The sequence below is a fragment of the Ranitomeya imitator genome, chromosome 2 (assembly GCF_032444005.1).
Source record: "Ranitomeya imitator isolate aRanImi1 chromosome 2, aRanImi1.pri, whole genome shotgun sequence".
In the NCBI taxonomy this organism is placed as follows: domain Eukaryota; kingdom Metazoa; phylum Chordata; class Amphibia; order Anura; family Dendrobatidae; genus Ranitomeya; species Ranitomeya imitator.
Genome location: NC_091283.1, coordinates 506,302,987 through 506,375,075, shown reverse-complemented (window position 1 = coordinate 506,375,075; position 72,089 = coordinate 506,302,987). Strand labels below are relative to the sequence as shown.

The following is a 72,089-nucleotide window of genomic DNA, read 5'->3' as shown; positions in this document are numbered from 1 at the left end:
TCAACCGTCATTCCCATTTGATTACTGGGCATCAAAATTAGACACCTGGCCGGAATTGGCAGAATATGCATTGCAGGAGCTTGCTTGCCCGGCAGCTAGTGTCCTATCAGAAAGAGTATTCAGTGCTGCAGGTTCAATACTAACAGAAAAAAGGACTCGTCTGGCTACCCAAAATGTAGATGATCTAACCTTCATTAAAATGAACCACAACTGGATTTCGAAATCTTTTGCCCCACCTTGCCCGGCTGACACCTAGCTTTCCTATGTAAAGGTCTTGCCTGTGGACTATTCTGAACGACTTTTCCAATCTCGTAATTTGCAGCACCTGATTGTCCAGCATCCGACATGTTAACACCTCCCTAAATGGCCAAAGTCCCCACACGGGGCCGTGGTATCGCCACTTGGCGCCAGCACCCGTGAGAGTACTGTTTGTCTGAGGAGGTGGGTGTGCCCGCTTTTGGTCGACGGCACTGCCACTAGGTCCCTCATAGTACAATAAAGTGGCTGGCGGTGGTGGTGCGCACCCAACGTCAGACACACCGTTGTAATATGAGGGGCCCTGGGCCTGTACCGCCGGCCACAAGACAGTCACCCCCCCCCCCCCCCCAGCTCAAACAGTGCTCTACCACTTGCAAAATTTTCTCTCACAGCTCCACCAATGTTTAGTCTATGCGCTGACATCCTTCAATGCCTGGCACTGTCAATACCATTGTATTGACATTTTTCTTATGTTAGGCCTTCGAAGCCTGTCTGCGGTCACTCCTTCCACTAGGCCTCCACTGACCTGTCTACTGCTGCCCGTGTTCCCCTGGAACCAATTTTAAATTGCCTACAGCCCAATTTTTGTTATGTTAGGCCTTCGAAGCCTGTCTGCGGCCCGTTCTTTCCACTACTACTACACTGACCAGGCCACTGCTGCCCGTGTTCCCCTGGAACCAATTTAAAATTGCCGACAGCAAGCCCAATTTATTATGTTAGGGCTTCGAAGCCTGTCTGCGGTCCCTCCTTCCACTAGGCCTCCACTGACCTGTCTACTGCTGCCCGTGTTCCCCTGTAACCAATTTTAAATTGCCTACAGCCCAATTTTTGTTATGTTAGGCCTTCGAAGCCTGTCTGCGGCCCGTTCTTTCCACTACTACTACACTGACCTGGCTACTGCCGCCCGTGTTCCCCTGGAACCAATTTAAAATTGCCGACAGCAAGCCCAATTTATTATGTTAGGCCTTCGAAGCCTGTCTGCGGTCCCTCCTTCCACTAGGCCTCCACTGACCTGTCTACTGCTGCCCGTGTACCCCTTGAACCAACATCAGAAAATATAAAAATAAGTATTTTGCTTATAAAAAAGAAAATACTGGAGAGATATCAAATGCAGACATTTTAACATTAAAAACAAACACATACAACAAAAATCTGGTACAGTACTAAAAATGGCCACCAGCTACAATAACTTTCTCCTGCAAGTAGTTAACTGAAAGTTTGTTTCAATTTAAAACACAGATATGGCATCCACCGAGTGTTGTCCTGTCGTGTCTTCTTTATATTATTGCCAAGAAGATGCAAAACAATGAAAATAATAAAATCATTATTTACCAAAAAAATAGAGTAAGTCAAAACCACATTGCAAATAAACATTCATTACAAATAAAGAAGCAGGGCGCGTCCAAGGGTGAGTATATAACTAATAAGAATATAATCACCCTCGGACGCGCCCTGCTTCTTTCCGACAGCCTTCCTTCCTAAGAATCAGCCCTTCCGTGGTGTAGAGAGAGGGTGTGTTACACTCCAAGGTGTTCCCCAGGTTGCCTTTCCTGAGCTTCGATCTTCATGCTCTCGTTTAGTAGTTGTCGGAAAGTAGCCTGCATTAGGCCTACAAATTGGGTATGGGGTGGAGAGAGATGGTGTGTTACACTCCAAGGTGTTCCCCAGGTTTCCTTGCCATTGCTTCGGTCTTCCGACTCTCGTTTAGTAGTTGTAGAAAACTACACTGCATTAGGCCTACAAAATGGGTATCGGGTGGAGAGAGATGGTGTGTTACACTCCAAGGTGTTCCCCAGGTTTCCTTGCCATTGCTTCGGTCTTCCGACTCTCGTTTAGTAGTTGTAGAAAACTACACTGCATTAGGCCTACAAAATGGGTATCGGGTGGAGAGAGATGGTGTGTTACACTCCAAGGTGTTCCCCAGGTTTCCTTGCCATTGCTTCGGTCTTCCGACTCTCGTTTAGTAGTTGTACAAAACTACACTGCATTAGGCCTACAAAATGGGTATCGGGTGGAGAGAGATGGTGTGTTACACTCCAAGGTGTTCCCCAGGTTTCCTTGCCATTGCTTCGGTCTTCCGACTCTCGTTTAGTAGTTGTAGAAAACTACACTGCATTAGGCCTACAAAATGGGTATCGGGTGGAGAGAGATGGTGTGTTACACTCCAAGGTGTTCCCCAGGTTTCCTTGCCATTGCTTCGGTCTTCCGACTCTCGTTTAGTAGTTGTAGAAAACTACACTGCATTAGGCCTACAAAATGGGTATCGGGTGGAGAGAGATGGTGTGTTACACTCCAAGGTGTTCCCCAGGTTTCCTTGCCATTGCTTCGGTCTTCCGACTCTCGTTTAGTAGTTGTAGAAAACTACACTGCATTAGGCCTACAAAATGGGTATCGGGTGGAGAGAGATGGTGTGTTACACTCCAAGGTGTTCCCCAGGTTTCCTTGCCATTGCTTTGGTCTTCCGACTCTCGTTCAGTAGTTGTAGAAAACTACAATGCATTAGGCCTACAAAATGGGTATCGGGTGGAGAGAGATGGTGTGTTACACTCCAAGGTGTTCTCCAGGTTGCCTTTCCAGAGCTTCGATCTTAATGCTCTCGTTTAGTAGTTGTTGGAAACTACACTGCATTAGGCCTCCAAATTGGCTATGGGGTGGAGAGAGATGGTGTGTTACACTCCAAGGTGTTCTCCAGGTTTCCTCGCCATTGCTTCGATCTTCCGACTCTCGTTTAGTAGTTGTAGAAAACTACACTGCATTAGGCCTACAAAATGGGTATCGGGTGGAGAGAGATGGTGTGTTCCACTCCGAGGTGTTCTCCAGGTTGCCTTTCCTGAGCTTCTATCTTCAGGCTCTCGTTAAATTGTGGTTAAATGGAACAACTGCATTTGGCGTACTAGTTGGTTTGGGGCCTACTAACAGTGTCTGCCGCTCCTTGCTGTTCTCCTGGTTTCCTGTCCTGAAATTCCGTTTTCAGGCGCTCGTTAAGTAGTTGTTAATGTTAGACTGCATTTGCCCTACTAGTTGGGTTGGGGCCTACTATCGGTGTCTGCCACTCCTTGCTGTTCTCCTCCACTGAACAAAGCTGTGCCGCCTGTTTACTACGGTTGCCAATTTTGAACTGCATTTCGACTACTTACTGATTTGGGCCTACTCTCTGTGTCAGCCTCTCATTCCAGTTGTCCTCCACTGCAATGCCCCCTGGTTATTCCTGTGTTACCAATTTTGAACTGCATTTAGCCAACTTTATTCTTTGGGCCTATATCTGTGTTTCCTCCTCATCCTGCCCATTGCCCAGCCAGTGATAGATGAGTCTGCTGGTACATTGACCCATAACGCAACATTCCCCGTGCACGCTACACAACAACATTGTGACCCTGCTGAAAGTCAGGTTGCTCTTCCCGCATACCATACCACCTTACACGGGGACAAAGAGGAAGGTGCAGATGAAAGTGCAGGTTCCTTCATCAGGTGGGGGGAGGAATACTAGTTGGCGACGTCACTGGCACAGGGCCTCTCATAGTACGCAAAAGTGTTGCTGCCGGTGGGAGGCGCCCCCGCCGTGCAAACACACCGCTGTACTTTGAGGGGCCCTGTGCCAGTGCCAATGCTAACGAGTGGGCCCCCCCTGCTTGCTCAGGTTCACAGCACTTGCAAAGTTGAAATACTTACCTCTCCCTGCTCCACTGCCGTGACGTGGTCCAGATTTCCTGGGCCCACTAATTACTTGAACCAGCCCTACCCACCACAACTTTAGCCAAATGACCCCCAATTTCAAATGCCTTCCAATTATTATAAGGTAAATTACGCTTGACAAGCTTCATTAAGAAGAATGGATGGTTTTGACATTAAAATGGGCACTCTAGGTGTTTTCCTGGCCCCCACTCACTGCCGACTATGCTGCCCCATTGACTTGCATTGGGTTTCGTGTTTCGGTCGATCCCGACTTTACGTCATAATCGGCCGATTTCACTCGACCCGACTTTTGAGATAGTCGGGTTTCGCGAAACCCGGCTCGACTCTAAAAAGGTCAAGGTCGCTCAACTCTAATGTTCAGTAAATGCACTCAATACTTGGTCGGGGCTCCTTTTGCATCAATTACTGCATCAATGCGGCGTGGCATGGAGACGATCAGCCTGTTGCACTGCTGAGGTGTTATGGAAGCCCAGGATGCTTTAATAGCAGCCTTCAGCTCATCAGCATTGTTGGGTCTGGTGTCTCTCATCTTCCTCTTGACAATACCCCATAGATTCTCTATGGGGTTAAGGTCAGACGAGATTGCTGGCCAATCAAGTACAGTGATACTGTTGTTTTTAAACCAGTTATTGGTACTTTTGGCAGTGTGTTCAGGTGCCAAGTCCTGCTGGAGAATGACATTTTCATCTCCAAAAAGCTTGTCGGCAGAGGGAAGCATGAAGTGCTTTCAAATTTCCTGGTAGACGGCTGCGCTGACTTTGGTCTTGATAAAACACAGTGGACCTACACCAGCAGATGACATAGCTCCCCAAACCATCACTGAGTGTGGAAACTTCACACTAGACCTCAAGCAGCTTGGATTGTGTGCCTCTCCACTCTTCTTCCAGACCCTGGGACCTTGATTTCCAAATGAAATATTAAATTTACTTTCATATTAAAATAACATCTTTTACCACTGAGCAACAGTCCAGTTCTTTTTCTCCTTGGCCAAGGTAAGACGCTTTTGGCGTTGTCTATTTGTCATGAGTGGCTTGACACAAGAAATGCGACTCTTGTATCTCATGTCTTGGATACGTCTGTGTGTCTGTGTGTGGTGGCTCTTGAAGCAATGACTCCAGCAACAGTCCACTCATTGTGAATCTCCCCTAAATTTTTGAATGACCTTTCAAGGCTTCGGTTATCCCGGTTGCTTGTGCACCTTTTTCTAGCACATTTATTCCTTCCACTCAACTTAATATGCTTGTATATAGAACTTTGTGAACAGCCAGCTTCTTTAGCAATGACCTTTTGTGGCTTACACTCCTTGTGGAGTGTGACAATGACTGCCTTCTGGACATATGTCAAGTCAGCAGTCTTCCCCATGATTGTGGAGCTTATTGTAGAAGATTGTAACTCATCCCACTCTATACATTATACATTAAATATATTACTTACTGCCATAACTACATTGTTGGGTGTCCTGGGATCAGGGGCTCTTTCCCTGTCCCTAACGCTAGAGGTGAACTAGCTCGCCCTGTTCCCCAGATTTCTTCTGATATTGAAGACGCCCGGACCACGTATCTTCCCTTCGTTTCTGAATCTGCCCTTAGTCTGAGGAAGAGGGGAGTAGTAGTGTACTGTACTACACCAACCAGACTAACAAGGTAATACAAACAGAGAATCACATGTATTTTTACAATCTCTCTGATGAAAATTTCTTCCAAGATCTTGGCGCTTCGTTAAAGCGGGTAGCCTAATAAAATTTGACATTTTACTGAATCTGTCCACCACCAAAATTACAGTATTACCTGCCAACATGGGTAGATCAGTGATGAAATCGACGGATAAATGAGTCCAGGGTCTATTGGGAATCGCCAATGGTTGAAGAGATCCAGATGGACTAGTATGAGAGGTTTTAGAACGCGCACAGACACTGCAGGCAGCTGCATACTCCCGGACATCCTGATATACCCCTGACCACCAAAAACTCTGAGTGAGAAAATCTGTGGTGGCTTTATTACCAGGATTTCCGGACAAAACCAAATCATCATGTTCACTAAGAACTCTCAGGCGGCAACTCACAGACACAAACAGTTTACCAAACAGACAGGCAGCAGGGGCGTCCCTCTCAGCGTCAACAACCTATTTTTCAAGATTGGAGCATATACATGCAATAACCACCCCTTTTTGTAGTATAGGAACCGGTTCACAATTATCTCCACCCCCAGGAAAACAACAAGATAAGGCATTTGCCTTAATGTTCTTGTTACTTGGCCTATATATAACAAAAAATTTAAACCTGATAAAGAACAATGTCCATCTTGCCTGTAGAGGCGCTAGATGTTTCGCTGACTCTAAATATACCAAACTCTTATGATCCATGAATACCATAACTGGATGAACTGCCCCATCCAGAAAATGACAGCACTCTTCAAAGGCCCACTTGATTGCCAAGAGTTCCCTGAATCTGCCCTCAGTCTGTATCCTTCCCCTACCCAGGGAAGAGGGGAATAATAGTATACCCTAATCAGGGCCGACTGGGACTAAAATTCAGCCCTGGCACTGGAAAGTTGCACAGGCCCACTTGTCACATGGTGACTGTATAATATCTTTGTACACTTGTAGGTTACAAGAAGTGAGGGGAGTGTAACACGACTATATAACATAATCACAGCTGTATCCAGCATTACAGCTCAGTCCTATTTATTGCTTTTAGTTGCAGTATCAAGAAAAGCCGCTACTTTACCTACATAACTGGATCTCATAGATAATGAAGGGATTGAGACCACCAAAGGCTATGGAACCTCATTCTGATGCTCCATATACTTTGCTTACAGCCACTATTGGTTCTGCTGCGCAGCACGAGACCCAGTGACTCTGAAGAGCTGTGACATCAGTAACGTCACCGCTCTTCAGATATTCCGGGTCTTGCGCTGAGCTCGGCGACTGTGAAGAGTGATATTGTTACTACCGTCACCGCTCTTCAGAGTCGCTGGGTCTTGCCAGGTCTGGGCTAATAGTGGGGATTTCTGACACCTCTCCATTACTTACACCAGGGATTGATAGCAGCTGACATTACCCAGCTGACATCAACCCTAAATATCATTACACATACCAGAATTAAATGCTCTGGCGGCTGAAAAAAGCAGTAGAGGTAGCGCTATTCCCAGGCGCTGGGTGCTAACTACAACTGTCACCATCCTTGCCTGGTCTCCCTGCGAAGCATTTCTGTTGTATTTACATGCGCTGATCTCAGGCCACTAAACGAGTGTGATTGACAATACTGTAGTCGTTCGCTTGTTTCCCTGCCTCTTTACACCAACTGAGAAAGAATGAAGGGAACAGGCCAATCACAATTAGATCAACCTGTCCCCATACTCATGTTATCAGCAGCACATCTACAGTTTACACCAGCGATGTGCTGCTGAGAACAAGGACTTCTGTTCCCACATAAACAATCCAATCACTCGATGAATAGGCAGCATTTTTCTTATTTAGTATAATACACCCCATAGTCCTCCATATGCTATAATGTGAACCTCAGTCCTCCATACAGTATAATACATTCCTCCATATAGTATAATATACTCATAGTCCTTCATGTAGTATAATACACTCAGTCCTCCATATAGTATAATACACTCCTCAGTCCTCCATATATTATAATACACTCCTCATAGTCCTCCATATATTAAAGTACACTGCAATTCCTCCATATAGTATAATACACTCCTCAGTCCTCCATATAGTACAATGTACTGCCACAGTCCTCCAAATAGTATAACACATTCCTCATAGTGCTCCATATAGTATAATGCCCCGCCATTGTCATCCATGTAGTACAATTCACTTCCCATAGTATAATGCACCCCATAGTTCTTCATATAGTATAATGTATTCCCCATAGTCCTCGATACAGTATAGCGCAGCCCACATATAGTATAAGGATGCCACCCCAAAGTATAATGCAGCCACCCCACAGAATATATTGTAGCCCCGAGTATAATGTAACCACCCAGAGAATATAATGCAGCCCCCTCATATAGTATAATGCAGCCCCTGCATGTATAATATGTTATCCCCCTCATACAGCATAATGCAGCCCTCCATAGAGTATAATGTAGCCCCTCCATAGAATACAATGCACCCCTCCTCATATAGAATAATGCAGCTCCCCATAGAATATAGTGTATCCCCCTCATAGAGTATGATGCAATCACCCCTCATAGAGTATAATACAGCCCCCCATAGAATATAATGTAGCCTCCAGAGAATGTAATACAGCCCCCCATAGAATGTAATAAAGTCCATCCATAGAATGTAATACAGCACAGCCCCCATAGAATGTAATACAGCACAGCCCCATAGAATGTAATACAGCCCCTCCCATAGAATGTAATACAGCACAGCCCTCATAGAATGTAATAAAGCCCCCCCATAGAATCTAATGCAGCCAGCCCCCATAGAATGTAATGCAGCCAGTCCCCATAGAATGTAATCCAGCCAGCCCCCATAGAATGTAATGCAGCCAGCCCCCATAGAATGTAATACAGCCAACCTCCTCATGCTCCGCGCTGCTCCTGGCTCCGGTCTCAGCAGCTGCAGTCTGCCCGCCCAACACACAGCAGGTACGCGATGATATGATGTCATCGCGCACCCACAGTGTCAGAGCGGGGAATGATGGGAGAGGGAGCGTCAGCAGACGCTCTCTCCTCCATCATTGCATTCAACTGTACCGGCGTCATAGACGCCGGTTTAGTTGAATGCGGCGGCGCTGACGGGGGGGTGAGTCAGTGAATTCGGCATTTGCCAGAAGTGCCCGATGGCCAGTCCGGCCCTGACCATAATACAACAACCAGACTAACAACGTATTATGAACAAGGGGTAATGAAAAATAGCAAATGTACAAATATACTCACACATACAACAGAGGAACACATCGGGGAGTAAAGGATGGGGTTAAACTAAAGTACAAGAAGAAGGGGAATTATCACACACTCAAAATCTAGCAACAGTCACAGATAAATCCACTATAAACACCTTCTCCAATAATAACCACTAACAGCGTCCAGCTATGCAACATAAGCTATCTCTGATAATGATTGCTAGCCAGGGCCCAGATTATATAGGAGATGGGAGTGGCTAACAGTGCACAGCTGAGAGCCTTAGCACAGGAAAGCTTTCTTGAGGTCTCCACTGAGCAGATTAACCCCTGCAGCGCTAAAAGAGACTTGCACCATTTATATGAAGGTGCAAGAAAGAGAAATCAGATGCTGCGGTCTTGTGGCTCCTCTCTGTTGCGGTAAACCCATGACACTTACATTGCTTACCAAGTCTATCTTATATACTAAATCTTAACTTATGTTACGCCTACACGGTGCACTAACCATTACCATACCACAGTATGTATATATATAAATAAATATTTATATATATATATATATATATATATATATATATACATACATACACTGCTCAAAACAATAACGGGAACACTAAAATCCCACATCCTAGATATCACTAAATGAAATATTCCAGTTGTAAATCTTTATTCATTACATAGTGGAATGTGCTGAGAACTATAAAATCTAAAAATTATCAATGTAAATCACAACTAATATCCCACGGAGGTCTAGAGTTGGAATGATGCTCAAAATCAAAGTGGAAAATCAAGTTACAGGCTGATCCAACTTCTGTGGAAATGCCTCAAGACAAGTAAATGATGCTCAGTAGTGTGTGTGGCCTCCACGTGCCTGTATGACCTCCCTACAATGCCTGGGCATGCTCCTGAAGAGGCGGCGGATGGTCTCCTGAGGAATCTCCTCCCAGACCTGGACTAAAGCATCCGCCAACTCCTGAACAGTCTGTGGTGCACGTTGGTGGAGACATAAGACATATTTTCAGCTGTTTCACACTTTTTTTGTTAAGTATATAATTCCACATGTGTTAATTCATAGTTGTGATGCCTTCAGTGTGAATTTGCAATTGTCATAGTCATAAAAATACAGAAAAATGGAGGCAGCACACTACTAGTGGAAAAAGCAGGAGCAACTTTTATTAGCCCATCTTAGCAACGTTTCGGTTCTGGTAGATGTGAACCTTTTTCAAACCATATATATGTGTGTATATATATATATATATATATATATATATATATATATATATATATATATATATAAAAGATGCATAATTTTATTCACACTATAATACAACACGATTGGTGAGTTCAGGGGCAGGAATGTGACAGTACAGTCCACCACTCTTACAGAGTTTTCGGTTCAGAAACCATCTTCAAACAGACTCTTGGTGGAGGGCATTGGTGGGTATGGATGTGTAAGATGTACTGGGAGCAAGATTTGTTGGATGCAGTGAAGATCCAGAAGCAAAGAGGGGGTTAACAAAATTTACTAGAACAGGTGATGGTAAGACAAGGAATACTCCACACAGGGAGACAAGGTCAGCAACGGTATCAACAGGATTTCAATACAAACACAATATTTGAGAAAAAGGTGTACTTAAAAGATAACTTATCGCTTACAGTTCTTGTTGGGGAGAGGCTGGAATATTTCCCGCTGGCATCGTAAGTCGCGAGCAATGTCTCTGGATCTGTTACGGAGGAATGAAGTGTTATGATAAGGTAATTCAGTACCACAATGGACATAGAGGTCAGAGCACATACAGTGACCTGACAATAACCGAAAAACATAGAACGAGCTCTGAGACGTGGGAACTCTGCTGACCGCAATCCCTAATCCTCTCCAACCACACTAGAGGCAGCCGTGGATTGCGCATAACGCTCCCTATGCAACTCGGCACAGCCTGAGAAACTAGCTAGCCTGAAGATAGAAAATAAGCCTACCTTGCCTCAGAGAAATACCCCAAAGGAAAAGGCAGCCCCCACATATAATGACTGTGAGTTAAGATGAAAAGACAAACGTAGAGATGAAATAGATTTAGCAAAGTGAGGCCCGACTTTCTGAACAGAGCGAGGATAGGAAAGGTAATTTTGCGGTCAACACAAAACCCTACAAAAACCACGCAAAGGGGGCAAAAAGACCCTCCGTACCGAACTAACGGCACGGAGGTACACCCTCTGCGTCCCAGAGCTTCCAGCAAGCAGGAAAAAACAAATAGTCAAGCTGGACAGAAAAAAAACAGCAAACAAAATAGCAAAGCGGAACTTAGCTATGCAAAGCAGCAGGCCACAGGAACGATCCAGGAGGAAACAGGTCCAATACTAGAACATTGACTGGAGGCCAGGATCAAAGCACTAGGTGGAGTTAAATAGAGCAGCACCTAACGACTTCACCACATCACCTGAGGAAGGAAACTCAGAAGCCGCAGTACCACTTTCCTCCACCAACGGAAGAGAATTAGCCGAAGTACCACTTGTGACCACAGGAGGGAGCTCTGCCACAGAATTCACAACAGTACCCCCCCCTTGAGGAGGGGTCACCGAACCCTCACCAGAGCCCCCAGGACGACTAGGATGAGCCATATGAAAGGCACGAACAAGATCGGGAGCATGGACATCAGAGGCAAAGACCCAGGAATTATCTTCCTGAGCATAACCCTTCCACTTAACCAGATACTGGAGTTTCCGTCTTGAAACACGAGAATCCAAAATCTTCACAATATACTCCAACTCCCCCTCCACCAAAACCGGGGCAGGAGGATCAACAGATGGAACCATAGGTGCCACGTATCTCCGCAACAATGACCTATGGAATACGTTATGTATGTAAAAAGAATCTGGAAGGGTCAGACGAAAAGACACAGGATTAAGAACCTCAGAAATCCTATACGGACCAATGAAACGAGGTTTAAACTTAGGAGAGGAAACCTTCATAGGAATATGACGAGAAGATAACCAAACCAAATCCCCAACACGAAGTCGGGGACCCACACAGCGTCTGCGATTAGCGAAACGTTGAGCCTTCTCCTGGGACAAGGTCAAATTGTCCACTACATGAGTCCAAATCTGCTGCAACCTGTCCACCACAGTATCCACACCAGGACAGTCCAAAGACTCAACCTGCCCTGAAGAGAAACGAGGATGAAACCCAGAGTTGCAGAAAAACGGCGAAACCAAGGTAGCCAAGCTGGCCCGATTATTAAGGGCGAACTCAGCCAAAGGCAAAAAGGACACCCAGTCATCCTGATCAGCAGAAACAAAGCATCTCAGATATGTTTCCAAGGTCTGATTGGTTCGTTCGGTCTGGCCATTAGTCTGAGGATGGAAAGCCGAGGAAAAAGACAAGTCAATGCCCATCCTACCACAAAAGGCTCGCCAAAACCTTGAAACAAACTGGGAACCTCTGTCAGAAACGATATTCTCTGGAATGCCATGTAAACGAATCACATGCTGGAAGAACAATGGCACCAAATCAGAGGAGGAAGGTAATTTAGACAAGGGTACCAAATGGACCATCTTAGAGAAGCGATCACAGACCACCCAAATGACTGACATCTTTTGAGAGACGGGAAGATCTGAAATAAAATCCATAGAGATATGTGTCCAAGGCCTCTTCGGGACCGGCAAGGGCAAAAGCAACCCACTGGCACGAGAACAGCAGGGCTTAGCCCGAGCACAAATCCCACAGGACTGCACAAAAGAACGCATATCCCGCGACAGAGATGGCCACCAAAAGGATCTAGCCACTAACTCTCTGGTACCAAAGATTCCAGGATGACCAGCCAACACTGAACAATGAACCTCAGAGATAACTTTATTCGTCCACCTATCAGGGACAAACAGTTTCTCCGCTGGGCAACGATCAGGTTTATTAGCCTGAAATTTTTGCAGCACCCGCCGCAAATCAGGGGAGATGGCAGACACAATTACTCCCTCTTTGAGGATACCCGCCGGCTCAGATAAACCCGGAGAGTCGGGCACAAAACTCCTAGACAGAGCATCCGCCTTCACATTTTTAGAGCCCGGAAGGTACGAAATCACAAAGTCAAAACGGGCAAAAAACAGCGACCAACGAGCCTGTCTAGGATTCAACCGCTTGGCAGACTCGAGATAAGTCAAGTTCTTATGATCAGTCAAGACCACCACGCGATGTTTAGCTCCTTCAAGCCAATGACGCCACTCCTCAAATGCCCACTTCATGGCCAGCAACTCTCGATTGCCCACATCATAATTTCGCTCAGCAGGCGAAAACTTCCTGGAAAAGAAGGCGCATGGTTTCATCACCGAGCAATCAGAACTTCTCTGCGACAAAACAGCCCCTGCTCCAATCTCAGAAGCATCAACCTCGACCTGGAACGGAAGCGAAACATCTGGTTGACACAACACAGGAGCAGAAGAAAAACGACGCTTCAACTCTTGAAAAGCTTCCACAGCAGCAGAAGACCAATTGACCACATCAGCACCCTTCTTGGTCAAATCGGTCAATGGTTTAGCAATACTAGAAAAATTGCAGATGAAGCGACGATAAAAATTAGCAAAGCCCAGGAACTTTTGCAGACTTTTCAGAGATGTCAGCTGAGTCCAATCATGGATGGCTTGGACCTTAACAGGGTCCATCTCGATAGTAGAAGGGGAAAAGATGAACCCCAAAAATGAAACCTTCTGAACACCAAAGAGACACTTTGATCCCTTCACAAACAAAGAATTAGCACGCAGGACCTGAAACACCGTTCTGACCTGCTTCACATGAGACTCCCAATCATCCGAGAAGATCAAAATGTCATCCAAGTACACAATCAGGAATTTATCCAGGTACTCTCGGAAGATGTCATGCATAAAGGACTGAAACACTGATGGAGCATTGGCAAGTCTGAATGGCATTACTAGATACTCAAAATGGCCCTCGGGCGTATTAAATGCAGTTTTCCATTCATCGCCTCGCTTAATACGCACAAGATTATACGCACCACGAAGATCTATCTTGGTGAACCAACTAGCCCCCTTAATCCGAGCAAACAAATCAGATAACAACGGCAAGGGGTACTGAAATTTAACCGTGATCTTATTTAGAAGGCGGTAATCTATACAAGGTCTCAGTGAACCATCCTTCTTGGCTACAAAAAAGAACCCTGCTCCTAATGGCGACGATGACGGGCGAATATGCCCCTTCTCCAAGGACTCCTTCACATAACTCCGCATAGCGGCGTGCTCAGGCACAGATAAATTAAACAGTCGACCTTTTGGGAATTTACTACCAGAAATCAAATCGATAGCACAATCACAATCCCTATGCGGAGGTAGGGTATCGGACTTGGGCTCATCAAATACATCCCGGTAATCAGACAAGAACTCTGGAACCTCAGAAGGGGTGGATGACGAAATAGTCAGAAATGGGACATCACCATGTACCCCCTGACAACCCCAGCTGGACACAGACATGGATTTCCAATCTAATACTGGATTATGGACTTGTAGCCATGGCAACCCCAACACGACCACATCATGCAGATTATGCAACACCAGAAAGCGAATAACCTCCTGATGTGCAGGAGCCATGCACATGGTCAGCTGGGTCCAGTACTGAGGCTTATTCTTGGCCAAAGGCGTAGCATCAATTCCTCTCAATGGAATAGGACACTGCAAGGGCTCCAAGAAAAACCCACAACGCCTAGCATACTCCAAGTCCATCAAATTCAGGGCAGCGCCTGAATCCACAAATGCCATGACAGAATACGATGACAAAGAGCAGATCAAGGTAACGGACAGAAGAAATTTTGACTGTACCGTACCAATGGTGGCAGACCTAGCGAACCGCTTAGTGCGCTTAGGACAATCAGAGATAGCATGAGTGGAATCACCACAGTAGAAACACAGCCCATTCAGACGTCTGTGTTCTTGCCGTTCAACTCTGGTCAAAGTCCAATCGCACTGCATAGGCTCAGGTTTAAGCTCAGGTAATACCGCCAAATGGTGCACAGATTTACGCTCACGCAAGCGTCGACCGATCTGAATGGCCAAAGACATAGACTCATTCAGACCAGCAGGCATAGGAAATCCCACCATGACATCCTTAAGGGTTTCAGAGAGACCTTTTCTGAAAATAGCTGCGAGCGCACCTTCATTCCATTGAGTGAGTACGGACCACTTTCTAAATTTCTGACAATATACCTCTATCTCATCCTGACCCTGACACAGAGCCAGCAAATTTTTCTCTGCCTGATCCACTGAATTAAATTCATCGTACAGCAATCCGAGCGCCAAGAAAAACGCATCGATATTACTTAATGCAGGATCTCCTGACGCAAGAGAAAATGCCCAGTCCTGAGGGTCGCCACGTAAAAAAGAAATAATGATCCTAACTTGTTGAACTGGGTCACCAGAGGAGCGAGGTTTCAAAGCCAGAAATAGTTTACAATTATTTTTGAAACTCAGAAATTTAGTTCTATCTCCAAAAAACTAATCAGGAATAGGAATTCTCGGTTCTAACATAGAATTCTGAACCACAAAGTCTTGAATATTTTGTACTCTTGCCGTGAGCTGATCCCCACATGAAGACAGACCTTTAATGTCAATCGCTACACCTGTGTCCTGAACCACCCAAATGTCTAGGGGAAAAAAAAGGCAAAACCCAGTGCAGAGAAAAAAAAATGGTCTCAGAACTTCTTTTTTCCCTCTATTGAGAATCATTAGTACTTTGGGCCTCCAGTACTGTTATGATAAGGTAATTCAGTACCACAATGGACATAGAGGTCAGAGCACATACAGTGACCTGACAATAACCCAAAAACATAGAACGAGCTCTGAGACGTGGGAACTCTGCTGACCGCAATCCCTAATCCTCTCCAACCACACTAGAGGCAGCCATGGATTGCGCCTAATGCTCCCTATGCAACTCGGCACAGCCTGAGAAACTAGCTAGCCTGAAGATAGAAAATAAGCCTACCTTGCCTCAGAGAAATACCCCAAAGGAAAAGGCAGCCCCCACATATAATGACTGTGAGTTAAGATGAAAAGACAAACGTAGAGATGAAATAGATTTAGCAAAGTGAGGCCCGACTTTCTGAACAGAGCGAGGATAGGAAAGGTAACTTTGCGGTCAACACAAAACCCTACAAAAACCACGCAAAGGGGGCAAAAAGACCCTCCGTACCGAACTAACGGCACGGAGGTACACCCTCTGCGTCCCAGAGCTTCCAGCAAGCAGGAAAAAACAAATAGTCAAGCTGGACAGAAAAAAACAGCAAACAAAATAGCAAAGCGGAACTTAGCTATGCAGAGCAGCAGGCCACAGGAACGATCCAGGAGGAAACAGGTCCAATACTAGAACATTGACTGGAGGCCAGGATCAAAGCACTAGGTGGAGTTAAATAGAGCAGCACCTAACGACTTCACCACATCACCTGAGGAAGGAAACTCAGAAGCCGCAGTACCACTTTCCTCCACCAACGGAAGCTCACAGAGAGAATCAGCCGAAGTACCACTTGTGACCACAGGAGGGAGCTCTGCCACAGAATTCACAACATGAAGAGCACTGACTTCCGACCGTGCCAATGTATCCGATCCCGCTTGACTTGAGTGCGCTGGAATGTGGAAACAGTCTCTGTTGTGGATTCCCCGGGATTGGTGCCAAACATGAACCGCATGGACGCTCGCAGAACGTGGTAGCGTGTGAACCTCTGAAGCAGTCTCTAGGAACGGAGCAAGTAAGAATGTCTCTCACTGAGGCCGGGAAGGAGCCGTCCAGCAAGGAGGGATGCAAGGACAGCCCAGTCAGGACACAATCAGTTTTCAGATCAGAACGCTGGGGAATGGATGATGTGGAGTCAGCAGTTGGAGCAGTGGGGAGGGAGTCAACCTTCTCCTAGTTCTCCTGTCGCCTTCCCGCCAAATCTCTCTCGCTCCCATGCTCAGTCCCTTTTATCTCTCCCACGCCCCATGCCGTCCAGTGCAAAGGTCCTTCCCCCCGAGAAGAACCGTCCCCTGGCAACAGTGGTGACAGTCCCGATAGTTCTGGCCCCAAAGTGCATCGGAAACTGCTGACTCTGTCCCAGCTCATGTCCTTACAGATGTCTTATAGGGCACCATACAGCGCTCTATAAGATGTCCATGCCCACAATTGCCCTCCACCCAACAACTGTTTGAAAATGGTTTCTTAAACCGAAACGTCACGATGTTCGCACCTAAGGAGCACTATTAAATTTACCATTGCTATGAACTGTGTTTAATAAAGTGTTTTCTTGCATAAATGAGTGTGCAGTGGTTATTCTCTTTACTATTACCCTGACCACGGGGTATGGACTCCGCCTAAGCGGTCACAGGAAGCAAGGGTTAACTATGGCAGACTAACCGGAACACACTATAAAGGACACGGCACACTAACAGACTAGGGAAGGTGGACCTGGCAACATAGAGTTACCACCAAACACCTAACCGAATTATAGGGGTTGCTCGGGTACCTCCCAGAAGTAGAGTGCCTTTTATACAAGATGTCTCCCACCTTGCACATTTAACTAAATGCCCCCCAGCGTTTGCTAGAATCAATTACCATGTGCATGTTGCCCCTTTAAGAACAGGGGAGCGCATGCACCCACAGCCTAGGAGGAAGGAGGCAGGAGCACACTTGGGTTCGCGCCGCGAGCTGGGGCAGAGAGTAAGCTGGCATCCCCTCATGGTGGCAGAACGGGACACCATGAAGGGGCGCCAGGCATAGCGTTACAGATTCCACTCATGTTCCACTTACACCTCACACTCAATGAGTGTGTGCACTCCGCATTTTATACTTGTACAGTATATACTATTGGGCCATATGCTCATTATAGAGTGAGAAATGGAGCTTCTGAGCAGGACATCCTCCACATATATTAGGTCATGAACCTGCTAGAAAAATCTGCCGACTCTCTGGGAAATCAGTCATATTGATGTATAGTCATCCATTAAAGGGAACCTGACACCAGGTTTTTGCTATTTAATCTGAGAGCAGTATGCTGTAGAACTAGCAGACTCTGAATGCTGAGCTCTGTATAATTCCGCCCACATCAATGATTGGCAGTTTTTTGTGTAGGCTGTATATTGATAGTAAGCTGTGGGGTTACACAGAGCAGTTGACCAAGAGGCACAAGATAACTAGTCCTGTAGTAATAATCTCCTGCTAGTAAAACACTGATTTTATTGAAACAACAGCATACAGCCAAGTAAGTGACACATCAGTAGAATCAGGCTTTCCGTCTCTATATCATGCTGCTCTAAGATTACAAAGCAAAAACCTGCTGACAGATTCACTTTAATTTAAATTGGCCCCATGTATCATTTCTCCACAAGGAGAAAGTGTGGCAGTTTTGTCAGTATGACCTGTGATCACAAGGGAGGACTCTATCTTAGATGGGGATTGTCTACTTTGGGCAACCTTTTAGGCTGGCCAAACACATTTGATGGCTGTCAGCTGAACTTTTCCCTGACAGCCATCTCACCTGACTCACTCAAACACAGGAGCGCTTGTTCAGTGGAGCGATCTTGTTTTCTATAAGAAAGTTGCCTACTGACAAGTCGGCCATCGGTTTATCTCAGGGAGAACAATACAATCGGCAGTCTGAAATTGGATATGCCCTATTGACTACATGAAAAAAATGATTCAGCCTCATCAAAAAACCTTTTCAGAAAAAAGCATCAAGGATGACAAACGCACAGTCAGGCAAAAGGAATATTGCATATGCATCCTCCTGCATCCATGTTTTTACAGATAATCGAATAAAATGACTTTTGATGCCTGATTGACATCTCTCCCGATGATCAGTCGGCCGGCGCCCCCTACACATTAGACCATCAGCCGAACCTGTCGATATCAGTGGGTTAGGCCGACATTACTCTAATGTCAAAGAGTTTGTATCTTCTCTCCGTGTTTGCGTGGGTTTCCTCCGGGTACTCCGGTTTCCTCCCACACTCCAAAGACATACTGATAGGGATTCTAGATTGTGAGCCCCAATGGGGACAGTGATGATAATGTGTGCAAAACTGTAAAGCGCTGCGGAATATGTTAGCGCTATATAAAAATAAAGATTATTATTATAGGGGTCTGGAAAGCTTTATATAAGGGCAGCACGGTGGCGCAGTGGTTAGCACTGCAGCCTTGCAGCGCTGGGGTCCTGGGTTCTAATCCCACCAGGGACAACATCTGCAAAGAGTTTGTATGTTCTCTCCGTGTTTGCGTGGGTTTCCTCCGGGCACTCCGGTTTCCTCCCACATTCCAAAGACATACTGATAGGAATTCTAGATTGTGAGCCCAATCGGGGACAGTGATGATAATGTGTGCAAAACTGTAAAGCGCTGCGGAATATGTTAGCGCTATATAAAAATAAAGATTATTATTATTATTATATAAGATAGGAAATCCCCTTGAGGATACTCATCAGTTGTGAGTAAGAGCATCAGAAGCAAATGATTCCAGCTCAGTCAGTACGAAAACAAAATCTTCATTGATTTTATTGATTACTGGACAGGAGGCTTCCACATGTTGTGATGCAGATTGAGCACGTAATTTAGTAGCTCATTAGCAATATTAGCTCATTTTGGAAGATTAGATGGGTATGGGGGATTTCTAATGACATATGATTAGATCCTATGTAAGACCACCATTAGACTGACTGTAACCCAGCTTTCCCAAATTCCAGATTCGCCAATATGCCTAGTTGAGTAAGGATGTGTCCTCCTGCTTCCCCGTGCCGTATAACCCAGCATATATGCTATTCAGGATTCAGAAATTATTATTTTCCTGTCCCTTTTATTGCTCCCTGTTATAATTTAAATCTCTTGTCTATGAAGGGGATTTGGAGCTCTGACTAATATAAATGTATATAATAGGAAACAATTTGGACTTAAAGCAACATGGTAAAATATGGAAATTCACTTTAAGCTTCCATCAGCCAGCAGGGGAGTCTATTAACCTCTTAGATTCTGCAACCAGCTCTTTCAACTAAAAGATGCCTTTGCCAGTAAGTAAACTGAACAAAATAAAATATTTATGGGATTAAAACTGTGCCTGTTGTAGGTAGATTTGAGAGCGGAGAATACCCTATGTTCTGATTGCGGGTTTAATTAATTTCGTTGGTTGTTGGTTGGCTGGGCAGAAGCAGGAACTTGCTGCATTATTTGCTGGCTGGGTCAGCTTGGAGCAGCCATTAGCAGGACTACCCTTGATTGCCACAACAAGAGCATCCGAACTGCAATTAGTATGTTAATTACAAAACGCCGTTGTTGTTTTAATTAAGGGTTACTGGAGAGAGAACCAAAATTAAATAAATGAGTATTGAACGGGGGAAAATTGCAAAGCATGAATCTTGGCTGTTGCCCTCTTTTCTCAAAATGCCCGATCAGTCGGCTGTAACAAACCTTTCCACTAATGGAGCTATTTATTTATTGAACACAAGTAACTTCGCTTTAACTTATTGTAGTTTATAACATGTTTGTGTGAATGACTACTTTTGCTGAGATATGACAGGAGAGCAGAAAACTATATAGCTGTATATACAGTAGTGTCACATGGAGTGCCCTGCGGCTCTGACTGTCAGAGACATTGGGTGCCACAGTATGTTTGTCCATGAGGCATCATATATCAGGGGTATTCTGCTCCAAGAGTTACATAGATGGATGCCCTAATAATGCGCTGTATAACCCAGACGTGGCATGGAGCCATAAAAAGATCTTATGTATGAGGCTTTATGGTGATTACCCACATCTGAAATGTGTTTACCACATTAATATTCACGTTAGATAATTAATGATGCCCGAAATATGGACAGTGATGAATCAGTATACTGGCTTCATTATTGCTGCCACATATGTTTCACTCTGAAATTCAGCGGTGTTTCAGAAAGAACATGCTTTGAAAAAGCAGCCATGGATAATGCCCCACTCCCTTAGGGCAGAGTCAGACTGCCGTATTTCTCGTGCGAGGATCGCAACGCACTGCATGGCTGGAATTGAGATGGGACGCCATGTTGCGTTTGGAGAGCGACTAATGTGACTAAACATTGAAACCCCCCACAAGTGACACCATTTTGGAAAGTAGACCCCCTAAGGAACTTATCTAGACGTGTGGTGAGCACTTTGACCCACCAAGTGCTTCACAGAAGTTTATAATGCAGAGCCGTAAAAATAAAAAATAATATTTTTTCACAAACATGAACTTTTCGCCCCCAATTTTTTATTTTCCCAAGGTTACCAGAAGAAATTGTACCCCAAAAGTTGTTGTGCAATTTGTCCTGAGTTCGCTGATACCCCATATGTGGGGGTAAACCACTGTTTGGGTGCATGGCAGAGCTCGGAAGGGAAGGAGCGCCGTTTGACTTTTCAATGCAAAATTGACTGGAATTGAGATGGGACGTCATGTTGCGTTTGGAGAGCCCCTGATGTACCTAAACAGTAGAAACCCCCCACAAGTGACCCCATATTGGAAACTAGACCCCCCCAAGGAACTTATCTAGAGGTGTTTTGAGAGCTTTGAACCCCAAGTGTTTCACTACAGTTTATAACGCAGAGCCGTGAAAATAAAAATTCTTTTTTTTTTCCACAAAAATTATTTTTTAGTCTTCAGTTTTGTATTTTCCCAAGGGTAACAGGAGAAATTATACCCCAAAAGTTGTCGTGCAATTTGTCCTGAGTACGCTTATACCCCAAATGTGGGGGGTAACCACAGATTGGGCGCATAGTAGAGCTGGGAAGGGAAGGAGCGCCATTTGGAATGCAGACTTAGATGTTATGGTCTGCAGGCGTCACATTGTGTTTGCAGAGTACCTAATGTACCTAAACAGTAGAAACCCCCCACAAGTGACCTCATATTGGAAACTACACCCCCAAGGAACTTATCTAAATGTGTTGTGAGAACTTTGAACCCCCAAGTGTTTAACTACAGTTAATAACGCAGAGCCGTGAAAATAAAAAATAATTTTTGTCCCACAAAAATGTTTTTTTAGCCCCCAAATTTTTATTTTCCCAAGAGTAACAAGAGAAATTGGACCCAAGAAGTTGTTTTCCAATTTGTCCTGAGTACGCTGATACCCCATATGTTGGGGTAAACCCCTGTTTGGGTGCACGGGAGAGCTCGGAAGGGAAAGAGCACTGTATTACTTTTTCAACGCCGAATTGGCTGGAATTGAGATCGGACGCCATGTCGTTTGGAGAGCTCTGATGTGCCTAAACAATGGAAACCCCCAATTCTAACTGAAACCCTGACCCAAACACACCCCTAATCCAAACCACACCCCTAATCCTAACCACACCCCTAACCCCAACCCTAAATCCAACACACCCCTAACCCTAATCCCAACCATAACCCTAATCCCAACCGTAAATGTAATCCAAACCCTAACCCTAGCCCCAACCCTAACCCTAGCCTCAACCCAAGCCCTAACCCTAGCCCTAACCCTAATGGGAAAATGGAAAAAAATTATTTTTAATTATTTTAATTTTTGTATTTTTCCCTAACTAAGGGTGTGATGAAGGGGGGGTTTGATTTAATTTTCTGGTGGGTTTTTAGCGGATTTTTATGATTGGCAGCTGTCACATACTAAAAGACACTTTTTATTGCAAAAAATATTTTTTTGCGTTACCACATTTTGAGAGCCATAATTTTTCCATATTTTGGTCCACAGAGTCATGTAAGGTCTTGTTTTTTGCGGGACGAGTTGAAGTTTTTATTGGTAACATTTTCGGGCACGTTACATTTTTTGAGCGCTTTTTATTCCGAGTTTTGTGAGGCAGTATGACCAAAAACCAGCTATTCATGAATTTCTTTTGGGGGGGCGTTTATACCGTTCCATGTTTGGTAAAATTGATAAAGCAGTTTTATTCTTCAGGTCAGGATGATTACAGCGATACCTCATTTAGTTTTTTTTTATGTTTTGGCGCTTTTATACGATAAAAACTATTTTATAGAAAAAAGAATTAATTTTTGCATTGCTTTATTCTGAGGACTATAACTTTTTTATTTTTTCAATGATGATGCTGTATGGTGGCTCGGTTTTTGCGGGACAAGATGATGTTTTCAGCGGTACCATGGTTATTTATATCTGTCTTTTTGATCGCGTGCTATTCTACTTTTTATTCGGCGGTATGATAATAAAGCGTTGTTTTTTGCCTCTCTTTTTTTTTTACGGTGTTCACTGAAGGGTTTATCTAGTGGGACATTCTTATAGGTCGGGTCATTACGGACGCGGCGATACTAAATATGTGTACTTTTATTGTTTTTTTTATTTAGATAAAGGAATGTATTTATTGGAACAATATATATATATTATTTTTATTTAGGATTTTTTTTTTTTTTTTACACATCTGAATATTTTTAAAAAAAAACTTTTTTACTTAGCTCCGGTGGGGACAGTGAGCGTGGCTGATCGCGCTGGACGTACTATTCTGTCCTTGGGAAGTAGGGCCCACCCCACATGGACAGAATAGTACGTCCAATGGTAGAAAGGGGTTAAAGGTCTTATTTCAAGAGCCACATTTGAATGGTGCCGCAGTGTAATGGGGTGCAGCGTTGAGTATGTCACCACGGAACAGACAGACCAACTGTTGGGGGGAATTTATTAACATGAGTAAGATTCTCCTCGCAGGGAGTAAACAGGGGGTTAATAGAGATAAAGCAAGCAGTATAACAGTACACAACAAGTTAACTGAAGCTATGAAACAGGTAAGCAGAATAGAAATGGAAAAAACGAGTGTTCTTGTAACTTATCAGTCCAGGGAGATCCTGACTGGAGGGTCCTTATTCCAATGTGGATACAGTCACCAGCAGCACTTGAAGATTCTGAAGTCTTTTCTGTCTTCTGAGAACTGGAAACTCTGGGGTTAAACCTGTGCAGTCTTTTCTCTTCAAAGTGAAACTGAAATCAGGAAGTAGCACAGTCTCAGACACTGCTGCAGAAGTCTCTGTATGTTAGCCTTGCAGTTTCTTTGTAGTAACCATGTCACACACACACTGGGCAGTTACTTATCACACTCAGTGATCTTTGCTTGTCACTGCGGTCACCAGGGCTACACCCAAATCACTGTCTCTGCGTTGTCAGGGGAAGAGTCTTCTCTGATTCAGGAGGCTTCCGAGTCTACACCCTCACATCCAGCCTTCACTCTGGTGGGTATCTCAGCCTCAGTGCCCTCACGGGGAGCACTACCTTTAGGGGAGCACGGCGCTGCAGCCTGCCCTCTCTTTGGCGCGCTGCCCTCTCTCTGCTCTCCCGCTCTTTTTCTGACCACACCCCTCTCTCTTCACAGCAGTCACCTGGTCCCCTCTGTCCAGGGCAGAAAGTCTTCCCCCCAACAACCCAGCTGTCTGACTAAATGGTTAGAGGCAAGGAGCAGGGAAAGCAACCTCCTTACAGCAGTGGCAGGATCGACTACAGCTCTATTTATCTGGTGCTCTTCAGAGCTCTGGTTCTTGGGACTATGGGGGTCCCAGCAATTGGCAAGTTATCACATATCCGGCGGAGAGGGGATTATTTGGGCTAAGCCATTAAAACAGGTTTTTTTAAAAAATATATTTTTGTTAGGCCATAGTAATATAAAAAACAAACCAATAATAACATTCCAGAAGTGCAATGCAGCCTCTCTGACAACAAGACAGGAGAAGTGTATATATACTGTGTATATACCAAATGACGTCATATTCACACATTTAGTATTTGGTCAGTATTTTACTTCAGTATTTGTAAGGCACAACCAGGAGTGGGTGATAAATACAGAAGTGGTGCATATGTTTCTATTATATTTTTCCTCTGATTGTTCCACTAATGATTTTGGCTTACAAATACTGAGGTAAAATAATGACCAAATATTAAATGTGTGAATGTGGCCTTAATACAAATACTGAGAATTACACCCAGTATACAGGACAGGAGAAGTGGTACCATGCAGAGTGTGTGTGTGCACGCGCGTGTGTGTGTGTGTTCGTGCGTGCGCACAGTGGCTCCACACTATTTACTAAATGTGTGTACTGTACCAATATGTGAACTATGTTGTAGTATGTCCTGTGGAGCTGTGATATGCGGTAGTTATTTAGTGGGCGCTGCGCCTGTGTATATAACTTGTAGTGGGGAGTCCACAACATATAAAGAGTTCCACACTATATAGTGTGTTATAAAGCACGGTATGGAGCTGTGTGTATATTATATAGTGTAGAGATGTGCCTGTGTATATAGTCATCACCATCTAATATACACACAGCACAATAATATATACACACTAGCTGAAGAGCCCGGCGTTGCCTGGGCATAGTAAATATCTGTGGTTAGTTATAGCACCTCACTTCTCTTATTTTCCCATCATGCCTCTCATTTTCCGCCTCACATCTCTCATTTTCTCCCTCACACCTCTCATTTTCTCCCTCACTCCTCTCATTCCCCCCTAACACTTGTCATTTCGACCTCACATCTGTCATTTTCTGATCACTCCACTATTTTCCCTCACTCCTCTCATTTTGCACTCACACCTTTTCATTTTCACCTCACACCTCTCATTTTCACCTCAGTATATACCTGTGTGTCATCTCCCTTATATATAGTATACACTTGTATGTCATCTCCTGTATATAGTATATACCTGTATGTCATCTCCCCTGTATATAGTATATACCTGCTGTGTGTCATCTCCCCTGTATATAGTATATACCTGTATGTCATCTCCTCCTATATATAGTATATACCTGTATGTCATCTCCTCCTGTATATAGTATATACCTGTGTGTCATCTCCCCTGTATATAGTATATATCTGTGTGTCATCTCCTCCTGTATATAGTATATACCTGTATGTCATCTTCTATATATAGCATATACCTGTGTGTCATCTCCTCCTGTATATAGTATATACCTGTATGTCATCTCCTCCTGTATATAGTATGCACCTGTATGTCATCTCCTCCTCTATATAGTATATACCTGTGTGTCATCTCTCCTGTATATAGTAAATATCTGTGTGTCATCTCCCCTGTATATAGTATATACCTGTGTGTCATCTCCTCCTGTATTAGACCTCGTGCATACGTTATTTGCTCAGTATTTTTACCTCAGTATTTGTAAGCTAAATTGGCAGCCTGATAAATCCCCAGCCAACAGGAAGCCCTCCCCCTGGCAGTATATATTAGCTCACACATACACATAATAGACAGGTCATGTGACTGACAGCTGCCGTATTTCCTATATGGTACATTTGTTGTAGTTTGTCTGCTTATTAATCAGATTTTTATTTTTGAAGGATAATACCAGACTTGTGTGTGTTTTAGGGCGAGTTTCGTGTGTCAAGTTGTGTGTGTTGAGTTGTGTGTGGTGACATGCATGTAGCGACTTTTGTGAGATGAGTTTTGTGTGGCAACATGCGTGTAGCAACTTTTTGTGTGTCAAATTGCATGTGACAGGTTAGTGTAGCAAGTTGTGTGCAGCAAGTTTTGTGCATGGCGAGTTTTGCGCGTGGCGAGTTTTATATGTGGTGCCTTTTCAGTATGTGCAAGTTTTGTGTGAGGCAACTTTTGCATGTGTTGCAACTTTTGTGCATGTGGCAATTTTTCCGCGTGTGCAAGTTTTGCGTGTGGCGAGTTTTCCATGAGGTGAGTTTTGCACTTGTGGTGAGTTTTGCAAGAGCCTAGTTTTTGCATGTGGCGAGTTCTGCGCATGGCGAGTTTTGAGTGGCGACTTTTGTGTTTCGACTTTTATGTGGCGAGGTTGGTGTATTTGTGGTGAAATGTGTGCTGAGGGTAATATGTGTTCAAGCATGTGGTAGTGTGTGGCTCATTTTGTGTGTGTGTTTATATCCCCGTGTGTGGTGAGTATCTCATGTCGGGGCCCCACCTTAGCAACTGTACGGTATATACTCTTTGGCGCCATCGCTCTCATTCTTTAAGTCCCCCTTGTTCACATCTGGCAGCTGTCAATTTGCCTCCTACACTTTTCCTTTCATTTTTTCGCATTATGTAGATAGGAGCAAAATTGTTTGGTGAATTGGAAAGCGTGGGGTTAAAATTTCACCTCACAACATAGCCTATGACGTTCTCGGGGTCCAGACGTGTGACTGTGCAAAATTTTGTGGCTGTAGCTGCGACGCCTCCAACACTTTTCCTTTCACTTTTTCCCCATTATGTAGATAGGGGCAAAATTGTTTGGTGAATTGGAAAGCATGGAGTTAAAATTTCACCTCACAACGTAGCCTATGACGCTCTCAGGGTCCAGACGTGTGACTGTGCAAAATTTTGTAGCTGTAGCTGCGACGCCTCCAACACTTTTCCTTTCACTTTTTTCCCCATTATGTAGATAGGGGCAAAATTGTTTGGTGAATTGGAACGCGCGGGGTTAAAATTTTGCCTCACAACATAGCCTATGACGCTCTCGGGGTCCAGACGTGTGACTGTGCAATATTTTGTGGCTGTAGCTGCGACGCCTCCAACACTTTTCCTTTCACTTTTTCCCCATTATGTAGATAGGGGCAAAATTGTTTGGTGAATTGGAAAGCACGGGGTTAAAATTTCACCTCACAACGTAGCCTATGACGCTCTCGGGGTCCAGACGTGTGACTGTGCAAAATTTTGTGGCTGTAGCTGCGACTGTGCAGATGCCAATCCCGGACATACACACATACACACACACACACACACACACACACACACACACACACACACACACACACACACACACACACACACACACACACACATTCAGCTTTATATAGTAGATATCTACACTATGAATATACACAGCACCTTAGTATATGCTATTTACACAAGGCCTCACTATATACTTAAAGGGAACCTGTCAGCAGGATTGTGCACAGTAACCTAAATACAGTGTCAGGTCGGCGCCATTATACTGATTACAATGATATATGGTTATATAGGTGATCCAATATCTGCTACTGTGCAGGCGGCGAATTTTGGAGAAGGAAATTTTTTTCTCTCTAAATATGGTGCCACCTGCGCAGTAGCAACTATCGGATCACCAATAGCTGCTATTGTGCCAGCGCCATTTTCAAACATTGGAGCTGACGTGTATCCACCGCACGGAACACGCCAGGGCCAACGTGTATCCACTGCTTGGGACATGCGAGGGCGGATGAGTATCCACCACACATGATATGCCAGGGCCGATGAGTATCCACGACAAGGGGTATGCTATTTGAAAGTGAAATTATGGGATGCCCATAAACACACACGTTGGAGAAGACATGCTCACACACACATTGCAATAGACACACATATGCACACTCATCCACACTGCAAAACACACGCACACATTGCAAAAAACACACATGCACACTCACACCAGAGGCGGATTATCAGAGGGTCAATGTGGGCGGTAGCCCAGGGCCCAGTGGTGTGGGGGGGCCCTGGGCTACCGCACAGATTGACCCTCTGCTAATCCGCCTGAGTGTGACTGTGCCCGCCGGGCGGCATTTATGTACCCCCAGACCCGGTGGGCAGAGAGAGGGGGTCCGCATCGGGCCCCTTCTCATCTGCTCACCGGGCCCCTTCGGGCGCTGCGGCGGTTTCCTATTGACGTGCGGGCGCACACCCGCACGTCAATAGTTAACAACAGCCGCCAGCCAATTGGAGGTTGGCAGCTGAAGTCGGCCGCAGCGCACACGTCGCCGGCGTCTGACGTCATTGTCAGTCGCCGGCGAGTGTGCGCTGCTGGAGGGAGCTCGCCGCTGGAGCGCTGGTCAGGTGAGGAGACTCTGTTTGTTTTTTTTTATTTTGTTTTGTTTTTTGATCAGTTAACGGTGGACACACGGGGGGATGGGGCAATGCTGGAGACACTGGGGCAATGCTTGAGATACTGGGGCAATGCTGGAGACACTGGGGCAGATTGCTAGACACACTGACGGCAATGCTGGACATACTGGGACAGATTGCTGGACACACTGGGGGAAATATGCTGGAGACACTGGGGCAGATTGCTGGACACTGGGGCAGATTGCTGGACACACTGGGGGCAATGCTGGATACTCTGGGGCAATATGCTGGGCATACTGGGGCAGATTATTGAACACACTGTCTGGGGGCAATGCTGGATACACTGGGGCAATGCTGGACACACTGAGGGCAATGCTGGACAATTGGACATACCGGGGCAGATTGCTGGACACACTGGCGGCAATGGTGTACATACTGAGGCAGATTGCTGGACACACTGGTGGTAATATGCTGGATACACTGGGGCAGATTGCTGGACACACTGGGGGTAATGCTGGACACACTGGTGCAATATGCTGGACATACTGGGGCAGATTGCTGGACACACTGGGGGTAATATGCTGGACACACTGGGGCAGATTGCTGGACATACTGGGGCAGATTGCTGGACACACTGGGGGTAATATGCTGGACACACTGGGGCAGATTGCTGGACACACTGTCTGGGGGCAATGCTGGACACACTGGGGCAGATTGCTGGACACACTGGGGGCAATATGCTGGAGTCAGACACTGGGGCAGATTGCTGGACACACTGGGGCAGATTGCTGGACACACTGGGGGCAGGACTGAAGGCATGGGCAGAATGTAGACACGGGGCATGATTGGAGACACGGGGCAGAATGAAAGACATGGGGCAGGATTGGATCATGGGGCAGGATGGATACGATGGAGACAGATGGGGTAGGATGGGGAGATCATATGGTGTAGAATGGATACTCATGAGTGCAGGATGGGAGAACATATGGCTGGAGCCAGGAATGAGACACACGGGGCCAGGGTGGGGAATATTATTACCATAGGGGCTAATTAGGGGATTTTATTACTGCAGTGATGTATTTATTTTATTTTTTGAGTATACTGTTTTAAATGGGGGGGCGGTCCTGTTACTGTGCAGAGTGACACTATATCGCCTTTTTTTCTTCATGTGGTGTAATGTAGAAGTTGTGAAAAATTAAGTAATGTGTTCTGCAAGCGGAGCTCAAGATAACTGTGTTACTTCCTGCAGAAACGAGTCCTGGCTGGAAGAAATGATGGCGGTCTGTGCTGGATGAAAGATGAAGGACTTCACCTAGAGACGTCACTGGTGAGTCAGTGTTACCTATACACTGACACTATACACTGTATACTATATACAGAGGTCCTTTGTACAATGTCACCAGTGATCACTGTGTTACCTATACATTATATACAGAGCTCCTGTGTATAATACCACCAGTGATCTCTGTATTACCTCTACACAGACACTGCATACTAAGTACAGATCACCTGTGAATACTGGCACTTATGGTGATAGTATTGTGTTTTTTGTTTTTTTTTATTACTGATCAGTATTGTAGTATTCAGTCACTATTTGGTGGTAATATGTGGTCTGGAAATGGTGTTGTGGTATTTGTCCCTTGTATGTGCTATTTGGTCACCAAGTGGTGGGAATATGTGGTCTTGACATGGTGCAGTGGTATTTGTTCCTTGTATGTGATAATATTCAATCACTGTGGTTGTAATTTGTGGTCTGGTCATCGTGCGGTGGTATTTGTTCCTTGTATGTGATATTATTGGTCAAAATATACCTAAATTGTATTGCAAATTTTAACAAATATTTAATAGGTTACAGTAGAGTAGGGCCCGGCCATTTTTCTGGAATAATCTGGTTCGGGTATATCATGACCCCCGTCACATGACCCCCGTCACATGACCCCCGTCACATGACCCCCGTCGCATGACCCCCGTCACATGACCCCCGTCACATGACCCCCGTCACATGACCGGGGGGGCCCACAGTGTCTGAACAGCCCGGGGCTCTGGCTACCCTTAATCCACCCCTGACTCACACACACTGCAAAACACACACACACACACATTGGAAAACACACGAATGCACGCTCACACACATAGGAAATCACACATGCACACTCACACACATGAGAAAACACACATGCACACTCACACACTTGGGAAAACACATACGCACGGTCACACGCATAGGAAAACACACATGCATGCTCACACACATAGGGAAACACATACTCAGGAAAACACACATACTCTAACCTGCTATGTTTGATTTATCATTATTTATCTTTATGTGAACACATATTTAAAATAATGTGAATATGGTCAAAACTGCCCACCCATGGTCGAAACTCCGCCTATTTGCAGTCAGCCAATTAAATGGATGAATGGGCGGGGTTTGGGTCAGGTGGGCGGAGTTACATCCTCTGAAACCTGGAATTTTATGCCCAGCGAGAGTCAGTCAGAGAATACAGTGGATCTCACTGGGGTGCTGGCTCCTATTGTTCACAGTAGGGAGCTGGCTCTTTGTACCGGATTCATGAATGACCCATCACTACTTCCTGATTGTCAGATAGGAGTTAGAGCTTGGAGAGTGACAAGTGTGCAGTTCTGCCAAGGGGTGATCCACAACTTGAAGAGACTGGAGAGAGGAATAGCAAGATCATAAAGTAAGTTACTGGCGAGACTGAGATACCTTCCAGAAGGCGTTATCAGATAAGACGCTGAGTCACGAGAAACCCGAGAGATGCTAGTGCTGAAGGTAATGGACCTAAAGAGGACTGAGAGCGTGGAACTAGTGGGGGTCCCGAGCAGTAGATACAGAGCGTCCATAGTGATAGGGCGCAGAACTGCTAAGTGAGTAGAAAGAAACTTTCTGATTAGGACTGTGGTTTAGAAGCTGGGTTGTGGTGATGTAGAGACAAAACAGAAAAGCTGCAGAACCCTAGAGTAGCCTACAGAAGAAGGATACAGTGGGAATGAAAATGTTTCTTACTGTGAAGGAAACATGCTTAAAGGGAACCTATCACCCCCAAAATCGAAGATCAGCTAAGCCCACCAGCATCAGGGGCTTATCTACAGCATTCTGGAATGCTGTTGATAAGCCCCCGATGTATCCTGAAAGATGAGAAAAACAGGTTAGATTATACTCATCTGGGGGGCGATCCGATTCAATGGGCATCGTGGTCCGGTTCGGGGCCTCCCATCTTCATGGGATGATGTCCTCTTCTTGTCTTCACGCTGCGGCTCCGGCGCAGGCGTACTTTGTCTGCCCTGTTGAGGGCAGAGCAAAGTACTGCAGTGCGCAGGTGCTGGGCCTCTCTGACCTTTCCCGGCGCCTGCGCACTGCAGTACTTTGCTCTGCCCTCAACAGGGCAGACAAAGTACGTCTGCGCCAGAGCCGCAGCGTGAAGACAAGAAGAGGACATCATCGTAAGAAGATGGGAGTCCCCGGACCGGACCACGATGCCCATCGGACCAGACTGCAGCGGGAACGCCCCTGGGTGAGTATCTAACCTCTTTTTCTCTTCTTTCAGGATACATCATGGGCTTATCTACAGCGTTCTGTAATGCTGTAGATAAGCCCCTGATGCCGGTGGGCTTAGCTCATCTTCGATTTTAGGGGTGACAGGTTCCCTTTAAGACTGTGTACCCATTATGCCTTGTACATAACCCTTATCAAGAAAAATAAAGTTCCCATGTTTGAACTGAAGTCTCCTCTATTAGGCTGCTTTCACACACCAGTTTTTTGCCGTCAGTCCCAATCCGGCGAATTTTGAAAAAAACGGATCTGGCAAAAGTTGCCGCTTGATCCGTTTTTTTCTCATAGACTTGTATTAGCGAAGGATTGAAATGGATGGCCTCACGTTTCATCCGTTTTTTCACCGTCAAAAATTGGTTTTCCGGTGGCCGGAGAAAACGGACAATAGTAAAGTTTTTTGTGTCCGTCGCCGTCTGTCGTTTGCTACAATGGAACCCTATGGCACCGGATCCGGTGATGGATTCCTTTTTTTTATCTGAGCATGATCCGATTTTTTTAGGATCCAATTAGCAGGATCAGCTAGTCGAATCCGGCGAAAAAACGGATCCGTAGCATCAGTTTTTCACAATCTGCGACGGATCCATTTTTTTCAACATTCGACAGATTGTGCCTGATGGCAAAAAAATTATGTGTGAAAGCAGCTTTAATGTGTGGAATACGTGGCCCTGGCCAGCCAACACCATTGCCTAAAGGCGGCCTGCACGTGTGAATGGCTCTCACAACACCAACAACCCAGCCAGGACCCATCTTTTCCTGTACAGTGCCAGGACGACATGGAGCAGCAGCTCGTTCATGGCTACCGCCCTCTGCCACCTTACAAATCTACACAGAAATGCATTTGATTATGGCATCAATGAGTATGCAGGTCAGACACAGCAGAATGGATGTGACGGATGAGCAATACTTACATCATAAACTCCTGACTGGCCTTGTTGTGGCTGGGTCTACTATCATGTCAGGGCCTGGCTCCATTCGCTGAATGTTCTGTCCTCCAATCCAACTGTGAAAACAATGAAATTGATCAATGATAAACCATAGAAATCAATAGAAGACTGGATAGTGCATTTACCAATAATTATAGGAGAAGCTTTTATAAACTCTCCCATATAAGCTTCATATATTATTTACAGCTCCATGTTGTAGCAGGTCTGTAATATAACATTGTGAGAAGAAATGTACCCAGTAATCAATATATGTCACGCCATCCATCTCCCGTCATTTATGTAGCTTTGGGTGGAGACAGCTACCGAACCGAGCAGCAGATCAACATGAGATCAGGCAGCGTCAATCGTGTACATTACGCAGCCTTTCTATAGCCATTGTGACTTCAATGCCCCATCTACTGCATGATCTCTACTGCTCAACTAGCAATTTCTCAATAGAATTCAGAAGGAAAAGCAAGCCCTCCCATCACTCGCCATGATAGAGTGCAATTTTAGAAACCTGCACTTTGTGTGGATGGTTGGACATCGCAATACCAGTCCAGCGAGATTTGTTAGATTTGGTTGGTAAGCCATGCTACCTCGTTTCCATGGGTGAACAATCTGTAACATTCCAGCTGTTGTGAAATTACAACTCCCAGCATGCTATTGTCAGGTGCCTGTCAGGGCCGGCGTTAGGGGCAGGCAGACCAGGCAGCTGCCTAGGGCCCATGCTCTTCAAGGGCCCCCAGCCAGTGGAGTGCTGCTAATATTGGAACACCACGCGGCCGCTCTGGGGCCCCTGAGTAAGAGGGGCCCGGTGTCGCCTCCCCCCGCATCGCACATTCAACTTATCGGCATCATAGATACAGATACAGTTGAATGCAGTGATGAGGAGAAAGCATCATGTGATGCTCCGTCTCCCAGCACTCCCCCCTGGAGCTGATGAGATGCTGAGACGCTCTGCAGAAGCCAGAGCAGGGGGGCAACGAGGAGGAGAGGTAAGTATTGTGTGTGTGTGTCTGTATGTGTATGCATTATACTGTGTGTGTGTGGGGGTGGTGGTGCTGGGGGCTGCATTATACTGTGTGTGAAGGAGGAAGCTTCATTATACTGTGTGTGGGGGGACTATAGTATACTGTGTATGTGAGGAGGCTGCATTATACTGTGTGTGGGGGGGGCTGCACTATACTGTGTGAAGGGCTGCATTATACTGTGTGTGTGTCTGCATTACACTCTGAGGGGGCTGCATAATATTGTGTGTGGGGGACTGCATTATACTCTGAGGGGCTGCATTATACTCTGAGATGACTGCATTATACTCTGGGGGCTGCAGTATACTCTGAGAGGGCTACATTATATTCTATGAGGGGGCTGCATTATACTCTGAGAGGGCTGCATTATTCTCTTTGAGGAGATTACATTATACTCTACGAGGGGGGCTGCATTAGGGTATGTGCACACGTAGAATGGTCCACTGCGGATTTTTCCGCAGCGGATTTGATAAATCTGCAAGGCAAAAACGCTGCTTTTTTGCTTCAGATTTACCACGGATTTACCGCGGTTTTTCTGCGGATTTCATTGCGGTTTTCTATTGGAACAGCTGTAAAACCGCTGCAGAATCCGCAGAAAGAAGTGACATGCTGCGGAATGTAAACCTCTGCGTTTCTGCGCGTTTCTTTCCGCAGCATGCGCACAGCGTTTTTTGTTTCCCATAGGTTTACATTGTAATCTAAACTCATGGGAAACTGCTGCTGAAACGCTGCGGATCCGCAGCAAAATCCGCAGCGTGTGCACATAGCCTAATACTCTACCAAAGACCATGGGGAGTGCATTTTACTATATGTACTATATGGGACCTGCATTATACTGTATCAAGGACTATCTGTATCAAATGTTCTTCCTCAGGCATGGTAAGGTGCACACGGTCAGTAAACGATGTGGGTTGGACGTTGCATACTTGTGCAGCGTCCAGATGTTACAGCATAGTGGATGGAATTTCAAAAACTCCAATGTCCACTATGTGTGCGCAGATGCCCGTGGCTTACCTGCGGAGTCGTACATGCAGCGCGTCTTTTCAGACCGCTGCATGTCTAATTATCTTGCGCAGACGCAAGCCTTCACAAGATAAATGTCACCCGTACAATGTATTGGACGCGGTGAATCCACACGGTTCAATGAACAGATGCGGAATCATCTGCTTTCAATAGCCGGCAGCAGACATGTGCTGCGTCCAAAGCGCTGCCAATTCCTGATCGTGTGCACATACCCTAAAGAGGCCGGAAAACAATCGTTGAATTACTTCAATGTTGTCAATTGCGTTCATTAAGTGGCCTGAACTCAGCGCTTGTAAATACAACAGAAATGATTCTGCGTGATGGTGCAATATGTGAGCATTTGGGTCCCCACTTTAAACTTTTGCCCAGGGCCCTACTTTGTCTAAAACCAGCCCTGGTGCTCGCCATACAGTACAGACCAAAAGTTTGGACACACCTTCTCATTTAAAGATTTTTCTGTATTTTCATGACTATGTAAATTGTAAATTCACACTGAAGGCATCAAAACTATGAATTAACACATGGAATTATATACTTAACAAAAATGTGTGAAACAACTGAAAATATGTCATATATTCTAGGTTCTTCAAAGTAGCCACCTTTTGCTTTGATGACTGCTTTGCACACTCCTTAGATACCCCTTAGACCTCAGTCCAGAGCCTCTCACCTAGCCAAATTAGTTCTCATGCTTCGCACTGACGAGGGCCAACAGCCCGAAACACCGTGTCTGCGAATTGAGATACTAATTTGGGCAATTTGCATATTGCACACTCTTGGCATTCTCTTGATGAGCTTCAAGAGGTAGTCACCGGAAATGGATTTCACTTCACAGGTGTGCCCTGTCAGGTTTAATAAGTGGGATTTCTTGCCTTATAAATGGGGATGGGACCATCAGTTGTGTTGAGCAGAAGTCTGGTGGATATACAGCTGACAGTCCTACTGAATAGACTGTTAGAATTTGTATTATGGCAAGAAAAAAGCAGCTAAGTAAAGAAAAACCAGTGGCCATCATTACTTTAAGAAATGATGGTCAGTCAGTCCAAAAAATTGGGAAAACTTTGAAAGTGTCCCCAAGTGCAGTTGCAGAAACCTTCAAGCGCTACAAAGAAACTGGCTCACATGAGGACCGCCCAAGGAAAGGAAGACCAAGAGTCACCTCTGCTTCTGAGGATAAGTTTATCTGAGTGAACAGCCTCAGAAATCGCAGGTTAACAGCAGCTCAGATTAGAGACCAGGTCAATGCCACACAGAGTTCTAGCAGCAGGCACATGTCTACAACAACTGTTAAGAGGAGACTTTGTGCAGCAGGCCTTCATCATAAAATAACTGCTAGGAAAGTACTGCTAAGAACAAAATGGCAGAAACAGTGGAGGTCAAGATAATGTCTAGAAAACCAAGCAAAATTTCAGTGCGAGCTACTCGTAGGATTGATACAGATGCAAATCAGAACCCCCAGTTGACTGGAAAAGATCTTCAAAAAGAATTAGTAGATTCTGGAGTTGTGGCACATTGTTCTACTGTTCGGAGACACTTGCACAAATATGGCCCTCATGGAAGCGTCATGAGAAGAAAACCTCTCCTGCAGCCTCACCACAAAATTCAGCATCAAATCTATGCAAAAGAACAGCTAAACAAACGTGATGCATTTTGGAAACAAGTCCTGTGGACCATTAAGTTTAAAATAGAACTCTGTGGCTACAATGATCAAAAGGTATGGGTGGAGATGAAAGGGCACAGAATTTCTGGAATTTGTATTATGGCAAGAAAAAACAGCTAAGTAAAAAAAAAACTAGTGGCCATCATTACTTTAAGAAATGAAGGTCAGTCTGAAAAATTGGGAAAACTTTGAAAGTGTCCCCAAGTGCAGTGGTAAAAACCATCAAAGAAACTGGCTCACATGAGGACTGCCCCAGGAAAGGAAGACCAAGAGTCACCTCTGCTTCGGAGGATAAGTTTATCCGGGGCCACCAGCATCAGAAATCGCAGATTAACAGCAGCTCAGATTAGAGACCAGGTCAATTCCACACAGAGTTCTAGCAGCAGACACATCTCTACAACAACTGTTAAGAGGAGACCTCCACAGTCACCAGACCTGAACCCAATCGAGACGGTTTAGGGTGAGCTGGATCGCAGAGTGAAGGCAAAAGGGCCAACAAGTGCTAAGCATCGCTGGGAACTCTTTCCAGAAAATGCCGAGAGTGTGCAAAGGAGTCATCAAAGCAAGAGATGGCTACTTTGAAGAACCTAGAATATAAGACATATTTTCAGTTGTTTCACACTTTTTTGTTTAGTATATAATTCCACATATGTTAATTCATAGTTTTGATGCCTTCAGTGTGAATGTACAATTTTCATAGTCATGAAAATACAGAAAAATCTTTAAATGAGGTGTGTCCAAACTTTCGGTCTGTACTGTATATATAGAGCACAACATATATAGTGCCACAGTGGCTCAGTGATTTCCAGTTCAAATCCCACCAAGGACAACATCTACAAGGAGTTTGTATGTTTTCCCCATTCTTTCCTCCGGGTTCTCTGGTTTCCTCCTACACTCCAAAGACATACTGATAGTGAATTAGTTTGTGAGCTCCAATGGGGACAGAGGTGATAATGTCTGTAAGGTGCTAAAGAATATGATGGCGCTATATAAGCAAATAATAATTAATATATACCGGTAATAGTGATGCAAGTTGCTGACCCTTCTATGAGAGTCTTTTATTAGCATTTATCATTATTATTAGCCAAGCATTGAGAACAAGAATTGGTGGAATGAGAACTTTAATAAATTGCCCTTCTCCCCCCACCTTTATCATGTTCCAGGTATCTGGAGCATGGTGGATTTACACATATGACAGTAGTAAGAAGAACGGAGCTGAATCCAGCACAACGCGGGTTATCAGTACATAGTACTGGAGATTACATCAGGATTGTGAGAGTAAGATTGCTGTATTAACATACAATCTGTTCAGTGACCCCATTTGGGAGCATTTACCTACACCGATATTTTTAACTGTGGACGTCAACCTATACCTCACAAACAGTTGTAGAACTACTATTTCCAGCATGACCTAACAGTCATGCTAAGGGTTTTTGTGTCTCATTCTTTGCATAATATTTTGTTCATAGTCAATAGTTTGTCATAATTTACTTATTTTTCCCTAATTCCACATGACTTGTAGGACATGTTCTCATTCTTAAGATTTTTGCCTCCTGTACTTATAATTGTAATAATTTTCTGGCAGAAATACTTCATTTCATTATCTGGAACAATATCAAGGGTGCCAACAGTTTTGGCCATGACCGTAATATATAGTATACGGTATATGCAAAAAATAAATAACAATCCAAGTAGGGTACAGAAAAAAGGGAATTTATTAAAATAACCACTGCAATATCCTTATAAGGCTGGGGTCACACTAAACATATGAAAAATTGGTCCGAGTCTCCCTGCCGAGATTCGCACGACTGTAATGCGAATGTCATGTGAGTACAATCCGATTTCTCACACCTAGCATCTGATTTACATCCGAATGCAGTGTGGTTGCTATCCGACTGCAATGCGATTTTAACATGACATACAGCAATTCTCTGTCATTTACACATCGTTTTCAAAGGAAATATTCATCGAAATATACATTTTAATAGCCAGTAAATGATAAGCATACAATTGTAAGCTGATATTAATAGCCTGGAAGCCCCATGAGTATTACCCCTTCCCTGGCTATAAACATTCGCCCCCCAGCCATCGGCTTTCCCTCTGCTGGTTACGAAAATTACTCGGGAGCCCACGCCATTTTTTTTCAGAAAAATTATCTTTTTATTAAATACATGTACAGTAAGCTGCACACACACTGTACTAATTGTATTTGTCACAGACATCTATGTACATGTATTCTATATGTATTTACTGTATGTAATCATGTAATCCATCTCTTCTATCCTGTCGGCTCCTGCAGCGATTTTACACTATGTGGCCGCTGAATTGCCAGCTTTTCTTCTTTCTATTTGTGTAATATCTATACAGTACAGACCAAAAGTTTGGACACACCTTCTCATTTAAATATTTTTCTGTATTTTCATGACTATGAAAATTGTACATATCCAATATGCAGATGACCAGCAGCACTCACTACTGAGGGCGCACGTTCCAAGTCCAGGGAACCCTCCTGGAAAAGTACAAGTTCAGCAGAATAGGAAGAACAGCGCTCCAAACGGGTGTTATCCAATATAGAAGAACTTTATTCCAGCCATGGTAAAATAGCAACGTTTCAGCTGCACATCCAGCTTGAAAAAGGCTGGATGTGCAGCCGAAACGTTGCTATTTTACCATGGCTGGAAAAAAGTTCTTCTTTATGAAAATTGTACATTCACACTGAAGGCATCAAAACTATGAATTAACACATGTGGAATTATATACTTAACAAAAATGTGTGAAACAACTGAAAATATGTCATATATTCTAGGTTGTTCAAATTAGCCACCTTTTCCTTTGATGACTGCTTTGCACACTCTTGGCATTCTCTTGATGAGCTTCAAGAGATAGTCACCGAAAATGGTTTTCACTTCACAGGTGTGCCCTGTCAGGTTTTATAAGTGGGATTTCTTGCCTTATAAATGGGGTTGGGACCATCAGTTGTGTTGAGCAGAAGTCTGGTGGATACGCAGCCGATAGTCCTACTGAATAGACTGTTAGAATTTGTATTATGGCAAGAAAAAAGCAGCTAAGTAAAGAAAAACCAGTGGCCATCATTACTTTAAGAAATGATGGTCAGTCAGTCCAAAAAAATGGGAAAACTTTGAATGTGTCCCCAAGTGCAGTTGCAGAAACCTTCAAGCGCTACTAACAAACTGGCTCACATGAGGACCGCCCCAGGAAAGGAAGACCAAGAGTCACCTCTGCTTCTGAGGATAAGTTTATCTGAGTCACCAGCCTCAGAAATCGCAGGTTAACAGCAGCTCAGATTAGAGACCAGGTCAATGCCACACAGTGTTCTAGCAGCAGGCACATGTCTACAACAACTGTTAAGAGGAGACTTTGTGCAGGCCTTCATGGTAAAATAACTGCTAGGAAAGTACTGCTAAGGACAAAATGGCAGAAACAGTGGAGGTCAAGATAATGTCTGGAAAACCAAGCAAAATTTCAGTGCGAGCTACTCGTAGGATTGATACAGATGCAAATCAGAACCCCCAGTTGACTGGAAAACATCTTCAAAAAGAATTAGTAGATTCTGGAGTTGTGGCACATTGTTCTACTGTTCGGAGACACCTGCACAAATATGGCCCTCATGGAAGCGTCATGAGAAGAAAACCTCTCCTGCAGCCTCACCACAAAATTCAGCATCAAATCTAAGCAAAAGAACAGCTAAACAAGTGTGATGCATTTTGGAAACAAGTCCTGTGGACCATTAAGTTTAAAATAGAACTCTATGGCTACAATGATCAAATGGTATGGGTGGAGATAAAAGGGCACAGAATTTCTGGAAAAGAACATCCCGCCAACCATTAAGCATGGGGGTGGATCACTCATGCTCTGGGGTTGTTTTGCAGCCAATGGCATGGGAAACATTTCACCGGTACAGGGAAGAATGGTTTCAATTAAATTTCAACAAATCCTTGATGCAAACATAACACGATCTGTAAAAAAGCTGAAGTTGAAAAGAGGATGGCTTTCACAAATGGATAATGATCATAAAAACACATTAAAATCCAAAATAGACTACCTCAAAAGGCGCAAGCTGAAGGTTTTACAAAGGCCCTCACAGTCCCCTAATCTGAACATCATTGAAAATCTGTGTCTAGACCTCAAAATAGCAGTGCATGCAAGACGACCCAGGAATCTCACAGAACTGGAAGAATTTTCCTAGCATGAATGGATGAAAATCCCTCAAACAAGAATTGAAACTCTTGCCTGGCTACAAAAATTGTTTACAAGCTGTGATACTTTCAAAAGGGCTACTAGTTACTAACCATGCAGGGTGCCCAAACTTTTGCATCAGCCCATTCTCCTTTTTGTAATTTTTAAAATGTACAAGATGAAAAATATATACGGTATTTATTTTTTTGGCCAAAAATACAAAGCAAATGAGTCATCTTTAACTTTAGGCCTTTTAGAGATCATTTCATCTTCAACTTGCTTAACTGTTCACAATAACAGTAATTTTGACCAGGGGTGCACAAACTTTTACATGCCACTGTATGTGTATATTTATATACTAGATGGTGGCCCGTTTCTAACGCATTGGATATTCTAGAATATGCATGTCCACATAGTATATTGCACAGCCCACGTAGTATATTGCCCAGCCACGTAGTATATTGCCCAACCACGTAGTATATTGCCCAGCCACGTAGTATATTGTCCAGTCACATAGTATATTGCCCAGCCACATAGTATATTGCCCAGCCACATAGTATATTGCCCAGTTACGTAGTATATTGCCCAGTGACGTAGTATATTGCCCAGCCACATAGTATATTGCCCAGTTACGTAGTATATTGCCCAGCGACGTAGTATATTGCCCAGCCACGTAGTATATTGCCCAGCCACGTAGTATATTGCCCAACCACGTAGTATATTGTCCAGTCACGTAGTATATTGCCCAGCCACATAGTATATTGCCCAGCCACATAGTATATTGCCCAGTTACGTAGTATATTGCCCAGTGACGTAGTATACAGCACAGAGCCACGTAGTATATTGCCCAGCCACGTAGTATATTGGCCAGTCATGTAGTATATTGCCCAGTCACGTAGTATATTGGCCAGTCACGTATTATATTGGCCAGCTATGTAGTATATTGCCCAGCCACATACAGTATGTCACAGGTTAAAAAGTAAAAAATAAACATATACTCACCTTCCGAGGGAACCCTTGTAGTCATGTGGCCTGTGTGCGGTGCACTTGGCAGCTTCCGGTCCCAGGGTTGGTAGCGCAGGACCCGTGATGACGTCGCAGTCACATGACTGTGACGTCATGGCAGGTCCTTCTCGCGCAGGCGTGCAGGACCTGTGATGAGGTCACGGTCACATGACTGTGACGTCATGGCAGGTCCTTGTCACATACCATCTTGCCACCGGAACCTGCCGCTTGCATGGAGCAGTTACCGGAGCGTCACGAGGAGCGGGAAAGGCGGCGGAAGGTGAGTATATAATGATTTTTTATTTTTTATTATTTTTAACATTAGATCCTTTTACTATTGACGCTGCATAGGCAGCATCAATAGTAAAAATTTGGTCACACAGGGTTAATAGCCGTGGTAACGGAGTGAGTTACCCGCGTCATAACGTGGTCCGTTACTGCTGGCAATAACCCTGTGTGAGCGGTGACTGCGGGGAGTATGGAACGGGCACTGACTGCGGGGAAGAAGGAGCGGCCATGTTGCCGCCGGACTGCACCCGTCGCTGATTGGTCGTGGCAATGGTCATGGGCGTTTTGCCACGACCAATCAGCGACTTGGATTCCATGACAGACAGAGGCCGCGACCAATGAATATCCGTGACAGACAGAAGGACAGACAGAAGTGACCCTTAGACAATTATATAGTAGATATATATACATATATATATATATATATACACCGTATATATATATATATATATATATATATATATACGGTATATAATTTTTTTCTTTGTTCTCATTTCGTAAGTTTTACTATAAACCCATTAGACTATTTGTCTTTTAGTAATAATAATTCCTTCACTTCTTGGACTAAAGACATACATTGCAGTAGACTGCAGGAAACATCTGCTCTACTTTCTATGTATTTGACTCTTCAGTGGAGGAAATGATTCTGTGGCCGACTAATGCTTATATGGAATCAATGAGCACTCTGTCTTAATGTTTTATGCTCCATGAATGGTGGCGCTGAAAACCTCATCAACTCCCAGTGCCTTACATCTCAATAGAGATTAATAAAAATACAGGAGGAATATTACATGACCCCCAACATGGGGGCTCCCACCTTATGCTGGTAACATGTCTTATAATAAATTAGATGATAGGTGGCAGCTAATAAATACTTGAAGGTTAGAAATCGTCCCATAAAATAGTGATGCCAGGAAAGATGCATTATTTACAGGTTATGCTATTTCGTATTTGGGTCTTAGTTCCTATTAAATATTTTTACTATCCATCTGGTTCCAATTAAATAATTCATTAGTATCTGTTCTTGTTTAATGAGTGCTATTAGGCCAGCAGGTGCCATACAGGGAGATTATTCTTCCCAATTCCAATGTTAAGGAGTAACCATCATTTTAATCCCCTACCCCCCCCCCTATAAATCAATAGTACATATGAAAATAAGAACCTTTGTAATATATCTTATGAAAATAAGAACCTTTGTAATATATCTTACATGACCGCATATGGCCAATAAAGGATCCTTTCCGTAAAGCATCCCCCACCCCCAACTACCTTGCCCCTCTTAACCCCTCCATCTATTACCCAGGAAAACACACCACCACGTTAATTTCTTTTTGGATAATTTGGCCACAGCGGCCATTTTATTAACAAACAAATACATAAATAACAACATGTAAACAGTAAAAATATAAAACCTCGAGGGGGGGGCTCTTGGAGCTAAAAAATCTGGCTCATAATAGGCAGAGAGCCTACCCAAAATTTTTACAAAAAACACGTATTTACCCTCAGCCGTAACCACCAGCTCGAGGGCACCATGTAACCCATTTCGGGCAAACCAACCACAAAGCTCCTGAGGTAAACACCCCGTCCAGAGCCCGTACCAAAAGCCAGATCAACCCTATCAGCATCATCACCAACTCCAAGAACCCCACCCCCCGCCAACGCCACTGTGACAATAATACAGAATGCTTGCCTTCAATAAATCAACAGAAAAGAAATATAATTCAAAAGACCCCTTTTTTTTTTTTTTTTTTTTTACCTTAAGAATTGACGAACTCGCCGATCTTGCCTAAAGCTACGTTGCCTCATAGAACCGCTAAAACAGGGAGGGTGGGAGGGACTCACTTCGCCCGTCTAAGGTAACTGATCTCCCCTTTTCCCGCACTTTCCCAAGCCCCCACCTCCCTTTTTGCATAAATCCCCACCCCAAATCCTACTCTTCCAATCCCCGGGCTCCTTTACTCAATAACACCTTTATTTTTTAAAAGAAAACCTACTGCACTGCTCCCATGGCAACGCAGTCATGTGGGGGCCTCCTTTTAGCTGCGCCCCATACAGCCCCCCCTCTTGACCGCGTATGGCCAATAAAGGATCCTTTCCGTAAAGCATCCCCCACCCCCAACTACCTTGCCCCTCTTAACCCCTCCATCTATTACCCAGGAAAACACACCACCACGTTAATTTCTTTTTGGATAATTTGGCCACAGCGGCCATTTTATTAACAAACAAATACATAAATAACAACATGTAAACAGTAAATATATAAAACCTCGAGGGGGGGGCTCTTGGAGCTAAAAAATCTGGCTCATAATAGGCAGAGAGCCTACCCAAAATTTTTACAAAAAACACGTATTTACCCTCAGCCGTAACCACCAGCTCGAGGGCACCATGTAACCCATTTCGGGCAAACCAACCACAAAGCTCCCGAGGTAAACACCCCGTCCAGAGCCCGTACCAAAAGCCAGATCAACCCTATCAGCATCATCACCAACTCCAAGAACCCCACCCCCCGCCACACACGAACAGCCCTGACCACCTCAGGCTCGTGAGTGCCCCACCACCGCCAAAGCTCTTTCAACTCCTTCCTGTAGACCGAGCGCCCATAAATCCATCCCGATCTCGTTAAGATGCACTCCATCATCCCTCCAAAAATTACCGACCCCGGCCTCCAGCTCGAAATGCCTCACGGCAATACCCCCATTCCGGGACACAAAACTCGCCACCATCCTGTTCAATTTTACCCTGGCTCTGTTAATCCCTTTATGGGAACGGGCCTCCCGCCACGTCTTCCGCGGCACAATGTCTGACCACACAGTCAGCATACCGGGAAAAGATACCCACAGCCTCAACAAGTCATAACGGATATCCCGAATGAGTTCCCTCACGGGTTTTGCCCCCAAATCATTACCCCCCAAGTGAACCACTAAAATATCCGGAGGGCGATCCAGACGGGCGGCGCGGGAGAATTCCGGCAAAAAACTACGCCACGACATACCACGAGTCCCCATCCAACGGATGATCACTGCCTCTCGGCCGAAACCCAGTTGCCTACCATTCGCGCGCGCATCGGCCCGGAGGGCACCCCAATAAACGAAAGAGTGTCCGACAATCCACGCCAAAAGAGGGGTACGACCTGAAAAACACAACCATAATTAACAATCCGCAAAGACGTCCCTCTTCACCCCGCATTGTTGATTTAATGCCGCACATAAGACAGGTAACGATTAGAACTCCATCTGCCTATTTTCTTGATCACCTCCGGCCCAAGGCCCAAACCATCGGCCTCAGATGCGGCCCCAATCCTAAAAGAATGCGAGCCGAAATTTTCCGGGTTAACACCCAGCAAACCCAAGCCCTTCTTCAAAATGGCTACAAACTGGAAACGTGACAAGAAATCCCCCTCTTGGTGTTGCAACAGAGGGCCTGACCTGACTGATGACAAATTCCAATATGCCTCTAAGCAGCGTTGCGGACACATCCCGCTACCCGCCACCCTTCCTAGCACTACTTTCTTTCCCCTACCTAGCTGATCCGTCTTTGAACGCCTTATCCAAAAGGCAACTCCCCCTTCCCAAAAAACCACATCTTCCGCCAAAAGACCACCTGACCTGTCCTTGCTCGGGGAAACCAATTCACCCAGACGCAAAGCACCAAAAAACGCTAGAGAAAAGGCCAATTGAAACAGTACCACCTCAAACTGAGATGAACAAATTACGCCCAAGGCCTCCCCTAACCGCTGCAACAACCCAAAAGAAATGGGCCTGCGCTTATCAAAAGTCGAATTACCCTTACGAAAACCTTTCAACGCCTGCCGTATAACAAAGTCCTTTGTGACGTCCCTCAATCCTTGCAACTGAAAACCAAAAGCCAAACCTGCTATAAACTTGTTTAACCTAGACACGGACCAACCCCACTCCACGACCTTACCTACCAGTGCCAATAACGCCATTGCCCTGTCGCTATCTGACTCAGCCGAGCCGCATTGAAACAACCAACTTTCCCACATGGCCCATGACGCCGCATAATCTGACCATGTCCTGTTTGACACCGAGGCTTGGATCAATCGGCCTCCCCTTCCGTAACCACCTGCCACAGATGCAAAGGACATGCTGCTCCTGCCGCCTCCGAATCTGGAGCCAAATCCCGGAATCGGTCCCACTGCAAACGAGACAAAGCATCAGCTATATTGTTCTGAACTCCTGGCACGTGCACCGCCGTAATCCATGCATTCAACTCCAAGCATCTCAGTACCAACTCCCTGACCAACCTAATTACTGGAGGGGAAGAAGAAGATAAGCTGTTAATCACGGCCACCACGCTCGAGTTATCGCAATGGAAACGTACTCGCCGATCACGAAAGCTGTCACCCCAAACAAACACTGACACCACAATCGGGAACAACTCCAACAATGCCAAATTCTTGGTGAGCCCCTTCTTTCGCCAATCCTCTGGCCACACCCCGACGCTCCATTTTCCTCCACAGTAGGCCCCATAACCAACTCCACCTGCTGCGTCTGTGTAGATCTCGCAATCAAAAGCATTCAGATCCTCCTGCTGAATAAGCGACCTGCCATTATAGCCTTCCAAAAAACGTTGCCAAACAAGAAGGTCCTCCTTATGCTCTCTACCCAAACGAATAAAATGATGAGCCGACCGAACTCCAGCCGTCGCCCTGGACAATCTGCGGCAAAATATCCTGCCCATTGGCATAATACGACAAGCAAAATTCAGGCGGCCCAGCAGCGACTGCAACTCCTTCAATGAAGTCTTCCGCAATTTTCCAATCCGACTCACCTCTCGCTTAAGCAACTCCAACTTATCATCAGGCAACCTACACTCCATTTTCTCAGAATCAATGAGAATCCCTAAGAAACTCAAGACCGTGCAGGGGCCCTCCGTTTTTCCCTGTGCCAAAGGAACACCAAACTGTCCGGCCACCCATTCCATGGTCCCAAGTAAATGACAGCACACTGCTGAATCCGGTGGACCAACAAACAAAAAATCATCCAAATAGTGAATGACAGAAGGAACGGCCGATACATCTCTCACTACCCACTCTAAAAAGGTACTGAAAGTCTCAAACAATGCACAGGAAATAGAACATCCCATAGGCAAACACCTATCCAAGTAAAAACCACCCTCCCACCAACAACCTAACAAAGGAATGCTCTGCGGGTGCACCGGCAAGAGCCTAAATGCCGACTCGATGTCCGTTTTTGCCAGCAATGCTCCAGGCCCGTACATTCGCACCCACCGAACAGCCGCATCAAACGATGTGTAAACAACGGAGCACAACTCCTCCGCAATCCCGTCATTAACCGAGGATCCTTTGGGATATGAAAGATGCTGAATTAGCCGGAACTTGTTCGGCTCCTTCTTGGGCACCACCCCAAGCGGGGAAACAATTACACCCGCCATGGGCAACGAACTAAAAGGCCCCGCCATTCTTCCCAGCTCAACCTCTTTTGCCAATTTAGCCGAAACCACCTCCGCATGCAAGCCAGCTGATCTCAAATTTTTTGTAGAAAAAGGAACAACATGCATCGGGTGAGGGATCTTAAACCCCTCAAGAAAACCGTCCCTAATAACCTCCGCCTTTTTAACATCCGGGTATCTACTTAGATAGGGGGCCATCTTTTGAACCCTCACCGGAGTCACCCCCTTGACCGCCACCCACTGATGGCTTACCACGTGATTTCTTGAAACACTTAGCGGCTCCGTGAGAGGCCCCGTTGCAATGGGAGCACACGTGTTTAAATTTACAAGTGGTGCCATACTTGCACTGGCCCTCATTAAACTGCCAGCATGTCCCAGATTTTTCCTTTGAACCCTGAGACCCGTGTCCTCCACTTTGTCCTGACTGCTGACTGCTACCCCCCCTCCCCCCTGAAAGGACTGCCCATAACGCACCGGAGCCATCACCTTCAGCCACAACCCGATGTCTTTTTGGTCCCACCTTATCTCCGGCCTCACTGCTTTTCGCTGCCTGAACTGTTCATCGTATCTCAGCCAAGCCTGGCCCCCGTAGGTACGATGCGCCTCACCAATAGCATCCAAATAACAAAACAGGCCCGAGCAATTCTCGGGGAATTTCTCCCCTATAACACTCGCTAGAATGGCAAAGGCCTGCTGCCAGTTAACGAACGTCTGAGGAATAAGGCGCCAACGCCTCTTTTCTTCCTCTTCCTTTTTGCTGTCGTCTTTCTTTCCTTTATCCAAGTTAAATTTTTCTAAAGGAAGGAGAGAGAAAATCTCTACGTATTCATCTTTCCAAATCTTTTCCTTGACTTCTTTCTTCAAATGGGCCCCCAGCGGACCCTCAAAACACACATATACCTCGCCTTTTGCCCTGTCGTCTAACTTAACGGTATCACCTTTTCCCGTTTCCGTTTGTACCGACACCGACACCCCCGCCACAGAAACAGGTGTCCCGCTACCCGAGCTCGCAATCTCGTTCGAACCCCCTGCTACGCCCCCGGCAACTGACACCCAGGCACCAGCGGGCGACGATCCCACACTGTTAGCAACTGAGCTACCCCCGCCCCCATCCAATCTACGCAAAATCTGCGACATACCCGCTAGAAGTTCTCTGACCCCCGGGACCTCATTACAGCCCCCACCCCGCTCCACCACACCCGAGACACCCGGCACTGGGGAAAGACTGGACATGTACTCACGTGGCTGCGCAGGTGCTGTGTCCCCACCAGCCGTGCTTCCTGAATCCTGCTGGTCCATTTCGTCGCGATGTTCGTTCCCGGAATCATCGCTGCCGCTCATCTGCCCCAGGCCCGCGCCCCTGGCCTCCACGTCACCAGGGGGGACCGAGACTGGCGAAGGCGACCGGTCCCTCGACCTCCTGCTGGATCTGGATCTGTCCGGCTCCGTGATTCCTCTGCCTCCAGCCGCTGGACTGTCTCCTCTGGACGCCGCTCCTGCGGCCCGACCGCGACCCGCTCCTTGCCGTGATGCCGCCGCTGTCCTGCCCGATAGTCTGCTCTGCCGTCCTGTCGCAGAGCCAGGCGCACTGGGGGGATGGGATCCGGGTGCCCCCGCCGCAATTGCGCCCGCCGCGATACTCCCCGGCTCCTGCCTGGTGGATGCTGCCGCCGCCGCTGGGCTCCTTCCCCGTCCCCCTGCTCGTGTTGCCGCCACCGCGGGAGGTGCTCCCCGGCGGGTAGAAGCTGCTGCTATCGGTGCTGCGGCGCCGCCGCGCCCTCTGCTAGGCCGCACCGGAAGTGCGGCCCTGACATCCTGTGCAGCGCCGGCGTCCTGCCGCGTCTGCACCGCTCGCCCAGCACCGCGCCGCCTCGCGCCGGCAGGGCCGCCAGGTGGATTCCTGCCGGGGGAGGGGGCGGGCAAGGTGGATCGGCCGCGTCCCCCAGCCCCCGCAGGGTCCCTGGAGGGGCTCCGCGGCCTGCGCCTGCCGCGCGGTGTAGTGTCGGGGGACAGCCTGTCTGGCGGCCTAGACCGCCTGGTTCTGCTGCCCCGGCTCCCGCTGTCCTGGCTCCCACTGCCTCCGAGCAGCCCTGTGAGCTGCTCCTCCAGCCATCCGGCCCTCCTGGAACTGGCCTCCCGACGAAGCTGAGCTACCAGGCTGTCCACAGAAGACATGGTGAGAGGGATGTGGCAGCAGGTCCACTCACTTCGCCCGTCTAAGGTAACTGATCTCCCCTTTTCCCGCACTTTCCCAAGCCCCCACCTCCCTTTTTGCATAAATCCCCACCCCAAATCCTACTCTTCCAATCCCTGGGCTCCTTTACTCAATAACACCTTTATTTTTTAAAAGAAAACCTACTGCACTGCTCCCATGGCAACGCAGTCATGTGGGGGCCTCCTTTTAGCTGCGCCCCATACAGCCCCCCCTCTTCCCGTAGAATGTAAGTCCGCAACGTCAGGGTCCTCTCCCCTCTGCACCAGTCTGTCATTGTAAACTTGTTTACTGTAAATGATATCTATAGCTTTGTATGTAACCCCTTTCTCATGTACAGCACCATGGAACTAATGGTGTTATATAAATAATAATAATAATAATATCTTATTAGAGAAACTTGTCATTAATTCTCAAAAGTCTCATTTCACGGGTAAATTCTGTCTTCAGTGAAAACAGATTTTCCCATTACCAAAATAGGAAACAACAGTTGAGAACTGTAACTGTCTCTTGAGGAGAACTTGGAGTGCGTCTGTACATGTCAAATGTCTGGGCCACCCTCTAGCTCCTCCTCTACCTCACCTCTTCATAGAGTTTTTAAAGCACCAATTGTCATTTCCTATCTTACTAATGGGAAAATCTGTCTTCAATGATGTGAGAGCATCGGATGTGATATGCTAATGACCTTCGGCTCCTGCTCTGCTGCGAGCGTGAGCCGAGTGTCATGCGTCTGTGCTCTGAGCCTCTCGCATGACAGGATCGGAGCACAGCTGCAGAGGAGATGGAGAAAGTAATTTCTCCATCTCCTCTGCTGCCGGCGTCGGCTTATATCGCACTGCACTTAGATGATATCTGAGTGATGTGCATTGTGTCACTCTCACCCATAGACTTATATTATAAAAACTTGATTCCAGCTCACCCAGTTGCTCATCCACCTGGGGCTCAGACACTGGCCTCGCCGGCCTCACATCAAGGATAATAGAAAAAATTGGAGTCTGGCTCAACAGAACTGGATTTTCCTTTTCTTTTATTATTCAAAAGAAAATATAGGGCATGCAAAAGAAAAATTTACATGGTCGACATGACCCAGTCGACGCGTTTCGACTGCACTAAGCAGTCTTACTCATGCTGTGATTGTTCTCGCCTGCCGATTAAGATGTGAGCTGCCCCATGGAGTAACACTGGGCTGAGTACTATGCGACGTCCCCACAATTTTGTACTGACCACATGGGCTGCAAAAAAATCATAGTCATGTGAACAGCCCCATAAACTATCATATGTGCCAGTGCTTTCTGTGAAAAAATGGATAGCACTTGTAAGCGAAAAAATGAATGAGCCCTAAGGGTAATTGTCATTCAGGAGTCATGAAAAGCTGGTTGACATTCAGTGTTGGATTTACTTTTAGACAAAGTAGGAAACTAGGTGAAAGGCACTAACCAGAGGGGAAAATGGGAATTCATATGAAAATATATGAATATTAGACAATTACAGTGCAGTGTGTGTAAGAGGAGGACACCCAGGTAGATTAGGTATGACTGCAGAGTGTGATGCGTTTTGGGAGATAAAACCATAATGTTCTGCTTTCATTTGCACAGGTTGACACAATTTTAAAGTCATATATGACTGTATTTGTGGCTGGGACATATTGTGTAGCTTCCATCACTAATGATTAGAGCACCACTCTGCTTTTATGGAGCTTTGATGCCGTATTTACCTGAACTTATAACTAAAAGAAATCCAGTGGTCAACCGTGTATTTGCAACCCAGTTGAAGTTTGGAAGTGATCCCCTATCTATGGGAGTGCCGAAGGTCAGCAGAGTACAGTGCTAGGCCATGTCCAGTAGGGACCAGTTAAGTGGGGATCCAGTTAAGCATTGATGGAGCAGCAGTGTGCATGATCAACCACCACTCCACTCACATGGGTCTTTTCGGAGCCCCTATGATCAGGTCCCAGCGGTAGGACCCCCAGCAATCGGGAAGTTATTCCCTATCTCAAAGATATAGGATATCTCCTAAACTTGAGAATACCCTTTACGCAAGAAATCGAATATGTTAAAATTCAACATTTTAAACCTTGTTTTCATAATATTAGAAGATCGGGAACAGTGGGGATGTCTTTTATACATTAGATCGTAGTCGGATCCTTTTGTCATTACTGTGGTCTTCCATCAAGTCCAACTACTCATTGTGTGACTCTGATACTGAGACTGTGGACCACACCAAATATTTTTCTCCCTAGACATTTACCATCCTTGATCTGGTGGTGTATGAAAGACTCATGCGAGATGTGCTACAAGTCCTCATCGGAAATGTCTTCAGTACCAAGGACCGCAACAGACCTTTGAGCCCAGTAGTCCTACATCGGCCTATTAAATAGAAGTTATGATTAGCAGATCTCACATCTCCAAATATAAGTAGAGATCATAAAGAATATTAAACTGATACTCATAAAAATATAACTCCTTGAGTTGTCTCCTTTGATCAAGTTATTAAAAATGCTTGTCACCCTTAGTGTCAGTTCTGTAGAAATACAGATAGAGGTATGAATCACTCCATAGCTAGCAGCCACTTTTAATATAGTGCACTGGTAGCCATGCTGGTTATTCCCCGGGTGTTATCAAAATAAGATGTAAAAGAAAAATCACTGAATAGAACATTTTATTTTTTATTTTTTTGCCTGTTGCATATATAACGCCAACATATTCTGCAGTGCTGTATAGTGACTGTCATCAATCACATCAGTCTTATCTCCAAAGGGTGTCAAAATCTACTTTATTTTTTGGACACACAGATACTAGAGTCAATTTCATAAATAGTTACGGTAACTATCCTTTTAGTATATTTTTTGGACAAGTGGAGAAAAGAAAGAGGATGATTCAATGAATATATGCTCCTATGTTTAGTCTATAGAACCAATTTTTCATATTTCACCCATACATGTATATTTGCAAAAAATATTAAAAAACTTTGAAAATAGTCAAAATTAAATCAAATTCTACCTTTCTTTTTTTTCCGACCGCTCCTATGGGACTCCATATTTAAAGATGACCTGTATAGTGTGATCTTGCCATCATATTCCCTTCCATCTGTTCCCTTTTTCTCCTCAACCTGTTTGATGGTTTAGCAAGATATATGAGATGTATAAAAGGGAAGCATAGCTGCAGAATCCAATAACCCAAGTTTTGATTACAGTCTGTAACCATGGAAATACAAAGGTCTGCACAGGAGCTGCATATAAAATAGTAGACTAGTTTCAATTGCGCATATTTATAAAACTGCAAGATGCACTGGAGAAAAGTAAAATGTTGGAAGGATGCACAGACCCTTAAACAGTATATAAATGCAGACTAAAGCACACGCATCCTTAGGGTTTACCCCATGAACAGCAGATTTATTGCGAGGACCAAGCGACAGTTTAATCAAGAACGCAGGCGGCCCTTCGCATATTTATTCAGCATTAGCTCAGCTTATTAATATGCAAACGATCTGTGCTCGTGTTACTCTGCAGCTTTTACACAGCTCCCTCCAACCTGCCATGTTCCATCTGTTTTCACACACTGGAGCCGTCTCAGGAATCACCGACCCTGAGCACTCTACAGCTTCACCAGAAAGCCCAGTGGCATGGAAAAAATAAATATTTTGCAACTTTTTCTTTTACATTTATAGCAACCATGGAATGAAATTTTACTTAAAAAAAAATTGTCCATGTTTAAGGAAATCTCTGACCCAGAGACAAACCAGGGTGTAATGTGGCAGAGAGGCAGCTCTTCGATAGTGAACCCTCCGGTGACTCTTCATGCTCTCTAGCTATGTCCCTATAGGCTGGGTGGCTTATGCCAGCCAACAGTGCCAATGTGTAAGTGACGGGATAAAAAGCCCATTACCCCAACAATAATCTTTCATGCTGAAGTGCATTAGACGGTGAACTCATTATAATTACCCCAGTACTTCTACACAGATTTCTACAGAATTTTGGTGACCTGTTGCTAAACAAAACCCCAAACTTTTAGGATTTCAAACAGATTTGTTAAGAAGTTAAAAGAAAGTTGTAAAGATACCCTACACATACATGTTGTATTTAACATGCACAATCCGTTTTTCTCTTGAAAGACAAGCCACCGTCAGAGAGTTCTGGCAGCAGCTTATTTCCTTCTCTGTAATATCCACATATGCATCTTCAGCCAGGCATCATGCATATGTATGGGGGATAGTGAAGGATAACGGTCAACAGACGTGTTAAGGCTAAGTAATCTAAGGGTCACCACCTGCATTCTCTCTTTTCTTCTGGACAGCTTATAAAATAATCACGAACAACCGTTTTTTACAGACATTTTAGAAAACTATAACAAGTCAATAAGAATATAAGTGATACATATCTACAGTCCATAATTCTCATGTAGAGCATTAATTACATTCACGCTGAACTATAAAATGTGAAAATTACAGTCATAATAATCTGAACGATTTTCTTCAGATTCACAATCACGGAAGCATCAGTTTTTTTTACAGACAAAGTAAAATAGTGCCCTATTTTTACGTCCATGAATTTCTGAACCTTGATGGCCACCCTTGTAATCATAATAGGTAGCTAATTAGAAGGAGAAAATGGTTGAGAACTGGGGCGTTTGTGCCCTGGCTCCTTCGTGCCAAGGAGGAAACCATTTTTTAGTCATCATAAGGTCCCCGGAAGTCCTGCAGATAAGTGAGAAATGAATATGGTGTGGAGAACCCAATATCTCACAGAAATGCCAAAACTCTCTCCAGAGTTTCTCTCTGCACTTTTCTTGGAAGATGTTATGTTATGGGTTTAATAAAGATTTTCATCGAAAATTGATCATTACCTGCGCATGAATGCAAATGAGATTTCTGCGAAGGAATTCATACTCTGTTTCAGCAGAGAGACTGCAGTGTCTGACACGGAATAAGAAGAATAAAAAGGCAAGGAAAAGAAGGAAAAGAACATTGCGTTGGGTGCATGATAGCCTGGAGAAGGGATCAAATCGATTTCGAAATGCGTTCCTGATTTTGAATACATTTCTTTTGTTTTAACTTTTATATCTTTGGTCTCAATTTGACAGCGCCCACTGCTACGTTTTTTTTTCCTTCTTTTCCTTGCCTTTTTATTCTATACACGAGCCACTTGGTTGGCTGAACGGGTTAGATTGGCAGTATTCACGTGGAACAGTACCCTCGTCAGAGTTGTGCCTGCTCTGCACAACTTCATCAGGTGAGCGAGTTTCATCCACTTGTCTCCCTTCTATTGTATCAGGACTTCACCCTTGAGGGCCCCGATTTATCTTTTAAATAGACAGAGGAGGAAATAATATTAGGCAGTTTGTAAAAGTGATCCCCCCAGACTGCTCCTAGATGTGCTCCCTGCAGATGCAGCTCTTCTTTGGCTCTTATTACTATTCATGTCCCTTATTAATAGGAGACTTTTTTAATGCCAGATTACTGTTTGTATTGTCCCTTGTGCACCTCTTTTACTCGGTCATATACATCAGGTTGAGCTGACATAGTATCTGCATTTATTCTTTCAATCTCCAGCAGCATATTACTGAACACATCACGTGTCCCCACACCCTGATGTTATTTCGGGCCTCCCTTCCTCCCACTGGTGGTGTCCCCTGCTAAATATAAAGTGCAAAATGACTCACTGGTTTTCCCTCAAAAATAAGCATCAGGGGCTTAGGGTTGCTAAGGGACTGCATTGTTGCTAGGAAACCCTCGCTAACAAAGATTATCCTGGACCAGATGCCACCAGCTGTGTCACGTGATGGGGATACGGAATCCTGGCCCGTTATTTACATTCACAGACAGAAATACATAGAAAATAGAACGCAGCTCTATATTAACTCTTACCAACCCACCGAGATGTCACCATCACGGAACAGTCTCTGATGCCTTATTCTACATGGATGTCAAGTATGGTTGCAATGAAAAAGATTCAAGTGCACGGAAAATATATCCCTTACCTAATTTGCCATATTTCTAAAACAAACATCCTACTGTGCCCCCCGATATGATCATATCACACCATCCATCACCTCCCTGACTGCATTTTGATAGATGTGCCATCTGCACTTACGGGCACACATGTCAGTATCGGCCCACCAACAGTGATCAATAAAAGAGCTCCTGCTGCAAAGACAATGATGGCGACCAGGGTCATGTAACAGCAATTCTCAGAGCCATCCAGTGACCAACAACATCGGTGTGACTTGTCTGTGAATTGCTGTGAATGTACCTTGACTGTAAAACAAATAGCCAAAATGCCCACATGGCAGAAGGGAAACACAGAAGAAAAGCATGTGTGACTTGCCACCTAAAATTAACAATCTATCAGGGTTTGCTTTTTTTTTAACAAAATGCTTCAGGATAAAAAAAAATGTTGAGACAATGCCAAAGACAAGAAGCAATTCTTGAAGCATCTTCTGTGTGAAAAACATATGTTTGTGACCGATGGGAAAAAAAAAACATGAACATACCCTAAAAAGTTTATATTGTCGTAGAATGTAGTCCCTTCTGTTTTGTCTTGAATAGATGGAAATATTGTTATATTTAGGTATGCTATAGGCTGTATTAGGGTGTTGGGTTTACCTATGAGACTGGTGTTATGGACACTACTATGAGGTTGGCAATATGAAGAATACTCTGAGGTATCTAGTATTTTTGCTATTGCTATAAGGTCTCATTCAGATGTCCGAGAAAAATGGGCTGATTAATTTGATCAGACTTTAATCGGAGTGTGGTCCGAGAGTCATCTGTTTTTCTCGTACGTCCACATTGACTTGCCTTACTGATTTTGATCCAACCTTCAGATCAAAATTGGACATGTATCTGGAATTTTCCGCGGACCACTCTGATGCAAAAAAAAAATCACAGGCATATTAATTACGCCATAGGCTATCACAGGTATGAGTGCTGTGAATACCATGGATAGCACTCATATGTGAAAATCGGACATATGAATGAGCTTTAACGTTAGTAATATGAGTGATGACTACTATCGTTATTGTCTTGAGGATTCAACCATAGAGATGCGACCTAAAACTAAAGTTTTAAGCCTCCAGACACGTTAGACTAATGTTGGCTGAACCCACCTATATTGACGGGTGTGCGCTGTCTAATGTCTAATGTCAATGGGGTCAATTTATTGTTGGGGGAGATATCAATCCAGTATATCTGAATTTCAGACTGCCAATATTTTATTTTTCTGGAGATAAGCTGCCATCAGCCATGTCTAGCGGGAGTCCTCTCATAGAGAACCCAGAGACATTAGTCTGTACGAGCACTTTGGTGTATGCGAGCGCCAGCGGAGATGGCAGCCAGCCAACCGATCAGTCGACTATAGTTCTGACAACAGTCATCTAACATGTAGCTGCTTAAGAATAATTGTCATGGCATGCTGTGCCAATCCCATGCCAGTTTGGTAGAGTAATAGTGTTATGCATTATTCACAAGTTCAGTTCTCTTCCGCTGCACTACATCCATCAGCAGACTGCAGGTGTCATTTATAAACATAAGGATGAATGACCTCGGGGAGATCAAAACATCTCTGGATCACATGATGTTCTGGATCACAGAGGAGACAGTAGGTTGAGGGTTGCAGTAGCTCCAATGGTGTTGAGGTGGCCGTGTGGTCTTTACAGGCTGAAAGCTTCCTTGAAGAGGTGGGTTTTCAGGTTTCTTTTGAAGGATCCAAAAGTAGTGGATAACCGAATGTGTTGGGGCACTGAATTCCAGAGGATGGGTGATATTCGGGAGAAGTCTTGGAGGCGATTGAGTGAGGAGCGAATAAGCGTGGAGGAAAGGAGGAGGTCTTGGGAGGACCGGAGATTACGTGAGGGAAGATATTGAGAGATTAGTGTGGAAATATACGGAGGAGAAAGGTTATGGATGGCTTTGTAGGTCAGTGTTAGTAATTTAAACTGGATACGCTGGAAAACTGGGAGCCAGTGAAGGGATTTGCAAAGAGGTGAAGCAGGAGTGTAGCGAGGAGAGCGATTAATTAGTCAGGCAGCAGAGTTAAGGATGGACTGGAAGGGTGCGAGAGTGTTAGAAGGTAGGCCACAGAGCAATATGTTGCAGAAGTCGAGGTGGGAGATGATTAGGGCATGCACGAGCATTTTGGTAGAGTGTGGGTTGAGGAAAGGACGGATTCTGGAAATATTTTTGAGCTGGAGGCGACAGGAGGTGGCGAAAGCTTGGATGTGCGGTTTGAAGGACAGGGCAGAGTCAAGGGTTACTCCGAGACAGCGGATTTTGGGGACAGGGGAAAGTGTGATTTCATTTATTTTGATAGATAGATCAGGTAGGGAAGATATGCGTGATGGAGGAAAGATAATGAGTTCAGATTTGTCCACATTGAGCTTGAGGAAGCGAGAGGAGAAGAAGGAGGATATGGCCGATAGACACTCTGGATTCTGGAGAGCAGAGAGGTGACATCTGGGCCAGAGAGGTAGATCTGAGTGTCATCGGCATATACAGTTAGGTCCATATATATTTGGACAGAGACAACATTTTTCTAATTTTGGTTATAGGCATTACCACAATAAATTTTAAACAAAACGATTCAGATGCAGTTGAAGTTCAGACTTTTAGCATTCATTTGAGGGTATCTACATTAAAATTGGTTGAAGGGTTTAGGAGTTTCAGCTCCTTAACATGTGCCACCCTGTTTTTAAAGGGACCAAAAGTAATTGGACAATTGATTTCAAGGCTATTTCATGGACAGGTGTGGGCAATCCCTTTGTTATGTCATTCTCAATTAAGCAGATAAAAGGCCTGGAGTTGATTTGAGGTGTGGTGCTTGCATTTGGAAGGTTTTGCTGTGAAGTAAACATGTGGTCAAAGGAGCTCTCCATGCAGGTGAAACAAGCCATCCTTAAGCTGCGAAAGCAGAAAAAAAACATCCGAGGAATTGCTACAATATTAGGAGTGGCAAAATCTACAGTTTGGTACATCCTGAGAAAGAAAGAAAGCACTGGTGAACTCATCAATGCAAAAAGACCTGGGCGCTCATGGAAGACAACAGTGGTGGATGATTGCAGAATAATCTCCATGGTGAAGAGAAACCCCTTCACAACAGCCAACCAAATGAGCAACACTCTCCAGGAGGTAGGCGTATCAATATCCAAATCTACCATAAAGAGAAGACTGCATGAAAGTAAATACAGAGGGTTCACTGCACGGTGCAAGCCACTCATAAGCATCAAGAATAAAAAGGCTAGACTGGACTTTGCTAAAAAAAACATCTGAAAAAGCCAGCACAGTTCTGGAAGAACATTCTTTGGACAGATGAAACCAAGATCAACCTCTACCAGAATGATGGAAAGAGAAAAGTATGGCGAAGGCGTGGCACAGCTCATGATCCAAAGCATACCACATCATCTGTAAAACACGGCGGAGGCAGTGGGATGGCTTGGGCATGCATGGCTGCCAGTGGCACTGGGTCACTAGTGTTTATTGATGATGTGACACAGGACAGAAACAGCCGAATGAATTCTGAGGTCTTCAGAGCCATACTGTGTGCTCAGAACCAGCCAAATGCAGAAAAATGATTGGTCATCGTTTCATACTACAGATGGCCAATGACCCAAAACATAAAGCCAAAGCAACCCAGGAGTTTATTAAAGCAAAGAAGTGGAATATTCTTGAATGGCCAAGTCAGTCACCTAATCTCAACCCAATTGAGCATGCATTTCACTTGTTAAAGACTAAACTTCAGACAGAAAGGCCCACAAACAAACAGCAACTGAAAACCACCGCAGTGAAGGCCTGGCAGAGTATCAAAAAGGAGGAAACACAGCGTCTGGTGATGTCCATGAGTTCAAGACTTCAGGCAGTCATTGCCAACAAAGGGTTTTCAACCAAGTACTAAAAATGAACATTTTATTTACAATTATTGAATCTGTCCAAATACTTTTGGTCCCTTTAAAAACAGGGTGGCATATGTTAAGGAGCTGAAACTCCTAAACCCTTCATCCAATTTTAATGTGGATACCCTCAAATAAAAGCTGAAAGTCTGAACTTCAACTGCATCTGAATTGTTTTGTTTAAAATTCATTGTGGTAATGTCTATAACCAAAATGAGAAAAATGTTGTCTCTGTCCAAATATATATGGACCTAAATGTAGATGGTACTGGAAGCCATAGGACATTATGAGTTGTCCCAGGCCGAGTGTATAGATTAAGAAGAGTAAGGGTCCTAGAACAGAGCCTTGGGGGACTCCAACAGAGAGGGGGCGAGATGAAGAGGTAGTACGGGAGTAGGAAACGCTAAATGTGCGGTTGGCAAGATATGAGGAGATCCAAGATAGGGCAACGTCTTTGACACCAAAAGAAGATAGGATCTGTAGTAGGAGGCAGTGGTCAACTGTGTCGAAGGCATAGGACAGGTCTAGGAGGAGGAGTATAGAGAATTGTCTGTTAGCTTTGGCTGTAAGTCGTTAGTAATTTTGGTCAGGGCAGTCTCAGTGGAATGGTGGGGAACGGAAGCCAGATTGTAGGTTGTCGAAGAGAGAGTTAGATGCAAAGTGAGAGGAAAGTTCAGCATGGACATGCTGCTCAAGGAGTTTGGAAGCAAATGAGAGCAAAGATATGGGGCAATAGCTGGACATAGTGCTTGGGTCAAGGGATGGCTTTTTGAGGATAGGTGTGATTGTGGCATGTTTGAAGGCAGAAGGGAAGGTACCAGAAGTTAGTGAAAGGTTGAAGAGATGGGTTAGGGATGGGATTAGTGTGGTGCTGAGGTTGGGGAGGAGGTGGGATGGGATGGGGTCAAGTGCACAGGTGGTGAGGTGTGATTTGGAGAGAAGATGAGCAAGCTCCCCTTCAGAGATTTTGGAGAGTGAAGTTATGGGGTTTGGGCATTGGTCTGGCATACAAAGGGGTTGTGGTGGTTGGACAAGAAAGACTTGCCTTGTTTGGTCTATCTTATTTTTGAAGTGCGTGGCAAAGTCCTCGGCAACGATTAAGGAACTCGGAGGGGGCAGTGGTGGGCGGAGGAGGGAGTTAAAAGTGTTGAACAACTGTTTGGGGTTGTGGGATAAGGAATATACGAGGGTTGTGAAGTAGGTCTGATTAGCAAAGGTGAGAGCTGATTTGAATGCCAGTGTTGCTTGTTTGAGTGCAATGAAATCATCTTGTGAATGCGTTTTCTTCCAACGCCGTTCTGCAATTCTGGATACTTGCCGAACCTTTTTAGCGATGTTATTGTGCCAGGGTTGTCTATTGGTTCATTGCACTCTGCTATGCATGACAGGGGCGACCGTGTCAATAGCTGATACAAGAGTGGCATTGTAGAAAGCAGTGGCAGTGTCTGTGTCGTTGAGTGAGGATATAGAGGACAGTGGTAGGATAGAGTCAGAGAGTGTGTTGGTGTCTAGGTGTGCGAGGTTCCTGCGTGGGTGCGCATGGTGCTTGACATGGGTGACAGGTGAGGAGGACAGTCATGAGAAAGTGAGTAGATGGTGGTCAGATAGAGGGAGAGGGGAGGTTGTGAAGTTAGATAAGGAGCATAAACGGGTGAAGACCAGGTCTAATGTGTGACCGTCTGTGTGGGTGGCTGAGGAGGACCATTGAGTAAGTCCAAAGGATGAAGTAAGAGACAGGAGTTTGGAGGCTGCTGACTGGTTGGTGTCAATGGGGATGTTGAAGTCACCCATGATGATGGTGGGAATGTCAGCAGAGAGAAAGTGAAGGAGCCAGGTGGAGAATTGGTCAATAAATGCAGTGGTCGGGCCCGGAGGTCGGTACATGATGGCCATTTGGAGGTTGTAGGGGGTGTAGATGCCGACAGAGTGGACTTCAAAAGAGGGGAGGATAAGGGAGGGTAGAGGTGGAATTGGGCTAAAGGTACAGTTGGAAGAAAGGAGAAGGCCCACTCCTCCACCATGTTTGTTGCCAGGGCGAGGAGTGTGGGTGAAGTGGAGGCCTCCATAACATAGTGCAGCAGGGGAGGCTGTGTCAGAGGGTGTCAGCCATGTTTCGGTGATGCCCAGAAAGAAAAGATTACGAGAGGTAAAGAGGTTGTGAATCATGTGGAGTTTATTACAGATGGAGCGGGCAATCCATAGTGATCCAGAGAGAGGGTGCAGGGGGGTGGCCGTCATGGGCACGAATTTGAGGTGGGCAAGATTTCGGGTGTTTATATTGGGTTGGGAGCGATAGGAGGGGGTAGTAATAGGAGGTATGAGCTGTGGGGGCCCAGGATTGGGAGATATGTCTATTTATTGCTTGCATTGAGAAAAACGTGATGGGGTCTCCGCTGCTTTTCTACATGCATTTGCATATTTCCCATAAGGGATGGGAGCAGTGTTCTGGATCACTGCGTTGAGAAACACGTGATGGTGTCTCTGCGGTGTTGGATGTTTTGATCTCCCCGAGGTCATTCATCCTTATGTTTATAGTCCTTTTACTAGGCACTGCTCCTAATAGCCAGTTTCCTACTCCACACTGATGAGGGGCAAATACCCCGAAACAGCTGTCTGTGGATGGATACCATGTTTTGGCATAGGTGATTTTCCTTTTTGGATGCTGCCCTTCCTGTGGTTGTTCCTTCCCGGTGAAAGACCTGGCTATTTATTGCTTGCGTTGAGAAACACGTGATGGTTTCTCCGCGGCTTTTCTACATGCATTTGCAGGTGTCATTTACACCCACATGTATTCTCTAAGTGTCCTGCTATACCAGTCAGCACAGCAATTCCACTAATACCCTTACATTAGGTAATTGATGGTAATGCAGTTCCCCAATATATTATTATATAAGTGGTCCCAAAGCACAGATTACTGTAAGCTTTCTTTGATTTATTAAATGTTCCTACTCTAGATGGATTGTAAGCTCTTTCACCAGCCATATTTCTCCACTATCTGTATCTGTAGCACATACTGTATATTATGCACAAGTAGATGGTGATGGCGGCGGATTAGAATACTCTGAGGCACACAGCAAATAAGCCAAAGCGGAAAGGAAGGCTTAATGCTTATAAATGCAATAATCACTCTCAGCTCCACAAAAAAATGACTAGTATTGATTTCTGGGGGTTTAAAAATAACTGCAGAACTCAGCAACCTGGGAACGTAGAGGCTAAAAATAAGGTTATATTGGTAGCAGTCAGCAAGGGGTATCCCTGGGGTGAGAGATGGGAAATGTAAGGAGAATCAGATACGCGCCAAAGAGATAACACTGTACTATTATATTACTCCACACAGAGAAGGGCGTTGTACAAAGCAGCAAATATGATGCCCATCTGTACGCTGTGCGTGGCATGGAGCGAATAAATGACAATTTACGACAATATTTAAACATGGAGCAGAGCTAAAATTCCTGTCTCTTAAAATATTGAGATTGTATACGACGTGACAAACTCACCCCTGCTACATGTGACAAATCCAGCACTGCTATATTGTAAGGTGCAAATTTCAGCATCAAATTATTTCCATATAATGCAAAAGTTTGAACCTACCTGAGGTTAAATGTTTATGTTGAGGGCATCCCAAAATCTTCTATGTGCTGGCTGCCTGCCGACTCCCACACAATCGCATGGTATTGTAGCTACTGGACAGCAGCTTGTCTGCTTGGCGGGAGTGAGGAGAGTCCTATAAATATTTGCTTGCTAGATGCCAATTCTCCTCTTTTTTTAATGCCAGGCTGTATTCCATTGGCATTTCCAACAGACGCATGCATGAGGTTGAGCAGCAGGCAACAGTGAACTCTAATTTAATTAGAGAAATCGCATGGTTTTCAGAACATCTATTAAAATATACAGTGGGGCAAAAAAGTATTTAGTCAGTCAGCAATAGTGCAAGTTCCACCACTTAAAAAGATGAGAGGCGTCTGTAATTTACATCATAGGTAGACCTCAACTATGGGAGACAAACTGAGAAAAAAAATCCAGAAAATCACATTGTCTGTTTTTTTAACATTTTATTTGCATACTATGGTGGAAAATAAGTATTTGGTCAGAAACAAAATTTCATCTCAATACTTTGTAATATATCCTTTGTTGGCAATGACAGAGGTCAAACGTTTTCTGTAAGTCTTCACAAGGTTGCCACACACTGTTGTTGGTATGTTGGCCCATTCTTCCATGCAGATTTCCTCTAGAGCAGTGATGTTTTTGGCTTTTCGCTTGGAAACATGGACTTTCAACTCCCTCCAAAGGTTTTCTATAGGGTTGAGATCTGGAGACTGGCTAGGCCACTCCAGGACTTTGAAATGCTTCTTACGAAGCCACTCCTTCGTTGCCCTGGCGGTGTGCTTTGGATCATTGTCATGTTGAAAGACCCAGCCACGTTTCATCTTCAATGCCCTTGCTGATGGAAGGAGGTTTGCACTCAAAATCTCACGATACATGGCCCCATTCATTCTTTCATGTACCCGGATCAGTCGTCCTGGCCCCTTTGCAGAGAAACAGCCCCAAAGCATGATGTTTCCACCACCATGCTTTACAGTAGGTATGGTGTTTGATGGATGCAACTCAGTATTCTTTTTCCTCCAAACACGACAAGTTGTGTTTCTACCAAACAGTTCCAGTTTGGTTTCATCAGACCATAGGACATTCTCCCAAAACTCCTCTGGATCATCCAAATGCTCTCTAGCAAACTTCAGACGGGCCCAGACATGTACTGGCTTAAGCAGTGGGACACGTCTGGCACTGCAGGATTTGAGTCCATGGTGGCGTAGTGTGTTACTTATGGTAGGCCTTGTTACATTGGTCCCAGCTCTCTGCAGTTCATTCACTAGGTCCCCCCGCGTGGTTCTGGGATTTTTGCTCACCGTTCTTGTGATCATTCTGACCCCACGGGGTGGGATTTTGCGTGGAGCCCCAGATCGAGGGAGATTATCAGTGGTCTTGTATGTCTTCCATTTTCTAATTATTGCTCCCACTGTTGATTTCTTCACTCCAAGCTGGTTGGCTATTGCAGATTCAGTCTTCCCAGCCTGGTGCAGGGCTACAATTTTGTTTCTGGTGTCCTTTGACAGCTCTTTGGTCTTCACCATAGTGGAGTTTGGAGTCAGACTGTTTGAGGGTGTGCACAGGTGTCTTTTTATACTGATAACAAGTTTAAACAGGTGCCATTACTACAGGTAATGAGTGGAGGAAAGAGGAGACTCTTAGGGTATGTTTCCACGTGCAGGAAACGCTGCGTGTCTGACGCTTCATAGAGCCGCAGCGTCAGACACGCAGCGTCCAGATCTTACAGCATAGTGGAGGGGATTTAATGAAATCCCGTCTCCACTATGCGTGGTAACACGCACGCGGCGGCCCTGCGACTCCGGACATGCTGCGCGTCTTTTCAGATCGCAGCATGTCCGTATATCTTGCGGCGACGCTGCGTCGCCACAAGATATAGCACAGGACCCTATGGTGGGGAGCGATGATCCCGGATGTGTGCTATGAACACATCCGGCATCATCGCGTCCCAGAAAGGGGGCGGAGCTTACCGCAAAGCGGGTTTGCCGCTCCGACGATACCGCCGGTCATCCTGAACGTGGATACGCAGCCTTAAAGAAGAAGTTACAGGTCTGTGAGAGCCAGAAATCTTGATTGCTTGTTTCTGACCAAATACTTATTTTCCACCATAATATGCAAAAAAAAATGATAAAAAAAACAGACACTGTGATTTTCTGGATTTTTTTTTCTCAGTTTGTCTCCCATAGTTGAGGTCTACCTATGATGTAAATTACAGATGCCTCTCATCTTTTTAAGTGGTGGAACTTGCACTATTGCTGACTGACTAAATACTTTTTTGCCCCACTGTAAAAGGAGAAGAGATTTACGAAGCAAAATTTGCCTAAATTCTTCATGAGGTTTTTTATAAAATGGGCTTTAAATAATAAAGACGTCTATGATTTTTCTTTTAGCATGAAATACTGATCGAAATGTACATCAGCTTTGATAAAGAGAAATGTTTTGACATCATTCGCTGGGTTATTTCAATTATATTGATCAAAAAGGTTATTGGTCTTTGTTTAAACAGGCTGTAAAGATTCTCCATTCTCCTGTCCCTTTGGGCATCTCCTCTAAAGACTTAGGTCTAGTTCAGATGAGTGCATGAAAAATCGTCTGGTTTTCATCTGGAAGGAACATGATTTTTCATCCGTATCATGTTCTGTTTGTCGTTTTTTCCTCCCAACAATAAAACATCCTATGTAATCTTTGCAATCAACAAATGATGCCACATGGATAGTTTCAGTATAGCATCAATCTTTTCTTCTCACCCATTAAGATCTACTGTATGTACTGTTTTTTTTTTCACATGGTCCATGTAGAAATCATGTAGTGAAGGCTCACGTGTACTAGCCCATGTATTCTCATGTATTGGGACAGTGCGCTCTCCAATTTGTACAGACAGCACACAAGCTGAAAACATGGCCGTCTGAACCCAGCCTTAGGCCTCCTTCACATGTCCGTATAAAACCGGTAACAGAAAAAACAGTATCGGTGCCATCAGTGTATTTCCGGTATGGATAAAGAAAGAATTACCGTAAATTGTAAAGCTTCCCCTACACTTTATAATCTTAAACACGGAAAGCACATGGATGCTGTTGGTACACGATATGTGTTTTTCACTGAACCATAGACTTGTATTGGCCCTTATCCTCCTGAAATTGCTATTTGTCGATCCTTCCCAGGGACGAAAACCCCTTTTCTATACCTTAGCTTCAGGTATTTTACCAAATAACGACAGACTCTGAACTTGGATTATAATTGGCCACAGTGGCCCTTTATTATAAACATACAACAAGAATAAATAACGAAGGGAGGAGTCCTTGAAGCTCCAAACTGGTGGTCAACCATAACAGGGAGTGGACAGAAACAAACCATTTATTTACTCCCAGCCGTTACCATCCAGGCTCGGGAGCACCAAGTACCCCGAAGGGTTAACCATGTCCACTTTTAACCTGGGGATCCGGCCCACCGTTGCCAAGATCCCCCCCACCGAACCACCAGGCCCGAAAACCAAGTTTACACCCACTGAAGGATCCGAACCCCGACGGATCCCCCAGGCCAATTTATCACCAACTCCAAGGACCCCTCCCACCGCCTCAGGCCACCATGACCCAGCAATTACACAAAAACGCAACAAAGCAAAACACGAAAAATTAGGGCGGGCGGGATCTTCTTGCTGCTCCAGAGCGGGAACTGGTGAGCCCCTCCCCCCATCACCTTATAAACCCTGCCTGATGCATATCTCCCCCCTCCCATAATTAACCCCTTCCCCTCCTAATTATCCCTCCCAAACCCCTGTCATGACGGCCTGCACGTACGCCGTCTGCGGGGGGATGGGACGGCTCGCTCCGGCCTGCTCTTGACATTGCTATTGGTCGATCCTTCCCAGGGACGAAAACCCCTTTTCTATACCTTAGCTTCAGGTATTTTACCAAATAACGACAGACTCTGAACTTGGATTATAATTGGCCACAGTGGCCCTTTATTATAAACATACAACAAGAATAAATAACGAAGGGAGGAGTCCTTGAAGCTCCAAACTGGTGGTCAACCATAACAGGGAGTGGACAGAAACAAACCATTTATTTACTCCCAGCCGTAACCATCCAGGCTCGGGAGCACCAAGTACCCCGAAGGGTTAACCATGTCCACTTTTAACCTGGGGATCCGGCCCACCGTTGCCAAGATCGCCCCCCCCCCGAACCACCAGACCCGAAAACCAAGTTTACACCCAATGAAGGATCCGTACCCCGACGGATCCCCCAGGCCAATTTATCACCAACTCCAAGGACCCCTCCCACCGCCACACCGAGGGTATTTGAATACCTTAAATACCCGAGACCCCACCACACTTCACCGCTATTGCCCTTTCAATACCGTTCTGTAAACCCAACGCCCATAAGTCAGTGCCCACTGCGTTCAGGTGAACACCATCACCCAGGAGAAAATCCTCCCCACCCTGTTCCAGCTCCGGATGACGGACAAACAGACCTCCGTTCTTTACCACAAACTTGGCGACCGTCCGATTGACTTTTATTCTAGCCTTGTTGACCTTGTCCGCCGATCTGGCGTGCCTCCAACACCTCCGTGGAACAATATCAGACCACACAACCAGCACCTTTCCAAAAGACGCCCATAATCTGAGAAGATCATGTTTTATATCCCGGATCAATTCCCAACAAGGGCGAATCCCCAAATCGTTACCTCCAACGTGCAAAACCAAAATGTCCGGGAATTTATCTAAACGAGCATTGTTGTGCACTTCCTTCAAAACCCCGTTCCAGCCCAATCCCCGAAAGCCCAACCATCTGACCACGGCCACCTCTTTGGAGAACCCGAGCTGCCGACCGTCCCGTCGAACGTCCGCCCGTCTCGCGCCCCAGTACACGTATGAGTGACCGATGATCCAGATCAACAGGGGATTGGAACCTGAAAATACATAACAACTTAAAATCCACAACCGTACTACAATTATAAACATCATGACAAAAACCCCCCTCCTCCATTCCATCCCCACTTAAGGTCTCACGTAGCTCTTCGACTCCCATCTCCCAATTCGTTGCACTACTTCCGGTCTTAAACCTCCCAAGGCCGCCTCAGTTGCAGCCCCAATTCGGAAGGAGTGAGAGGCAAAGCGAGAAGCATCCAATCCCAACTCTCCCAGAGCTCGTCTCAGCACTGCCACAAACTGAAACTTGGACAAAAAGGACCCATTTTCGTGACACAACAAAGGACCTTCTTTCGGGGGCTGAAAACCACTAAAAACCTCCCAACAACTAACGGGACACATGCGTGAACCCACGACTGCACCCAAAACCACACGTTTTCCTCTACCCTCCTGATCAGTCTTCGATCTACGCAACCAAAATTGTAACCCCTTTTCGGTAAGCACCACATCCCTGGCCCAAAGCCCCCCTTGTGCGTACGTGCTAGGTGACACGATCTCACTCACCCGCAGCGCGCCAAAAAATGACAAGGAAAATGCCAAACGAAAAAGAGCCACCTCAAAGTCCGATGTGCAAATCTCACTGAGTTTCGCACCTACTCATTCCAACAAGCTAAAGGAAATCGGGCGCCTTAGATCGCCCTTTCCCACCTTCCTTCTGACGCCCTTCATCGCCTGTCTCACTACAAACAACTCCGTTATATCCCGTAAACCTCTAAGCTGAAAACCAAAAGCCAAGGCCGACCGAATCCTCTCTACTTTTGACGCCGACCATCCGTCATCAGCACCCTGTCTCAACCACAATAACAGGGCCCCAACATAATCCTCACCCATGTTATCCACCCCACAAGACACCAACCAGGTCTCCCAATCACACCACACCGCCCGGTATGCTGCCCAAGTGCTGGGTGCCAAAGACGCCTGAATCAAAGGTCCTGCAGCCCGGATACCACGTTCCAGAGTTCCTGAGGGCAGTCCCGACCCGTCTCCTCCACCTCCGGAGCCAACGCACGGAAACGCTCCCACTGAAACCGAGACAAAGAGTCAGCGATGGAGTTCTCAACACCGGGCACATGAATTGCCGAAACATGCGCATTGATAGACATGCAGCACAACACTAACTGACGCAACACCCGAATGACTGGGGGGGACGATGCCGTCAAACTGTTGATCACACAAACGACTGCCATGTTGTCACAATTAAACCGTACCCTGCGATTGCGCAAATCTTCCTTCCACAAATGAACAGCTACCAAAATAGTAAAAATCTCCAATAGGGTCACATTTTTTACCAGCCCGGAACCGAACCAGTCGTCCGGCCACCTTGAGGCACACCACCGCCCTCCAAAAAAGGCGCCAAAACCGATCCCGCCTGACGCGTCCGTAAACAAATCCAAGTCATGATTGCCAACCACTTCATCCATCAGCAGCGATCGGCCGTTGTACCGTGACAAAAACTATCCCACACCTCCAGATCGGCTTTGTGCTCACAAGATAAGCGCACAAAATGATGGGGGGACTTCGCCCCTGCTGTAGCACCTGCCAGCCTTCGAGAAAACACTCTCCCCATTGGGATAATTCTGCACGCAAAGTTCAACTTGCCAAGAAGAGACTGAACTTCCCGCAAAGGCAACTTCTTCAAGCGACGCGCTCGAGCCACCTCGCTTCTCAAACCGAGCACCTTATCCTCGGGTAACCGAAACTCCCATGCGATGGAATCAATAACAATGCCCAGAAATGAAATACACGTACTGGGCCCCTCGGTTTTTCCTGGCGCCCGCGGAACACCGAACCGCCCGGCCACCCAAATCATTGTAACGCCATTTCACAACAACCAGACTGAGCCGGCCCGATGCACAAAAAGTCATCCAAATAGTGGATGATGTAATCCAACCCAGACACATCCCGAACGACCCACTCCAAAAACGAACTAAAAGCCTCAAAATATGCGCAAGACAACGAACAACCCATCGGCAAACATCTGTCAACATAAAACCCTTGGTCCCAATAACAACCCAACAGTCTAACGCTGTCCGGATGGACAGGCAGTAACCGGAACGCCGATTCGATATCTGTCTTGGCCAATAACGCTCCCCTGCCGCATCTACGCACCAAACGTGTAGCCTCATCAAAAGACGTATAAACCACGGAACAAAGCTCCGGATCTATGCCGTCATTCACAGACCGACCCTTAGGGTAAGACAAATGATGAATTAGCCTAAACTTGTTAGGCTCCTTCTTAGGAACCACACCCAACGGAGAAATAACCAAATCTTCAATGGGTGGCGCGGGGAAAGGGCCAGACATCCTGCCCAACGACACTTCCTTGCTCAACTTTTCCGACACGACCTCCGTGTGTAACACTGCCGACTTCAGATTCCTTACTTGCGGAATACTAAAAGTAGGTGCAGGTATTTGAAAACCATCCCGAAAGCCCAAAAACAACAACTCCGCTTTCGGCCTATCTGGAAACCTATCTAGAAAGGGGGCCATCACGTCCAACCTCACTGGCGTCACCCCCTTTTGAATTACCGTCTGGCTTAACCTTCTTCTTGAAGCACTTTGCTGCCCCGTGGGAGGATCCACTGCAATGCGAGCACACGTGCTTGAATTTACAGGTGGCCCCAAATTTGCACTGGCCGTCGTTAAACTGCCAGCACAAGCCGTGCTTCTGGCTCGCTTGGCCAGACTGACTACCTGCTCCCGCACTACTTTGTGCTGCGGTCTGGCCGGCATTTCCGGCCCCCCCTTGAAAGGAGTGGCCAAACTTTGTGGGCGCCATCACCCGCAACCATAGGCCAGTGTCCTTCTGATCCCACCGGATCGACGGACGAACTGCCTTCCGCTGCCTAAATTGCTCATCGTACCGGAGCCAGGCCTGGCCCCCGTACGCTCTGTGTGCCTCCCCTATCGAATCCATATAACAGAAAAGCGCCGAACAATTTTCTGGCGCCTTTTCACCAACTACGCTCGCTAAAATCGCAAACGCTTGCAACCAGTTCACAAACGTCTGCGGGATAAGGCGCCACCTCCTTTTTTCCTCATCCTCCTTCTTACTGTCTTCTTTTTTTCTCTTATCTAAATTGAACTTTTCTAAAGGAAGAAGCGAAAAAATTTCCACGTACTCATCTTTCCATATCTTCTCCCTTACTTCCTTCTTCAAATGGGCCCCTAGCGGCCCCTCAAAACAAACGTAAACCTCACCCCGCGCTTTGTCGTCTAAACGGATCCCGCCTTCCTTCTCCTTCTCAGTTTGTACCGACACTGACACCGGGACACTTGAACTGCTGGGTGCCACTGCACCCTCCCCAGATGCCCTGGCACACAAATCTGTAGAACCAACCCACGCGGCCAACGGGGACGACACCGACCTAACACCACCCAAACTCGCGAGCAACTCCCGAACGCTCGACAATAATTCACCAACCCCTTCGTTCCCCGAAACCGCCCCCATAGCCCCTACCCCACTTGTCTGATTAGCCCCTACCCCCGGGGAATATAATCGTGTTGGAGACAAAACAGACATAGAGTCTTGCTCACCAGGCTGCAGAGGAACTGCAGTCCCCCCAGCCGCAGGCGTCGTCCGTGTCCTGTTGTCCTCGGCTCCTGGTCCACTCTGGCCACGAGGCTGCGTCTCACCCCGAGATGATGAACGAGAGGATGCGTGTTATGTTTGCTAATGACAGGTGTTATGAAGGCAATCCAGAAACACAGTGTGCTTAGCGATCAGAGCGCACACAGTGATCTGACAAATACCCAAAAATACAAGAACGACCTCTGAGACGTGGAAACTCT

At 45.5% G+C, this 72,089-nt stretch overlaps 1 long non-coding RNA gene across 1 annotated transcript; it reads right to left on the bottom strand.

The window, feature by feature from the left end:
- Nucleotides 1-23,402: 23,402 nt before the first annotated feature.
- Nucleotides 23,403-63,441, bottom strand: LOC138667531 (uncharacterized). The gene is made up of 3 exons (XR_011318807.1): nucleotides 63,359-63,441; nucleotides 33,029-33,120; nucleotides 23,403-23,718 (listed from the first exon to the last, which is right to left on the bottom strand). It is a non-coding gene; the product is annotated as an uncharacterized lncRNA (long non-coding RNA).
- Nucleotides 63,442-72,089: the final 8,648 nt, after the last annotated feature.